This window comes from Panthera uncia, chromosome B1, assembly GCF_023721935.1.
Source record: "Panthera uncia isolate 11264 chromosome B1, Puncia_PCG_1.0, whole genome shotgun sequence".
Classification (NCBI taxonomy): Eukaryota; Metazoa; Chordata; class Mammalia; order Carnivora; family Felidae; genus Panthera; species Panthera uncia.
Window position 1 is genome coordinate 81,185,537 of NC_064811.1, and position 63,484 is coordinate 81,249,020.

General features: G+C 38.2%; 1 protein-coding gene across 2 annotated transcripts; it reads left to right on the forward strand.

Moving 5' to 3' along the window:
• Positions 1-12,581: 12,581 nt before the first annotated feature.
• Positions 12,582-53,594, forward strand: CB1H4orf17 (chromosome B1 C4orf17 homolog). 2 transcript variants are annotated; one of them, XM_049630916.1, is made up of 10 exons: positions 12,582-12,880; positions 18,839-19,057; positions 26,038-26,247; positions 28,798-28,862; positions 40,308-40,451; positions 41,012-41,068; positions 49,109-49,190; positions 50,591-50,777; positions 51,715-51,758; positions 53,220-53,594. In XM_049630916.1, exons 2-10 carry the CDS (start codon positions 18,931-18,933, stop codon positions 53,420-53,422), a joined length of 1,119 nt encoding a protein of 372 aa, XP_049486873.1. In that variant the 5' UTR covers positions 12,582-12,880; positions 18,839-18,930; the 3' UTR covers positions 53,423-53,594. The 2 variants fall into 2 exon arrangements, with proteins under 2 accessions (XP_049486873.1, XP_049486874.1); XM_049630917.1 differs by lacking the exon at positions 41,012-41,068 and having other exon boundaries at positions 12,583-12,880.
• Positions 53,595-63,484: the final 9,890 nt, after the last annotated feature.

Consider the following 63,484-nt stretch of genomic DNA (forward strand, 5'->3'; position numbering starts at 1 on the left):
CTACGGCTGAGGTCAGAGAGGTCTTTTCCTGCTTTCTCCTCTAGGGTTTTGATGGTTTCCTGTCTCACATTCAGGTCCTTTATCCATTTTGAGTTTATTATTGTGAACGGTGTGAGAAAGTGGTCTAGTTTCAATCTTCTGCATGTTGCTGTCCAGTTCTCCCAGCACCATTTGTTAAAGAGACTGTCTTTTTTCCATTGGATGTTCTTTCCTGCTTTGTCAAAGATTAGTTGGCCATACGTTTGTGGGTCTAGTTCTGGGGTTTCTATTCTATTCCATTGGTCTATGTGTCTGTTTTTGTGCCAATACCATGCTGTCTTGATGATGACAGCTTTGTAGTAGAGGCTAAAGTCTGGGATTGTGATGCCTCCTGCTTTGGTCTTCTTCTTCAAAATTACTTTGGCTATTCGGGGCCTTTTGTGGTTCCATATGAATTTTAGGATTGCTTGTTCTAGTTTCGAGAAGAATGCTGGTGCAATTTTGATTGGGATTGCATTGAATGTGTAGATAGCTTTGGGTAGTATTGACATTTTGACAATATTTATTCTTCCAATCCATGAGCAGGGAATGTCTTTCCATTTCTTTATATCTTCTTCAATTACCTGCATAAGCTTTCTATAGTTTTCAGCATACAGATCTTTTACATCTTTGGTTAGATTTATTCCTAGGTATTTTATGCTTCTTGGTGCAATTGTGAATGGGATCAGTTTCTTCATTTGTCTTTCTGTTGCTTCATTGTTAGTGTATAAGAATGCAACTGATTTCTGTACATTGATTTTGTATCCTGCAACTTGGCTGAATTCATGTATCAGTTCTAGCAGACTTTTGGTGGAGTCTATCGGATTTTCCATGTATAATATCATGTCATCTGCAAAAAGCGAAAGCTTGACTTCATCTTTGCCAATTTTGATGCCTTTGATTTCCTTTTGTTGTCTGATTGCTGATGCTAGAACTTCCAGCACTATATTAAACAACAGCGGTGACAGTGGGCATCCCTGTCGTGTTCCTGATCTCAGGGAAAAAGCTCTCAGTTTTTCCCCGTTGAGGATGATGTTAGCTGTGGGCTTTTCATAAATGGCCTTTATGATCTTTAAGTATGTTCCTTCTATCCCGACTTTCTCAAGGGTTTTTATTAAAAAAGGGTGCTGGATTTTGTCAAAGGCCTTTTCTGCATCGATTGACAGGATCATATGGTTCTTCTCTTTTTTTTTGTTAATGTGATGTATCACGTTGATCGATTTGCGAATGTTGAACCAGCCCTGCATCCCAGGAATGAATCCCACCTGATCATGGTGAATAATTCTTTTTATATGCTGTTGAATTCGATTTGCTAGTATCTTATTGAGAATTTTTGCATCCATATTCATCAGAGATATTGGCCTGTAGTTCTCTTTTTTTACTGGGTCTCTGTCTGGTTTAGGAATCAAAGTAATACTGGCTTCATAGAATGAGTCTGGAAGTTTTCCTTCCCTTTCTATTTCTTGGAATAGCTTGAGAAGGATAGGTATTATCTCTGCTTTAAACGTCTGGTAGAACTCCCCTGGGAAGCCATCTGGTCCTGGACTCTTATTTGTTGGGAGATTTTTGATAACCGATTCAATCTCTTCGCTGGTTATGGGTCTGTTCAAGCTTTCTATTTCCTCCTGATTGAGTTTTGGAAGAGAGTGGGTGTTTAGGAATTTGTCCATTTCTTCCAGGTTGTCCAATTTGTTGGCATATAATTTTTCATAGTATTCCCTGATAATTGTTTGTATCTCTGAGGGATTGGTTGTAATAATTCCATTTTCATTCATGATTTTATCTATTTGGGTCATCTCCCTTTTCTTTTTGAGAAGCCTGGCTAGAGGTTTGTCAATTTTGTTTATTTTTTCAAAAAACCAACTCTTGGTTTCGTTGATCTGCTCTACAGTTTTTTTAGATTCTATATTGTTTATTTCTGCTCTGATCTTTATTATTTCTCTTCTTCTGCTGGGTTTAGGCTGCCTTTGCTGTTCTGCTTCTATTTCCTTTAGGTGTGCTGTTAGATTTTGTATTTGGGATTTTTCTTGTTTCTTGAGATAGGCCTGGATTGCAATGTATTTTCCTCTCAGGACTGCCTTCGCTGCGTCCCAAAGCGTTTGGATTGTTGTATTTTCATTTTCGTTTGTTTCCATATATTTTTTAATTTCTTCTCTAATTACCTGGTTGACCCACTCATTCGTTAGTAGGGTGTTCTTTAACCTCCATGCTTTTGGAGGTTTTCCAGACTTTTTCCTGTGGTTGATTTCAAGCTTCATAGCATTGTGGTCTGAAAGTATGCATGGTATAATTTCAATTCTTGTAAACTTATGAAGGGCTGTTTTGTGACCCAGTATATGATCTATCTTGGAGAATGTTCCATGTGCACTCGAGAAGAAAGTATATTCTGTTGCTTTGGGATGCAGAGTTCTAAATATATCTGTCAAGTCCATCTGATCCAATGTATCATTCAGGGCCCTTGTTTCTTTATTGACTGTGTGTCTAGATGATCTATCCATTTCTGTAAGTGGGGTGTTAAAGTCCCCTGCAATGACCACATTCTTATCAATAAGGTTGCTTATGTTTATGAGTAATTGTTTTATATATCTGGGGGCTCCGGTATTCGGCGCATAGACATTTATAATAGTTAGCTCTTCCTGATGGATAGACCCTGTGATTATTATATAATGCCCTTCTTCATCTCTTGTTACAGCCTTTAATTTAAAGTCTAGTTTGTCTGATATAAGTATGGCTACTCCAGCTTTCTTTTGGCTTCCAGGAGCATGATAAATAGTTCTCCATCCCCTCACTCTCAATCTAAAGGTGTCCTCAGATCTAAAATGAGTCTCTTGTAGACAGCAAATAGATGGGTCTTGTTTTTGTATCCATTCTGATACCCTATGTCTTTTGGTTGGCGCATTTAATCCATTTACATTCAGTGTTATTATAGAAAGATACGGGTTTAGAGTCATTGTGATGTCTGTATGTTTTATGCTTGTAGCGATGTCTCTGGTACTTTGTCTCACAGGATCCCCCTTAGGATCTCTTGTAGGGCTGGTTTCGTGGTGACAAATTCCTTCAGTTTTTGTTTGTTTGGGAAGACCTTTATCTCTCCTTCTATTCTAAATGAAAGACTTGCTGGATAAAGGATTCTCGGCTGCATATTTTTTCTGTTTAGCACACTGTAGATATCGTGCCAAGCCTTTCTGGCCTGCCAAGTTTCAAAGGAGAGATCAGTCACGAGTCTTATAGGTCTCCCTTTATATGTGAGGGCACGTTTATCCCTTGCTGCTTTCAGAATTTTCTCTTTATCCTTGTATTTTGCCAGTTTCACTATGATATGTCGTGCAGAAGATCGATTCAAGTTACGTCTGAAGGGAGTTCTCTGTGCCTCTTGGATTTCAATGCCTTTTTCCTTCCCCAGTTCAGGGAAGTTCTCAGCTATAATTTCTTCAAGTACCCCTTCAGCACCTTTCCCTCTCTCTTTCTCCTCTGGGATACCAATTATGCGTATATTATTTCTTTTTAGTGTATCACTTAGTTCTCTAATTTTCCCCTCATACTCCTGGATTTTTTTATCTCTCTTTCTTTCAGCTTCCTCTTTCTCCATAACTTTATCTTCTAGTTCACCTATTCTCTCCTCTGCCTCTTCAAGCCGAGCTGTCGTGGTTTCCATTTTGTTTTGCATTTCGTTTAAAGCGTTTTTCAGCTCCTCGTGACTGTTCCTTAGTCCCTTGATCTCTGTGGCAAGAGATTCTCTGCTGTCCTCTATACTGTTTTCAAGCCCAGCGATTAATTTTATGACTATTATTCTAAATTCACTTTCTGTTATATTATTTAAATCCTTTTTGATCAGTTCATTAGCTGTTGTTATTTCCTGGAGATTCTTCTGAGGGGAATTCTTCCGTTTGGTCATTTTGGATAGTCCTTGGAGTGGTGAGGACCTGCAGGGCACTTCCCCCGTGCTGTGGTGTATAACTGGAGTTGGTGGGCGGGGCCGCAGTCCGACCTGATGTCTGCCCCCAGCCCACCGCTGGGGCCACAGTCAGAGTGGTGTGTGCCTTCTCTTCCCCTCTCCTAGGGGCGGGATTCACTGTGGGGTGGCGTGGCCCGTCTGGGCTACTTGCACACTGCCAGGCTTGTGTTGCTGGGGATCTGGCGTATTAGCTGGGGTGGGTAGGCAAGGTGCACGGGGGCTGGAGGGGCGGGCTTAGCTCGCTTCTCCTTAGGTGATCCACTTCAGGAGGGGCCCTGTGGCAGCGGGAGGGAGTCAGATCCGCTGGCGGAGGTTTGGCTCCGCAGAAGCACAGAGTTGGGTGTTTGCGCGGAGCGAGCAAGTTCCCTGGCAGGAACTGGTTCCCTTTGGGATTTTGGCTGGGGGATGGGCGGGGGAGATGGCGCTGGCGAGCGCCTTTGTTCCCCGCCAAGCTGAGCTCTGCCGTCCGGGGGCTCAGCAGCTCTCCCTCCCTTTGTCCTCCAGCCTTCCCGCTTTCTGAGCAGAGCTGTTAACTTATGACCTCCCAGACGCTAAGTCGCGCTTGCTGTCGGAACACAGTCCGGCCGGCCCCTCCGCTTTTGCCGGCCAGACCCAGGGGCTCTGCTTGGCCGGCGAGCCACCCCTCCGCTCCGGCTCCCTCCCGCCAGTCCGTGGAGCGTGCACCGCCTCGCCGCCCTTCCTACCCTCTTCCGTGGGCCTCTCGTCTGCGCTTGGCTCCGGAGACTCCGTTCTGCTAATCCTCTGGCGGTTTTCTGGGTTCTTTAGGCAGGTGTAGGTGGAATCTAAGTGATCAGCAGGACGCGTGGTGAGCCCAGCGTCCTCCTACACCGCCATCTTCCGGAACCTCGGTTCCTTCCTTTTTTACTCCTACTTATGGCCTTTCCTTTCCACTCAGAGTCCCCTTTGACGTTTCTTGTAGGGCTGGGTTAGTGGTGATGAATTCCTTTAACTTTTGTTTGTCTGGGAAACTTTATCTCTGTATGTTTTCTGTCTTTTTGTTGAGGGTCTCACTGAGGTCCTCCACTTTTCTCAAGTCCAATGAGTATCTTTATGACTATTACTTTAAATCTCTAACAGGCATATCACTTATCTCCATTTCATTTAGTTTTTTGCTGTGATTTTTGTCCTTTTCTTTCATTTGGGACAATCCTCTATCTCCTCGTTTTGTCAAACTCTGTTTTCTATATTTTAGGAAAGTCAGCTACATCTCCTGCTAAGTAGTGGCCTTATGAAGAGGTCCTGTAGTGCCCTACAGTGCAATATCCTCTGTTCACCAGAACCTGGCGTTTCAGGACGTCTCCTATGTGTGTTGTGTGCACACTACTGTTGTGGCTGAATCACATTTGCCTTCGGTCCAGTCATCTGCACTTGCTTTCTTTGTTGTGGGCAGTGTTTGATCCCTGTGTTGTTGGTGGGCCAATCTGGGACCACCTTGTGCTTGAGTTGGGGTCAGACCAGGTGTTTGCTAGAAATGCAGTAACAGCAGGCTGTAGGGCACTTTCCCTGTATTTTCCCATGAGAAGCTTTTGTTGGTGGGTGAGGCCTGGGGTAACACCAGGTGTCTGCCCCCAGCTCACTGCTGGGGCCGCAGTCAGACTATTACATGTGGTTATCTTCTCCTCTCCCCAGCGCAGGAATCACTTCAGAGTGATATTGGCCCCTGTTGGGGCTGCTTTGCACACTGCCTCATTTGTGGTCCCACACTGGATGGACCCCTGCCAAGGGTGTGTTGGGGTGATAGGTCCACAGGAGAACTCAGAGGTGACGCACATGGTGATAGGCACAGGTTTGTGCTGGTCCGGTGTGGGAAGGGACTTGTAGCCACTTTGGAGAACTCTTATCCAGGCCAAGTAGGAGGAGTGGGTCTGCAGGAGAACGTGGGAGTGGGGATTGCGTGGGGCACAGTGTTAGCAAATTAGGTAGAGAATGTTTGCACTGCGCTGGTTCCTGCAGGTGTCTGTGTATCTGGGCTGCTCTCACCAGCTCTTTTGTTCTTGCAGAAGTCTCCCAAAGATCCCTATCCCTCCAGCATACTTTCTAGATTAGTAAACAAATCTCCCTCCCTTAAACCCCAGACATTTTTCAAACTGCTCTTTCTATGGTGTCTCTTGGCAGGGATGTTTGTTGTGCTGTCTATTTCAGGGTAGGGACTCAGTTTCCTATTGCCCTCTGGCTGAGTCTCCTGAACTTTAAATATTAAAATTCCAGGTGTTAATCTCCACTGATTGTAAAAGTTCAGGAAGTCAAACCCTGTGGTTTTCAAAGCCAAATTCTATGAAGATTTGTCTTCCCAATGTGGGTCCCCCATGCCTGGGGTGCCTGGGGTGGGGTTTGCTCCTCTCTCCTTTGTGCTCATGGTGTCCCTCCCTCCCATAACATTCTTGCTGGTCAGTTTGGCTCCTGACCATGTCTCTGCCCTTCCCACCCTCTTCAATGTGGCCTCTTCTCTACATTTAGCTGTGGAAAGTCTCCCCACTCTTTGGGTTGTTTTCTGGGTTATTTACACTGATGTGGGTGTTATCTGGGTGTATCTATGTGCCAAGGAGAGCTTAGGGTACTCCTCCTCCACCATCTTCTCCAGAGTTGACCTTGATGGAAAAATCTTAATTCTTCTGGGGACACGCATTTAGGACAGTTAATATTTGATGGACAACCTGAGAGATGATGTATAGGTTTATTATGTGTTTGAGTCTGTTTGAGATATAAATGTATAGAAGTTAAAAGAGGGATTAAGTTCTTTTCATCTAAAGCGTATACTTACAAACATGCTGATCTGAATCAAGTGAAAGTAGATTTTGGCAACCAAACCTGGGACTGTCTCCTTGTTTGAATTATGCTCAAGTTAGGATTGGGCAGGTATTGCTGCCTGGAGCTTTGAAATATTTTCTTTACAAGGAGACACAATGACAGAATAATATCCTAGATCCCTTTTCTCAGGATTAAACTAGCTGGAATGGCATCTGGAACTAAGTTTGTAATAGATAATCAATTTCCAGTATAATGAAAAACATAGGAGACAACAGTAAATTTTGCATTTCAAGTTAAAGTATTGATTGTTCTCTACTGGAGTGCCCTCCCTCCTAACTTTGTGCCTTGCTGAGGGTCTCAACTTAAATATCACCTTCTCAGAGGGGCTCGACCTGGCTGTCCTGTCTTCCTTACAGGACCCCACTCTTGTCCTTCAGGGCTGCGGCACATGATGCTACCTACCGCCTGCCTTTTTAACCAACCCCCAGTAGTTGTTCAAGGCAGTGATGTGTCTGGCTAAAACGCAACAATTATCAACCTTCCCTGGGACAGAGACAGCAGTGTGACAGTGTCGTGGCCCAGGAGCATAGGCAGAAGCTGCTGAGGATGGCTGGGAAATGGCTGCTTTCTCCCCATCATTGCTGACTCCAGGTTGCTTCCTTCTTTATGGAATGCAGATGCCAGGCTTGGAAGGGCAACAGCCCCCTAGGACCACAAGAACAAAAGATACAGGCAAGGACTGCTGGAGCAGGAAGAGGGGAAAAGGAAAGAGCCTGTATCCCATGACATCTCTCTGCTTTAACCCAAGTTTCCCTACCTAACGTTAGCAACAACAACAACAAAAATTGTACATATATGTTTATGCATTTCCGTCATCAGTGCCTGTCTTCTTCACTAGACTGTGAACTTTATGAAGAAACAGACCATCCAGGTTTTTTTTTTGTTCATGACTGTGTACCCAGCACCTTGCACAATGTCTGGTGCATAGATTTTCAAAGGAGATTCTGGAAAAGAATGAATGATATGCAGCATTGTGGAGTGAGACATTTATTAAAACAAAACCATTTTAGCTGAAAGGTAAGAGAGAAAGTAAAATGCAGCAACACAGAGGCCTCAGTTACCGTGAGAATAAAGCTAAGAGTGAGGCAGAGACACTGAGACAGATACTGAGAAGGAAGCAGAAGCCTGAGTTCTCTCCATCTTCTCTTTCTGTAAACTGCCTTATCACTCAGATTCTACCCAGTGATGTTCTTTTAGTATAAGGGCAATAAAAGTGACTTATTTTCAAAATGTCCTTGCGGGGTGTATGGCACACACAAAATACATGCAAGGTCAAAAGAGTGACATGATAATGGTGGACACCTGTCTTTTCTTCCTGCACACCCCCTACGTGCACACACACACACACACACACACACACACACACACACAGATCTTGGCAAAAACAGTGAAAAGAAAAGGCTTCTGCATGACCCCTCTTTAGACAGTCATCTCTGACTCTCAAGAGTTTGATCCTATGGTCTGTGCTATGCTCCTGCTAAGGCTCCTTTCTTTCAGACAGGTCTTCCATTTCACTTTCTTTTTAAAGTTTATCTATTTATTTTGAGAGAGACAGAGGGAGAGAGAGAGAGAGAGAGAGAGAGAGAGAGAGAGAGAGAGAGAACAAGTGGGGGAGAGGCAGAGAAAGAGAAGGAGAGAAAGAGAATCCCAATCCCAAGCAGGCTACACACAGTCAGTGCAAGGCTTGAATTCACCCACCACAAGATCATGACCTGAGCCAAAGTCAGACACTTAACTGACTGAGCCACCCAGGCACCCCTCTATCAGACAGGTCTTAAGAAAACCCAGCCTCTGGCTTGCACCACTGATGTTACCAGTAGTGTGTTGAAACTCAAAGGTCCTGGAATTGTAACAGGTTTTGTCATGGGTCTTGGAATGATTTCAAAGCTGTAAAAACCCTGTGAAGTGCTGCACCAGCCTAACTTGTGTCCTGTCTCTACTTCCTGTCCTTCTCACTGGACCATCCGTGCTCTCCCAATGAGCTGCCATCTGAGACATTTTAAATTTCAAGTGGAGGCAGTAATCACTTCTCCCAAGGAACTGGTTTGCTTGGGCAATTGTAGATAATCTCTCAAAATTAAGAAGACAGGAATTGTCTGATAATGAGAGATGATATTCAAAATATCAAACAACTACTATGGCATGGATACCAACCAACTGGGAGGGACACAGCTGGTAACAATCAGTACTCCTGTTTAGGGCGCACCAGCTGCATTTCAACCTGCTTGGCTTGCTGCCCAAGCACACACACACAGCCGAGAACCGTAACACAACCCTGAGAAGTCATGGATACATTTTAGGATGGAATCCTGTGAACTGTCTCCACAACCTGCCTCACTTGAAGAGATCACAATCTGATACATGAAACAGATACTGTTTTTATAATTGAGTATGGACTATGAATATGCTTCCTAAGTTTCATTTTACTGTATTAATTTTTGTTTTGCTGCCTAATACATTGCTACAAACTTAGCAACTTAAAACAATGTAAAGTTGTTATCTCACAGTTTCCATGTGCCTGGACTGTAGGCATGGTTTAGCTTTAGCTGGGTCCTCAAAACAGGGTCTTATAAGACTGCAGTCCAGGTACCAGCTGAGTTTGGGGTCTCATCTGTGGCTTGGGGTTGTTTCCCAAGCTCTCAGGGTTGTTGACAGATTCATTTCCTTGCAGCTGTAGAACTCATGATAGCTTGCTTCTTTAAGGCTAGCATGAAAGCTTGTCTGATCTTAGGGAAGGCCTAAATCTCCTTTAAAAATTAGGTCAGGGATGCGTAGGTGGCTCAGTCAGTAAAGAGTCCAACTTCGTCTCAGGTCATGATCTCATGGTTCCTGGGTTTGAGTCCCACATTGACTCTGTGCTGACAGCTCAGAGCCTGGAACCTGCTTCAGATTCTGTATCTCCTTCTCTCTCTGCCCCTGCCCTGCTCACGCTCTGTCTCTCTCTCTCTCTCTCTCTCAAAAATAAATAAACATTAAAAAACTTAGGTCAGATCCACCCCCAAACAATCTCCTTTTGATGAACTCATAGCAATTCTGATTAGGGATTTGAATTATATCTGCAGAACCTCTTCATCTTTGCCATAGAATGTCACCTAATCACAAGAGTGACATCCATTGTATTCACAGATGTGCCCAAAATCAAGGGAAGGGGGTTATACAGGGTATGAACAGTAGTGGTGAGGAAATGTAGAGGCTAATTTAGAATTCTTTCTATTATACTTACATCAGTACTTTTGTTATGCTCTGGCGATCACAAAGTACTCTTTTCTATGAATGCAGATACTTGTTGCAAATTTAGGGCTGAATCATGTGCTTCCAAAATTGACAGAACAAAGTACAGGGTGGGCAAGACACCAGATGAAATAAGTTTTATTCTTGTGTTGTTTTCAATTATATTTTTGCCTTTCATAAATAATTTACATTACTTTCTTATATGTTAAGCAGACACCAGTGGGATTTTTATAGAAAATGCAAAATGAGGATAAAAATCAATAGGTCTAATCCATTCACAGCTCCAAGATGTGGCCACACTGCTTGTATATGGAGAAAATGCACCTGACGGAGTGTTCTGCATATTCACATGTGTATTAATGTGCTAGGGCTGCCATAACAGAATACCACAGATAGGGTGGCTTACACAACAGAAGTTCATCTTTTCATAATTCTGGAGGCTGGAATTGCAAGGTCAAGGTTCTGGCAAGGTTGGTTTCAGGTAAAGCCTCTCTTCCTGGCTAGTAGACGGACCCCTCCTTGCTGTGACTTCACATGGCCTTTCTTCCATGTATGTATGGAGAGAGAGAGAGAGAGGAAGAGGGAGAGGGAGAGGGAGAGAGAGAGAGAGAGAGAGAGAGAGAGTGTGTGTGTGTGTGTGTGTGTGTGTGTGTGTGTGTGTTCTGGGGTCTCTTCCTCTTCTTAAAAGAACACCTGTCCTATTAGATTTGGACTCACCCTTAGGACCTCCTTTAGCCTTCATTACCTCCTTAAAGGTCCTATCACCAAATATGGTCACATTGGGGGTTGGGGCTTCAACATATGAATTTAGGGGGACACCATTCAGTCCATAACAATACTCAAAATATCTGTGGACAGTGAACAACCTGGGAGATTTCCTGTTTATGACTACTACAGAAGGTGTTTTTAAATCACTAATCACCATTCAAATATGCACATATTCCAAGAAATCTCTCCATCCATTTTCTGTCTTTGAGTGTCTTGACTAGCAGTTTGTTTCCAAGGCAACAAAGATACATGTGTGCCCTGAGCAAGGGCAGCAGAGCAACCTCTGTCCCGCGGTTCTGACAGAATTACTGCCAACCATGCCCAAACAAACCAGTTGTATCATTTTTCCCAATAATGAGACAAGGAAGGTCTCATAGGTCTTCCTATAAAGAAAATACAACAGAACCATGGTTACATAGCCAGGGGTATGTCTCCCTCTGATGGACGCTTCGCCCTCTCTAATGAAAGGTGCAACTGTGTAGAGTGTCAAAACCTCTTCCACAGGGGTCAGGTATAATGTCAGGATCTGTGGTAGAAACTGTTTATAACCCAATATACCTTATCTCACTCTTCTTTTGGTAACTGAGCCCCTCTTTGAGAAATCAGTGGCAATATGCCCTGTGAAGAAGCTACACTTTCTATCCCCACCTTGCAGCTAGAAGTGATCAAGGCACCTAGATTATTGTCTGGGACTCATGAAAAGGCTTTTATGGAGGGAGCACATAGCCATCATGTCCTTGTCTGCACTCACCCCTCTTTCCTTTTCTTGTCTGCCGGCACTGTGCATTTGATGTCTGTAATATAGTAGCCATTCAGATGACTGGAACTTCAGGAACCATCTTGGATAAGAGTTAGCTTCAAGGAGGGAAGCCACATATCAAGGAAGATGGACCAAAATGTGGAACAAGTCTAGGCTCCAAATGACACCATGGAGCTTCCATACCAACCTTGGACTCTTGGACTCTCTCATGTGAAGAAGAAATAAGTCTCTACGACTAGCTGTGGAAAGCAAATTCCTGATACAAAATGTAGCATGAACATTTCAAAATGTCAAAATCACATTAGAAAATTGTTTGAATCTTCCATAAAATACAGAAAAATAGTGTGGTACAAGTCCTGAATGGGTTATAGGCAAGAGGAGATATTTAGCCTTTAATTCTTGGGGCCAAACAACAAAAAAAATCCAGACCGAATTAGACTGTATCCTTGCATTGTTTTAAACTAGTATTTGCCCTTTAGAAACTATCTACATTGATTTCAGAGACTGATTTAGAAATTTAAAACCATACGTGGTCTGAAAAGAAAAATATTAGGAAGCACTAGTATATATAATCCGGAGAGCTGAAGGACACATGTATGTATGTGTATATATGTATGTGCATGTATGGAATTACTATGTATGATTCCACCTTCCTTTTTCACAGGGAACCCTATGACTTTAACTGTATTATTTAATGTTTCTTTATGACTTTTAATTAACATTTCAATTTTTTTTCAGTACTATTGAGCAAGTTTTTGCCATGGACATGCTGACTACCAAGCAGAATAACTGGGATATCCTAAAATCACCCACATTTTCTCCCCCTAGTTTTGGGTAGTATGTATTCTTCAAGCAGAATTATGGAGAAAAGTATCAATATCATTAAAATTGCTCTTTCTTTTTTCTCTTTCTCTTTCATTCGATTCAACACTATTATATGTCTGAAACTGAGAAAAGTCACTGCTACCATGTGGTTTTGTCAAGCTGTGGAGCTCTGAGAACATGGGGTGAAGAGGTTCTGGAACTCAGATTTCCCTAAGGAATGTTACCACGTTGCTAAGCTTTGCAGTGTATCTTAACAACCAGGGAGCCTCCTGGGCTCTTTGTAGCAACAGTGGGAGAAACTGGAGGGAGACAGTGATATTCTACTGGATGCATTAGACATTAGGCTGTCTCTGCCAATTAAAAATTCCCAGCTCAAGTGCAAAAATTTAAGGAAATCAGTGACAACTCAGCATAGCCCCATTATGAGGCTTGGAGTGTATCAATAGCCTTGAGTTCCTGTGAACAAGATCACCTTCTTTAAAAACTGTCCTCAGGTATAATTTTAAATTCATCATTAAAATAATTTTCAAAAAGTTTAGGTATGATTTAGTTAATGGATCTCAGGTTCATCCTCTTTTCAAGACTATGTGAAGGCCAAATAAATCTGTTTTGTGGTAATGAGGTATTATCTTTTAAAGTAAACCACCTAAAAAAAAAAATAAAGTAAACCACCTGTCTTTGAGGAGATCATACAAATAAAATAAGCTGAGTTTGTGGGATAAAGACATTTGTTCTGTGGATAACATTCAACTTCATTTAACAAATACTGAACATATACTATGTGACAGGTATTGGGAATACAGAACTTAGACTAGACCATTGCCTGCTTGATTATGATATCCTATGGAGAGAAGCGGAAAATAAACACAGAAATGAAAAAAAAAAAAAAAGCCAGGGAATAACATGCACTTATGGAGATCGCCTAAGGAGAGTTAGGGATAGACAGTGATCCAGGCAGGGAAGATGGTGGGAACTACTTTAGAGAAGGGTAAGGAAGCCTTAGCCTTAGGAGAAAGTCTCCTGTAGGCAGAGCAATGAATGCAGTGAAGATCTTAGGGGCATGCCTTTTAGGCGAGGTGACCTGCAAAATGGTTCAGCATTCATCACCTAAATAACAATCTTTACATCTCTAGGAATTCTTTGTAACTTACAGCTGTTTGTTGATCAGATGTCATATCCTCTTGTTTTAAACATACATCTTACATAAGTGTTACTTTGGACTAAGATTATTAATATTTAATACAGATTGGCATATTTTATGTTTGTTAAAATTTTTTTTTAGCATTTATTCATTTTTGAGAGTGAGAGAGACAGAACACAAGCGGAGGAGAGGTAGAGAGAGAGGGAGACACAGAATCCGAAGCAGGCTCCAGGCTCTGAGCTGTCAGCACTGGGCCGGACGCGGGGTTCCAACCCACAGACCGCAAGATCATGACCTAAGCCAAAGTGAATGTTCAACTGACTGAGCTACCCAGGCGCCCCTAGATTTACATATTTTAAAAGTAACGATGACCAGATTTAGAACTACATGATTAATCATACCTCTGAAACTCTAGATTTTGAAGATTTTTTGTCATGTTAGTCTAAATAAAATTCAGTGACTTGCTAATATATAGGTAGATTCAAGAGGCTATAGAAAAGGAAATACTGCTCCCAGAAGTGCTTGCACGATTATCTGAATGACAAAGGGTAATTTTAATTAGATTTTCCATCAGTTACCACTGTACAGGTTTTTCTCTTCCTCTTCAAGGCAAAAGCAGAATGCTGGCATCACAAGTAGAATAGAATTATAAATGGAACTTGGCTACTTTCACTCAGCACATCTTTTTGGACATAGCCAGGAGGGCTCCACCGAGGTTTTGCAACACAGTGAGGCGAGACCCAACATACTTACTGATAATAACTAAAACGCTCATGTTTAGAAATTGTTTAGCTTTTAAAAGGAATTAATAAAAGAAGGGTAAGTTTTCTAACACACCTGTTGGCGTTTAGTTGCGATGACATGTGCCTACCTGTTTGGAAAGATTGGAGTTAAAACCTGTTTATACAGCTCCTGTGAGCAACAGTTACTGACACACCATAGTTGGGGTGATTGATTTTTTTTTTTTTTTAGTACTTTGCTCTACCACAACTGTGGAATTCATTCTTTAAAATCTGAACATGGGATGGCGATGTCTTTCTTCCGAACATCACCTGTCATGTGCATCAGGTGGGGAAAGAAGGCTGAGAACTGCTGCCCCATATTATACAGCAAATACCTACTAAGCTAAAATAGTGGAAACAGTGTGTGTGTGTGTGTGTGTGTGTGTGTGTGTGTGTGTGTTTCTTTGTGGTGTTTTTTGTTTGTTTTGGAGTTAAAAAATACCTATTATTTATCACAAAACTGTAAATAATTCATGGCACATGACAGAAGTTATTATAACTGATTTCGTCTACAGAGTCCGTCCATGATATGTATTGACCAATTTTGCATTGATGGGATGCTCTAATATTGGTTCAGGAAAATGTTTAGTCACTTCATTATAAAATAAATGAGATTTCTGATTCTCTAACAAAGATTATGCTTGTTTATCAACAAGTAAATTATTTTCTGGTCCTCTATTAATTCCTTATTTTAATAACATGTTCTTTTCATGTTTCTCTTGCCTTTGGGGGGAAAAAATCTAACCTTTTGTAGAAGAATGAATGATTCATTTGTTTAGAGTTTATGTCTTAAAAAAATTATAGCCCCAAATCAATGCTTATAATAAAGAGAAATCTTTAAATAGAGAAATATTATTTTAAGCCAATTCATGAACTTTGGAAAGATATCCACTAAAATCAATGCAAAATGTATTATCAGTCAGTTAAGGAGTGTTAAAATCTATATAGGCAACAAGTGGAAGAGAAAGATGTGGGCCATCATTAATAGCAACTAAAATAGTTTTGCTTTTCTTCAGGCTTGAGTTAGTTTCTTTTTTTGTTTTTTACATTAATAGACTTTATTTTTTACAGTAGTTTTTAAGCTTGCAGAAAAATTAAGCAGAAAGTACAGGGAGTTCCATATATCGCCCCTGCCCAGTCTCCCCTATTATTCACATCTTCACTAGTGTGTTACATTTGTCACAATTTATGAACAAAAACTATACATTATTATTAACTAAAGTCCATAGTTTACATTACCATTCACTCTGTGTTGTACAGTTCTGTAGCTTTCAACAAATGCATGATGTCATATATCCACAACTACAGTATAGAACAGTATACTACAGGCTGGTTTCACTGTGCTAAAAATCCCCTGATCTCCATCTATTCATTATTCCCCCACTGTCCCTCTAGAACTTCTGGCAACCACTGATCTTTTTACTGTCTCCATAGTTTTGCTTCTTCCAGAATGTTATGTAGTGGGAATCACTCAGTGTGTAGGCTTTTCAAACTGGCTTCTAACAACATACATTCTAACAACATACATTCTTCCATGTCTTTTCATGACTTGATAGCTCATTTCTTTTTATTACTGAATAGTATTCCACTGTATGGAGGTACTACAATTTATCCATTCACCTATTGAAGGACACCCTGGTTGCTTCCATTTTTTGACAGTTATGAGTAAACATTCATGTGTAGGTTTCTCTGTGGACATGAGTTCAAATCCTTTTGGGTAAACACCTAGGAGTACAATTGCTGGATCTATGGTAAGAGTATGTGTAGTTTTGAAAGAAACTTCCAACCTGTCTTCCAAAGTGGCTGTACCATTTTGTGTTCCCACTGGCAATGAGCGAGAGTTCCCGTTGCTCCACATTCCTGCCAGCATTGTCAGTATTTTGGACTTTAGCCATTCTAATAAGTGAGTAGTGCTATGTCATTATTTTAATTTGCAATTCCCTAATGATAAGTGATGTTGAGTATCTTTTTATATGCGTGCTTATTTTTCATCTGATAATCTTCTTTGATGAGGTGTTTATTCACCTTTTCACCTAGTTATTAATTTGGCTATTTGTTTTCTTAATGTTGAGTTTTAAGTGTTCTTTGTTACTCTGGATACAAGTCCTTTATCATATATGTGTTTCAGAATATTTTCTCCCAGTCTGTGGGAGACATTGTTTTAAGAACTTTTGCAGGGAAAAATATAGTTTCACTTTTCTTCAGGTTTGAGATAGCTTTATTTTTTCATTATTAGATCACTTGCTAGAACAATTCAAAGTACAACTTTGTCCAGACTTTTTCATTTATCTAATTTCTGAAAACTTAAGTGTAAGTCAGACTTTCAACAGTACATAATGTATATTGGATTTTGTAAAATTTTTAATGATATATGTGGATAAAATATTTACATATTGCCTGAATCCCTTTGACATTATTTCAAAACCTCCAAAAGAAACAATAAAAGCCACAACATCAGGTAATTAAATTTTCTGTAATACAAAAGAAAGCCCTATAGCATCTTTTAAAATATAAAAGCAAGATGAATTCCAGACTTCTTGAAGGCACTGTTTTTTTTATAAGAGGAGAAAGAGTTTTCTTCACTGTTTATTGACCTTTAATACCAGAATTTGAAGTATGTCATTACCCTTCAAATTAACCTAAGAAAGGATTAATGAGGGTAAGACACACCCAGTAGAATAGCTGAACATTCTAGCTGATGTCTCAGTCAATCTCATCAGGTTTCAGATGAAAAAATAAAAATCTAGGAAATAAAATAATTGATCCATGGTGACTTAGCTTGTTAATGGAAAAGCTGGGACCATACATCTCATTTTAAAGTTTCAGTTCACTTTAACTTGAAAGTTAACTTGAAAGTTCCACTCTCCAAATTGTCTATTGTACCCTTTTCCTCCAATACAGATAAAAAATGAATTTACTGACTTAATTGTGCAAAAGGTCCCACACAGAAAGAATGAGTAAGGCTATAGTTTGGGTTACACAAAGAGGCTGGAATTAACTCATTATTTATCAGGAACAATAAGAAAATATTTTTTATTGATAGATAATAGTACTTTATGAGTTCAAATATTTTAACATATTTTATTTAGCCTAGAATAGTTTTAGAATTTATGAACGTTAGGTATTTGTGGTAACAGGACTGATAACATATACCATACACTCTGAATGTATACCATGGAAAACTTGAACACAGATTCTTTGGTCTAAAAAGTAGTCAATGAACTAAAAATGTCTGCCCCAACAAAATCTTGAGAGCAATTTCTAGAATATGGACATATTTTGATGCTGAAAATTATTCTGACCAGAAAAACTCCCTGCCGTGGTTAGAAATAAAATATGAATTTCCTAGTCCTGCTATCATGAATAAGATAGCTACGTAAGATAGGAAATATACAACAAACACCAGAAAAAAACCCTTCTTTATATTTCAAGATAGCATGCCATTTTTTTAAAGTTTATTTATTTTGAGAGAGAGAGAGAGAGAACATGAGTGGGGAGGGGCAGAGAGAGAGGAAGAGAGAGAATCCCAAGCAGGCTCCAGGTTGTCAGTGCAGAGCCCAATGTAGGGCTCAATCCCACAAACCATGAGATCATGACCTGAGATGAAATCAAGAGTTGGATGCTTAACTGACTGAGACACTCAGGTGCTCTAGTAATATGTTATCTTTAAGAAAGTTTGTTTAACTCTTTCCTATGTTAGTAATCCAGAACTTTCCCCCCACATAATTGTAAATTCCCTAAGAGCCATAACATTATCTTTGATCCCTTAGGCCTATGACACTTTAGCTATCTAATAAATAATTCCAGAGTGATTGAAAGAAAATCATTAAATAATACTGAAAATTACAAACAACATGTCAAATGTTCTCCAGTTTATCAATTGTAGGTACAATATCATTCTTTTATCAGATTTACCCCCCTTATTTTTAGGTTTTACCATCCTCTCAGAAGATGATACAAATTTAAGAAGGTGGTTTTCTAGGGGTACCTGGGTGGCTCAGTTGGTTAAGCATTGGACTCCTGATCTCAGGGTTGTGAGTTCAAGCTCAGCATTGAGCTCTGTGCTGAGGGTGAAGCCTACTTAAAAAACAAACAAACAAACTGATTTTCTTAAAGTATAATATGAAAGGTCTTCATATGTATATTATATCATAATATGAAAGATGTATTCATGTAAAGCATATTTGTGGGTATTGTATTTTAAAGCTATCATTTTCATTTACTATATCAAAATTGATAACCTGTTATTTTTATGTTGGTAAGCTAACAAAGTGACCTTAAATGTAACTAAATATAGAGTGTATTTTAAGCTTCTCACAAATGTTTTGAATTTTCCAGGGAAAAATTCTTTGCTTCCACCCATACCCGAATTCATTTCAATGTTTACAAAAATTTAATCTGAAAGTATAATAGCCTCACATTGCTTTGACAAGGGAAACAACTCAGCAGTGCAAGCAATGAAGAAATATTTGATGTGTAAGAAATGTCAAGAACCCCTCATCAGAATGATTGTCATTTTATGATTTCAGGGTCAGAGCACCTCTGGAAGCGAAGTTACCAGGTAGAACCCCAAGACATTTTGTGGCAACAGTGGAGAGGGGCAAACCAACATCCCGAGAACATGAGCCTCAAGTCCCCAATGTCTGCTCCTCAGTTTGAGAGCAAATGCAGCCATATTATGGCTAGAAATGGAGGTTGTTTTCTAGTCCGGCACACCCCTCATCCCAGAAGGGTGTGCCACATCAAAGGTAAGGTGACTCAAGGTCCTAGAATGTTTCCCTTTCTCAACATTTGGGCTACTTGATGATTCTGGTGGGTAAGCACAGGGATACCGTTCAAAATATGTAACCAATAGGGAGGCCCAGGTTTTGAACATCAAGACCAGATGCCAGCATTGGAGTTAGAGCAGAGGCTTACAGGCATCCTCTGTGCCAGGCATTAACCCGTGGTTGGGAAAGGGACTATAAATTTGGTCCCTTCTTGAACTTCCTTCCTCTCCTCTTGCAATACTTCCCTTGATCTCATCACTTTTTTTTCTAAATATTTTGCAAAGTAAGCTACTTCTCCCCATGGCCATGGTTCTGGCTCCATTCTAGGCCATTCTTATCCCTTGGTCTGAGCACTACTTTTGCAATTGCAGCCTTCTAACTGCTCTACTTCCACCCCTGCCCTCATCCAATCCACTCTCCTAAGAACAACAAGAAAGATCATATTAAAATGTAAATTTAACTGCTTAAATATCCTACTCAAAATCCTTCAGAGACTTCACATGCACTTAAGATAATGACTATCTTGACATAGACTAAAATGTTTCCTATGATGTATGTGGCCTCTGCCTCTTTTGACTCATTTCCTATCAATACCTACCCACCCGTCTTCACTGTACATAAACCACACTGGACTTGCGTAAGTTCCTTGAACACGTAATAAGACTTTTCCAACCTCTGGATTTTCACTCATACTATTTCCTCTTGCCAAAAATTCCCTTATTACTTGCTGTTTCTCATTTTTCAAGTTTCTTGAAATGTAACTTAAAAGAGACATTCTGGGCTCCATATCCTCAATCTAAATTAAATTTCCCTATGTTATATTCTCATAGTATTCTATCACAGCAATTGTCTTAAGTCAGGTTCTCTGGAAATAGACTGTAGTATGGAGAACTGTTTGAAGGAGATTTACTGGGGCTGCTCTCAGGAACAACATGTATAGGAGTCAAGGGAAGCAGGATTTAGCAGAACTTGAGCTGTGATACAGATACAGTAGAGGTCTCAGCCAGCCCCATAAGGAGCCATGGATGGCTTTGTAGAGGTATCTCAACTCGAGGAAAGGGGGTAAGGCCTTTGTAATCCCCACCAAACACTCATTGGTCAAGTTCCCATCGTGCATGAGAACTATCTTCAGCTGGAAGCAATTCCCAGAAGGGACTCAGCATGAGCCATCAGTAGCTGACACATCTGTCAGGTGGACAGATGAGTGTGCGCATCCTGAAAGCATGGTTTTGGGTAGATGCCCCTCCACAGTCATTGCAGCTCGTGACTAAATATTTTTATTTGATTATGATCAAATACCTTCTGCTAATTTGTGAGCTCCTTGAAAACAGAAGACATATCTGTTTTACTCACCACTTATTTCAATTTCCCAGAGTGGCTGCCACATGGGAGGTGCTAGGTAAATTTTTGTGTAAGGAAAGAAGGGAGCTTAAATTATACCCAGGTAAAATTTAGAGCCTCTCATAGATTTTTAAACAGAGTTCATGTTCTACCTCAGCTATCTAGTTGTGTGTCCTTGAGCAAGTGATTTCATTCTTTAAAAAATCATTCTAGCTGTATTATAGAAAGTGGAAGAGGAGCAGGGGCCTAACGAGGGGTTGGGAGATAAGTTAAAAGATGGACTTAGTCATCAAAGTGAAAGGGATAGAGAATGGGCCAGGGCAGAGTAAGCAGAGAAGTGAAGGCTGAACTTTGGGGCAGAGCAAGAGGAAAAGCTTAGGTGAGCAGCACAGAGGAAAAAAAAAAACAAAACAAAACATCAGAAGGTTATGAGATAAACCAAGATTCAATGAGAATGGCTGGGGATGATCATCAAAGACAAATTCCTAGAGAAGATCAGGAAAATGAAAGCCAAGAGAAAGCAAACAGATATTACAATAGAAGTCATAGATGAGCTCGAAATCTATTGTTGTGGCAAAATCTGATGAAAGAGTTTTTCAAAATCCACATGAGAAAACCATTGCATTTAATTGGAACTTTTTTTTCTATGAAGGCAAATACTACCAAATTGAGTGTAATATTTTTTCTGACTTTCAGATACTTGATATATAATATATAATTCTTGTATATGTTATTTCACATTCTGCCTTGAATATCTTATACCTATAATTACAGCATAAAACTGTTGGCAGGCAAGGGATGGAGTTTTATGCCTTCAAACACCCTACAATGCCTACCACAAAGCCTTGCTGATAGTAATATATGTTCACATATAAATATATGTTCAATTGAATAGAAAATTTTATTGGAAATCTTTCAAGGATATCCATGCAAATTCTAGAAAGCCTAGTAACTGGAGTTGGATGAGAAAGAGGAGAGCAGCAAACTGCTTTGTTTTGGCTGTTAACAGCCAGTGCTTTGAGCCCATACTGAGTAAAAGGACACTACAACTAGTTTCACTAGTTTTACGCCAAAGATAATTCTTATAGTCCATTTTACCAATATTCAAATGTTCTAGTCTGTTGAGATCTAATGTTATTATCAGTGATAAATCTTTTAAAAATTAAATCATCAGTATGTTTGTTCAGGGACGCCTGGGTGGCTCAGTCGGCTGAGCAACCGACTTTGGCTCAGGTCATGATCTCACGGTTTGTGAGTTCGAGCCCCGTGACGGGCTCTGTGCTGACAGCTTAGAGCCTGGAGCCTGCTTTAGATTCTGTGTCTCCCTTTCTCTCTGCCCCTCCCCCACTCATGCTCTATCTCTCTCTGTCTCAGAAATAAATAAACATTTAAAAAAATTTTTTTTAAAAAGTTTGTTCAGTCTAAGAAATGTCAAGTTAAAGTCTCTATTTGTGATACATATAGGCACTCTGCTAACAACACAACACAAGCCAGTTTCTGCTCACAGTGTAGTTTGGAGGAGATATAAATAGAAGGAAATAATTATAATACAGTGTGTTATGTGCAATAATAGAAGTATGGTGAAAGTTGAGGTGTAATACAGAGATAGGAAAATTACTGGAGGAGTATCAAGAATGCATTTCACGGAGATTTGATTGAGAGATACATATGATAAACATTAAGGAGCAACAATTAGTAGGAGTTGGACCTTTATTGGATTTGGGAATGGAATAACAAGTCTAGAATTACTACCAGTTTTTTTTAGCTTGGTTGACTGGGTGGATAGTGGACCAACTATTAGTCTTGAGCATATGGGAGGAAGAACATATATAGGAGGTAAGATTAAAAGCTTCATATCAAACATGTTGTACTCGATGTGCCAATGGAACATTCAGGAGCAAATGACCAAGTAGAGAAACGGATATAAGGACTTGGAGCCTAAGGACTGGATGAGTCTATAAAGTAGATTTGAAAAGCAGGAACATGTAGGTTAAAACTATAATGTTATTGCTCAAGAAAGCAAAGAAATGCCAAAAAACCCTGAAAAACACAGGGATGTATAGACACAGAAAATCCAGAGAAAGAGACTGAAAAGAAAGGGAAGAGATGCTGGGTTGAAAAATGTTGTCTCTGAAAATGGAAAGAAGTGATTTTAAAGAAAGAGGGAACAGTAAATGGGGTCATCCATAGAAAGGTAAATGCATGTAAGAGATGAAAATTTTTCATTTAATTTACAAACTAGTGATCTCTACAACCTCTTCTATCACATAGAATAGAGAAAGTTTGAATTTATAGACCTGAGGATATTAAAATCTTACATTTGCTTGGCAGAGGTTTTTGAGCTGTGTTCTGGAGTCTTAGAAATCTGTGCAGGAGACAAACATGGAGTAAAATGTGCTTGAACAAAGGACACAACAGCCAAAGAAATTTGAGTGTCACTACTGCATAGAAAAAAAACATTATATTTAGTCATGGGATTAAATGAGACTTTTCTTGTTTCCAGAACTTTGGCTAAAGCCAAATTTCAAGATCATTTGTGCATGACTTGCTAAGAGGTGATTTAAAAACTGGCTCTACCATGGTAGCTTATCTCCAGGCTCTTTTGCTTTAGAGAAGAGTAAAAGTTCATGAAAAGGAAAGAGAGTGAGGATTTCTTTGACAAGAGTCTTTGGGGTGCTGTGTACTCCCCCTCCCCTCCATGACGAACAGTAGTAGCTGCCTTCACCGGTACCTTCAGGGCTTTCCCAGGGGACCATTTATGGAGAACGGAGGGTCTAGAGAGGAGACTGAGATCTCACTGGCTAGCAAGATCCTTGCCTGTGCTGTTCCTGGTCTGCCCTGTACTGTTTCTGCAGTGGAATATGGGGAGACTATTCTTGGGGTGAACTTGTTCTGTATCTTCTATGCTATGGAAGACAGAGAATGGTGTCTGATTCTCTTCTAAAATCTAAAGACAAGAGCCAACTGGAGCTGCCTGAAGCTAGCTATGTCAGTGGCACAAAGACTGGGATTAAGTTGCTCTCCCACAGAAGACTAGGCAAAGGGCCTTGTTTCCTGTGGGCTAGAGTGGACACTCAGGAGGAAGCTGGTCAAGAACTGTCTTACAGGTACCCAGCCCAAGAGGACTAACCACTATAATAGGACAACTCCAGCCAAAAGAGGCTGGTGACATTTTGCCTGGTGTGAAGGTGGGAAGGAAGAGATGTTAATAATTTTCTGGTAGGTACATTATCCATGACTGAACAGTATCAGAGATTTCCTCAACCAAGGGTCTCCAAAGAACCCACAAAAATGCCTCATGAGAGAAAGAGCCAGCATTCCTTCTCTGTCTCACAGATCCACTTTCATAGATGCCTCAACACTAAATTAAAACCATTCGGCAAGTAAGACTCTGTGTCCCTTTAACCATTCCTTCATCTTCCGCCCCAACTCCAGAGGAGCTGGAAGCAGTGAGTGGGGAAGGGAGAGTGGAAGAGCAACGTGGAGGAAAAACAGACCACACCCCCACTCCCCTGCTGGTCTGTGGAGGCTGGGTCATCCTTGGCCTGGAGAGGATGGTGTGAAATGGAATACTAATACTTTTACAACACCAGCTATGCTGATAGTAAATATTTTTGGCATCTTTGGTGGAAAGTTTTGTACACAATAATGATTATTGCAGTTACTTATTATTTTTAAATCAAATTTTAAAATAACAATTCTAAACCTTTTTGTTTTAACATTTAAAATTTAACTTAACCCAATATTAGAGCACACTCATCAACTAAGGAAACAATTACCTTGGACAAAAAGATAAAATGAGAGTATGTTCTCATTAAACTGGGGCTGCATATTAGAAAATTAGATAGGAATGTGATATTTGAATCTTCTGGTGACACTCTCCCACAAGGTGAGTCCCTCATAATTACAAAGGTAACAGAAATTTGATGCCCTATAGGGGGAGCTGGTCATTCCTAGGCCCAAAACTCCATAACCTAATTCTCCTGTATATTCAAAGCAGTTAATGAAACTCCCACCAATGTTGTCCTAATCTTCTTCACTGCTGGGTTGAGTTTTACATTTCCCTGACTAGCTTTAAATCATTTAATATTGTCCCATTTGACTCTGAAACCACTTTAGTGCCCTTCCACTTTCTACATTTCTGGGTAGTTCTTTCCCAACTGTTGGATAGATAGAATCTGAATTCTTTCGTATTATGTATCACCATTTTTTAATTAAAGGAGATAGCAGAGAAAATAAGGATTTTCCCCTTGATTTGTCTTCATGTTAATATTTTATTTATTTCATTTGGTAGGCAGTTTTTCACCATACACCTGGGCCAATCACTATCTCAGGTGTTTAAGATAAAATGGTAAGATGTGATGCTATCTTTAAAAATGTTATTCTCATTTCTATATGGAACCAGTTACTATCAGTAAAGTTCTAAGTATCAGACTAAATAAAAGCTTTATATTTGGCTGTGTTATTCATTCATTTGATAAATAATCATAGAGCACCTACTTTGTGCCAGGCACTATTCTAGACACTGGGAATAGAGTAGCAAACCAAACACACAAAATCCATGCTTTCATGAAGCTTACACTCTAGGACAGCTCAGCCCAGCAATGTGCAAACAGATATGACAAGGGACAAATGCTATGAGAAAAATAAAAAGGCATAACGGAACAGAGTGTGAAGGGGTGCATTTCAGACAGGGGTTTCAGCAAAGACATTTATGATGTCATTTGAGCAGATAGGTAAGAAGGGGGGACTGATAGTACTAGAAGGAAATTTAGAAGAAAATGGGCACAAAAACCAAAACAAAAAACAAAAAAACAACACTATCCAGAAGCTTCTTGTGCAACTTCTTGGAAACAAGACAGCTGCCTATTACTATCTCTCACAATTCACGGATTAACATCGAGCAATGTCCTGTACACCCTCATTTCCTAAACTGTCCGACACGTCATGACATAGTGTTTACACGGAAAAGAAGATATGTCTATAATTCGATATATGACCCAGAAGCAAATAGCTGTTACAGGAGAGTGAAGGAGCCTAGAAGCCTTGGACATGAGGAAGGAGTTTGCTTTGCACTGCTTTTTCCTTCCTTACCTCACTCATAATCTACCTCCTCCTGCCTCCTGTTCCTAGCTTATACAGCTGTCTATATCTTTTGCCAGTACGAAAAAAGAGCCAGTGTATGTCTTTTAGGAGGCCTTATTATATTGAGACATTTTGGATGCTTTCAAACGTCTAAATGTACTGTTCATGAAAAGGGCTAACATAATCCCGCTTGGTCATTATCAAAACTTGGGAAATGAGGCGTCTGTCTGGGATAGAGGCAGATCTATTCCACTTGACTCTCCGACTAAGATCAAAGATGTGAGCCTGGTTCTCAAGGCTAACGAGATGGCAGAACATTTCAAGGAAGCATGTATTGCTAACATAATTTGCTACACTGACTTTCAAAGAATATCCACCTAGCATTCATTCATACGATTTGGAGTCTGACATCTTATATACACTTAATATAGAATTGGGAAATTACTGATCATTCAGAGAAAACCTGCCAAAAACCTAATCTGTTTTGTGTTTTTTTTTTTTTTTTTTTGGTCTTTTTATCCTTACTCAACTAGGTTTGAATAACATTCCCATCTGTACTGTGAATGATGATGAGAACTCACTGGGAACATTGTGGGGTGTTGGCCAGTTCAACCACTTAGAGAAGGATGAGACACCATTTGCCAAATGCGGTTACCCACCCAGCACTGCGACCCTGGAGAGTCCTGTCAGAGAAGTCACACCGGCCCCAAACCATATCAAAATGCCCCCTCGGCCTCATTCTGGTGAGTCTCTTGCAACTAATGAAATCTTTCCTGAGGTCTCCTGCAAACAACCAGAGGTGGTAGGGGGGATAGTCTGTATGATTGCTAATATAACTGCAGCGATTTTAAAATATAGCAGCTAGCATAGCTGCAGTGATTTCTCACTGTGAAACAGGTTATTCATTATAAAATTTTTTTATTCTTCTAATCTCATTTCAGTAGCCCAAGACATATTTGGTGTGGTTCTAGTCTCTAATTCCAACAAAAGTAGCTTAAGAGATACTGAAAATGAATGTTTACCCAACATGATAGGGAACCTACTGCAGACAAAAAGTGAGTCAGGGAAATGCAGTAGGGATGGAATTACATGTTTACATTTCTCCCTGCTGGATGGCCAGCTCCTGAAGGTCAGGGACCAGGCTTATTCCCTTCTGTGTTTCTGGTATCCTTGGTATCTCCCCAGGTCCCAGTACAGTGTTTGATCTTCAGTAAAAAAATTTTAATTAAATAATGTTTATTGAATTGAAATGAAAAGGGATTAATCAACAGAACACCATGATGACTATAGTTCACAATACTGTCTTGTATATTTGGAAGTTATGAAAGTAGATGTAAAGTTTTTCAGCACAAGAAAAATATTGATAATTTTGCAAGGTGATAGTTAACTACACTTAACTGTGGTGATCATTTTGCAATATATACACATATCAAATCACAGTGTTGTACATCCTGCACTATCATATTTTAAAAAGCACAGCATGGCAAAATCTAAAGGGCTAGGTAAAATAGAAGGAACTCTGGGTATTGGAAATTGCTTCCAGTTCTCCTTCTCTTGTCCTGTACAGTTACCTGCCATTATTAAAAGTTTCAGGGCACCTGAGATTGTTTTGGTATAGTGCGGTAAAATAATATTGTCTTTCAAAAAGCTACAGTAAGAGGCATCATTAGTAGAGTACTTCCTATGTGATTCCATTCTAAGGTCTTCACGCTTGCTAACTCATTTCATCCTTTCAAAGAGTTCCTCTTCCTTTCCACTAGCAGTAGAGAATAAAGCCCACACATTCCACCTACTGTCGGGTGTTCCTTCCTATACCATAAAACCCAGAAACTTAACAGTTAGGTTTGCAAGAGTCCCCTAATGGGAGTTAAGTGTTGCCACCTGATCAGATGTATATTTCAGATGTGGGGCTAAGGTCATCGTTTTGGTTGCTGTCTGCTCTCAAGCATGACTGGAGACATGGGGTTTTCCTGCTGCAATATCCCAGTGTTCAGATGCTGGATTTATGGGTGTCAGATGCCAAGTCAGCAGATACGGTGGCTTTCAGATTGCAGCATGTTCCAGTGCCTCATCTTTAGCCTCAGTGATGTGACAGCAACTCAAGTGTCAGTGGCATCCTGACTCCCCTTCTCCCCTCCCCCCCCCATAAAGGCTGTGCCCCCTGGTGGGCCAGGTGCAAGACGTTCTTGAAGTGATTTGTGAGGGTCAACGCCAGAGTTCACTGCTCCAGCCCTTCCAGTGATGTTGCAAATACCGCATTCCCTGTCTTATTTACATTTTTGCTTAAAATAGAGTGGTTTCTGTTTCCCCGAAGTGAACACTACCTTAATAGACCACCACCCATAACTTTGTTCTTCCTACTTCCTGTTCTCTTCTGGAGAGGTAACTTTACAATGGTTTTCTCTCTTCAGCTAGAACTAACGAATTCAGTTACTGTTGGGAATATGCACAAAATCTTTGCATCTCTTAAGAAATTGTTTCTGTTGACTATGTAAAATGATAGCATTATTTACAGAGAATATAGCTTTATTTAAATTAATGCAAAATGAAATTAAGCAAATATTTAAATGGTTTAAAGTGATTTAGTTAGATGATGCTATGAAATGTGTAAGGTTGAGAGACTGATGAAATAAGAAATATAATTAAAAATGTAATTATAACTCAATACACATCCTCTGCTTGTGGCCACAGGGCAACCAGCACACCTATAATCTCTTTAATTAGGAAAAGTGACAGCTATATGGACAGGAAACAGAGAAAAACATGTTTTATATGAAATGTGCACTTTTAAAAATTAGTTTACCCAGATCAAGAAAATTCTTCTAGTCTTTCTTTATATCATCTTCCTGGGCATTGAATTAGTTTTGTAAATATCAATATGCTTTAAAAAATTTTTTTTATTAGTTTTTTTTTTTTATTTTTGACAGGCAGAGAGAGACAGAGCGCATATGGGGAAGGGGCAGAGAGAGAGGGAGACACAGAATCCAAAGCAGGCTTCAGGTTCTGAGCTGTCATCACAGAGCCTGATGTGGGGCCTGAACTCACGAACCGTGAGATCATGATCTGAGCCGAAGTCGGACACTCAACCGACTGAGCCACCCAGGCGCCCCTTGATATGCTTTTATTATGTTATTCTGGTATAACTCTGCCTGCAAGTTTTTCAACAGATCCCTGAGTTGACTTTAATTAAAATCCAGATATACTCTCATTTATTTCAGCAACTGATGTATATGTTATGTGGTAGAATTTTTTTCTGTTTGATCTAAATATATATTTCTGCGTCATCATTTCAGAGCCCTGCAGAAAAATCAGGGAGTGCTTCAAAACTTCCAGTGAGAATCCCTTAGCAATTAAAAAGGTAAAGAAACAACTATTTACAGTTACCTATTTAATTTGACTTCTGTCATTTCCTCTCCTTCTCTTCACATAACTTTCTGAAAAGGCACATTTCATAGTATCTTTAAGCTTTATTTAGGTGTAATTAACACAATATAAAATACACATATTTAGAGTATACAATTTGATGAATTTTGACAAATATATATCCACATCTGGGAAGCCACCACTGAAATCAAGAGAATGAACATACTAACCACTCCCACAAGTTTTCTCAAAACCCCAGCCCTGGCCCTCCCACATGCAAATATTTATCTGCTGTTGCTCAAAATTAGCATGCAATGTTTTAGGCTTTTATATAATGAAATCATATAATGAGTTATTTTTTTAAATATGGTTTCTTCAGACTCTTAACTCTAAAGAACAAACTGATGGGTGGGGGTTGGTTAAAAAGGAGATGGGGATTAAGGAGTGCATATGTTGTGATGAGTGCCAGGTGATTATGGAAGTGTTGAATCACTATATTGCACACCTGAAACTAATGTTATACCGTATATTAACTGGAATTTAAATAAAGACAAAAAAATGGTTTCTTTAACTCAGCATCAATATTTTAAGATTCATCCATGTTGTTATGTTCATCAGTAATTCATTCCTTTTTATTGCTGAGAAATATTCAACTGTATGGGTATCCCACAATTTGTATACGTGTTCACCCGTTGATGGACATTTAGTTTGTTTCCAATTTTTGCTGAAGCTTGTATGAATATTTGTGTACTCGTCTTTGTATGGATATATATTTTCTTTTCTCTTGGGTAAATACATAGAAGTGGAATGATTGGGTCTTATAGCAGGTGTAGGTTAAAATTTTTAAGAAATTGCCAATGTGGTTTTCCAAAGTGGTTTTACGATTTTACATTCCTGCCAGCAGTGTATGTTTCTTTTCCTCCACATCCTGCCAACACTTAGTATAGTTAGTATTTTATAATTTTAGCCAATCTAGTGGCTAATGGTATCTCATTAGCCAATGGTATCTCATTGTAGTTTTAATTTGCATTTCCCTGATGACTAGTGAGGTTGATATCTTTTCATGTTCTTACTTACCATCCCTATATGGCATTTTTATGAGAAATGTGTGTTCAAATCTTTGCCCACATTGTAAATTGGGTTGCTGGACTTTTTATTATGAAGTTTTAAAGGTTCTTTATATATTTTAGGTAAAAATTCTCTTGTCACATATATATTTTGTAAATGTTTCTTCTAGTCTGATGGTTACTTTTTTTTGTAACAGTGACTTTTGAAGAACCAAAATTTAGAAGTTTGATGAAACCCAAATTTAAAATTTTTCTATCATAGTTTCATTTACTTTTGGGACAGAGAGAGACAGAGCATGAACGGGGGAGGGGCAAGAGAGGGAGACACAGAATCAGAAACAGGTTCCAGGCTCCGAGCCATCAGCCCAGAGCCTGACGTGGGGCTCGAACTCACGGACCGCAAGATCGTGACCTGGCTGAAGTCGGACGCTTAACCGACTGCGCCACCCAGGCGCGCCTATCATAGTTTCAAATCCACATGATGTTTATCTCTCTGTTGTGTCTTATTGCAAAGACTAACCTCTAGCCCAATGTTGAGTAGAAGTGATGAAAGCAGATAACCATGTCTTGCACCTAATCATAGGAGAAAAGCTTATATTTTCACCATTGAATATGATGTCAGTTTACTTTATTTACAGATGCCCTTTATATGGCTGAGGAAGTTCTTTTCCATTTCTAGTGTCCTGAAGCTTTTATCAGAAATAGGAATTGGATTTTGTCAAATGCTTTCTCTGCATCTATTTGAGATGATCATATTTTTCTTTTTTAATCCATTAATATGGTGAATTGTTTTGGTTAACTTCCAAATGTTAAACTACCCTGGCATTTCTGAGGGGAAAAAAAACTCAGTTGGTCATGATGTGTTACCTTTTTATATATTTAATTTCATAAAACATTGTTTAACATTCTTGTGGCTATGTTCATAAGGAATACAATTTTGTAGTTTACTTGTAATGTCTTTTCTGGTTTTGATAGAGCATATACTGGCTTCCTAGAATAAGTTGGGAACTTCTCTTTAAAATTCTGGGAGATTTAATGTAGAATTGGTGTTATTTCTTCCTTAGAAGTTTTGTAGAATTCATCAGTGAAGCCATCTGGGCCTGGAGTTTTCTTTGAGTCAAGATTTTTAACTACAAATTCAGTTTCTTATTTTCACAGATTTAGACCATTCAGGTTATCTGTTTCTTTAGTGAGTTTTGGTGGTTTATATTGTTCATAGAATTCGTCCGTTTCATCTAAGTTGTTGAATTTACTGATCTGAGATCATTCATAACATATCCTTTTAATGATTCTATGATCAGTAGACATGTTTTGTGTCTCATTCCTGACACTGGGAATTTGTGTTTTCTTTTTTTCCTGATGTGTCTAGCTAGGTTTGTTACTTTTATTGATTTTCTTAAAGAATATTTTTTACAAAAAGAAAGTTATTTTTTTAAGCTTTTTACAAAAAAAAATTATGAAAAAAAAAGAAGAAACTTTTTTTTTTTTGGCTGGAAATTTTTATTTTTTTTTATTTTTTTTAAATTTTTTTTAATTTATTTTTTAATATATGAAATTTACTGTCAAATTGGTTTCCATACAACACCCAGTGCTCATCCCAAAAGGTGCCCTCCTCAATACCCATCACCCACCCTCCCCTCCCTCCCACCCCCCATCAACCCTCAGTTTGTTCTCAGTTTTTAACAGTCTCTTATGCTTTGGCTCTCTCCCACTCTAACCTCTTTTTTTTTTTTTTTCCTTCCCCTCCCCCATGGGTTTCTGTTACGTTTCTCAGGATCCACATAAGAGTGAAACCATATGGTATCTGTCTTTCTCTGCATGGCTTATTTCACTTAGCATCACACTCTCCAGTTCCATCCACGTTGTTACAAAAGGCCATATTTCATTTTTTCTCATTGCCACGTAGTATTCCATTGTGTATATAAACCACAATTTCTTTATCCATTCATCAGTTGATGGACATTTAGGCTCTTTCCATAATTTGGCTATTGTTGAGAGTGCTGCTATAAACATTGGGGTACAAGTGCCCCTATGCATCAGTACTCCTGTATCCCTTGGATAAATTCCTAGCAGTGCTATTGCTGGGTCATAGGGTAGGTCTATTTTTAATTTTCTGAGGAACCTCCACACTGCTTTCCAGAGCGGCTGCACCAATTTGCATTCCCACCAACAGTGCAAGAGGGTTCCTGTTCCTCCACATCCTCTCCAGCATCTATAGTCTCCTGATTTCTTCATTTTGGCCACTCTGACTGGCGTGAGGTGATATCTGAGTGTGGTTTTGATTTGTATTTCCCTGATAAGGAGCGACGTTGAACATCTTTTCATGTGCCTGTTGGCCATCCGGATGTCTTCTTTAGAGAAGTGTCTATTCATGTTTTCTGCCCATTTCTTCACTGGGTTATTTGTTTTTTGGGTGTGGAGTTTGGTGATCTCTTTATAGATTTTGGATACTAGCCCTTTGTCCAATATGTCATTTGCAAATATCTTTTCCCATTCCGTTGGTTGCCTTTTAGTTTTGTTGGTTGTTTCCTTTGCTGTGCAGAAGCTTTTTATCTTCATAAGGTCCCAGTAATTCACTTTTGCTTTTAATTCCCTTGCCTTTGGGGATGTGCCGAGTAAGAGATTGCTACGGCTGAGGTCAGAGAGGTCTTTTCCTGCTTTCTCCTCTAAGGTTTTGATGGTTTCCTGTCTCACATTCAGGTCCTTTATCCATTTTGAGTTTATTATTGTGAACGGTGTGAGAAAGTGGTCTAGTTTCAATCTTCTGCATGTTGCTGTCCAGTTCTCCCAGCACCATTTGTTAAAGAGACTGTCTTTTTTCCATTGGATGTTCTTTCCTGCTTTGTCAAAGATTAGTTGGCCATACGTTTGTGGGTCTAGTTCTGGGGTTTCTATTCTATTCCATTGGTCTATGTGTCTGTTTTTGTGCCAATACCATGCTGTCTTGATGATGACAGCTTTGTAGTAGAGGCTAAAGTCTGGGATTGTGATGCCTCCTGCTTTGGTCTTCTTCTTCAAAATTACTTTGGCTATTCGGGGCCTTTTGTGGTTCCATATGAATTTTAGGATTGCTTGTTCTAGTTTCGAGAAGAATGCTGGTGCAATTTTGATTGGGATTGCATTGAATGTGTAGATAGCTTTGGGTAGTATTGACATTTTGACAATATTTATTCTTCCAATCCATGAGCAGGGAATGTCTTTCCATTTCTTTATATCTTCTTCAATTACCTGCATAAGCTTTCTATAGTTTTCAGCATACAGATCTTTTACATCTTTGGTTAGATTTATTCCTAGGTATTTTATGCTTCTTGGTGCAATTGTGAATGGGATCAGTTTCTTCATTTGTCTTTCTGTTGCTTCATTGTTAGTGTATAAGAATGCAACTGATTTCTGCACATTGATTTTGTATCCTGCAACTTTGCTGAATTCATGTATCAGTTCTAGCAGACTTTTGGTGGAGTCTATCGGATTTTCCATGTATAATATCATGTCATCTGCAAAAAGCGAAAGCTTGACTTCATCTTTGCCAATTTTGATGCCTTTGATTTCCTTTTGTTGTCTGATTGCTGATGCTAGAACTTCCAGCACTATATTAAACAACAGCGGTGAGAGTGGGCATCCCTGTCGTGTTCCTGATCTCAGGGAAAAAGCTCTCAGTTTTTCCCCGTTGAGGATGATGTTAGCTGTGGGCTTTTCATAAATGGCCTTTATGATCTTTAAGTATGTTCCTTCTATCCCGACTTTCTCAAGGGTTTTTATTAAAAAAGGGTGCTGGATTTTGTCAAAGGCCTTTTCTGCATCGATTGACAGGATCATATGGTTCTTCTCTTTTTTTTTGTTAATGTGATGTATCACGTTGATCGATTTGCGAATGTTGAACCAGCCCTGCATCCCAGGAATGAATCCCACCTGATCATGGTGAATAATTCTTTTTATATGCTGTTGAATTCGATTTGCTAGTATCTTATTGAGAATTTTTGCATCCATATTCATCAGAGATATTGGCCTGTAGTTCTCTTTTTTTACTGGGTCTCTGTCTGGTTTAGGAATCAAAGTAATACTGGCTTCATAGAATGAGTCTGGAAGTTTTCCTTCCCTTTCTATTTCTTGGAATAGCTTGAGAAGGATAGGTATTATCTCTGCTTTAAACGTCTGGTAGAACTCCCCTGGGAAGCCATCTGGTCCTGGACTCTTATTTGTTGGGAGATTTTTGATAACCGATTCAATTTCTTCGCTGGTTATGGGTCTGTTCAAGCTTTCTATTTCCTCCTGGTTGAGTTTTGGAAGAGTGTGGGTGTTTAGGAATTTGTCCATTTCTTCCAGGTTGTCCAGTTTGTTGGCATATAATTTTTCATAGTATTCCCTGATAATTGTTTGTATCTCTGAGGGATTGGTTGTAATAATTCATTTTATTCATGATTTTATCTATTTGGGTCATCTCCCTTTTCTTTTTGAGAAGCCTGACTAGAGGTTTATCAATTTTGTTTAAAAAAAACCAACTCTTGGTTTCATTGATCTGCTCTACTGTTTTTTAAGACTCTATATTGTTTATTTCTGCTCTGATATTTATTATTTCTCTTCTTCTGCTGGGTATGGGGTGTCTTTGCTGTTCTGCTTCTATTTCCTTTAGGTGTGCTGTTAGATTTTGTATTTGGGATTTTTCTTGTTTCTTGAGATAGGCCTGGATTGCAATGTATTTTCCTCTCAGGACTGCCTTCGCTGCGTCCCAAAGCGTTTGGATTGTTGTATTTTCATTTTCGTTTGTTTCCATATATTTTTTAATTTCTTCTCTAATTACCTGGTTGACCCACTCATTCGTTAGTAGGGTGTTCTTTAACCTCCATGCTTTTGGAGGTTTTCCAGACTTTTTCCTGTGGTTGATTGCAAGCTTCATAGCATTGTGGTCTGAAAGTATGCATGGTATGATTTCAATTTTTGTAAACTTATGAAGGGCTGTTTTGTGACCCAGTATATGATCTATCTTGGAGAATGTTCCATGTGCACTCGAGAAGAAAGTATATTCTGTTGCTTTGGGATGCAGAGGTCTAAATATATCTGTCAAGTCCATCTGATCCAATGTATCAATTCAGGGCCCTTGTTTCTTTATTGACCGTGTGTCTAGATGATCTATCCATTTCTGTAAGTGGGGTGTTAAAGTCCCCTGCAATGACCACATTCTTATCAATAAGGTTGCTTATGTTTATGAGTAATTGTTTTATATATTTGGGGGCTCCAGTATACGGCGCATAGACATTTATAATTGTTAGCACTTCCTGATGGATAGACCCTGTAATTATTATATAATGCCCTTCTTCATGTCTTGTTACAGCCTTTAATTTAAAGTCTAGTTTGTCTGATATAAGTATGGCTACTCCAGCTTTCTTTTGGCTTCCAGTAGCATGATAAATAGTTCTCCATCCCCTCACTCTCAATCTAAAGGTGTCCTCAGATCTAAAATGAGTCTCTTGTAGACAGCAAATAGATGGGTCTTGTTTTTTTATCCATTTTGATACCCTATGTCTTTTGGTTGGCGCATTTAATCCATTTACATTCAGTGTTATAGAAAGATACGGGTTTAGAGTCATTGTGATGTCTGTATGGTTTATGCTTGTAGTGATGTCTCTGGTACTTTGTTTCACAGGATCCCCCTTAGGATCTCTTGTAGGGCTGGTTTAGTGGTGACAAATTCCTTCAGTTTTTGTTTATTTGGGAAGACCTTTATCTCTCCTTCTATTCTAAATGACAGACTTGCTGGATAAAGGATTCTCGGCTGCATATTTTTTCTGTTTAGCACCCTGAAGATATCGTGCCAAGCCTTTCTGGCCTGCCAAGTTTCAAAGGAGAGATCAGTCACGAGTCTTATAGGTCTCCCTTTATATGTGAGGGCATGTTTATCCCTTGCTGCTTTCAGAATTTTCTCTTTATCCTTGTATTTTGCCAGTTTCACTATGATATGTCGTGCAGAAGATCGATTCAAGTTACGTCTGAAGGGAGTTCTCTGTGCCTCTTGGATTTCAATGCCTTTTTCCTTCCCCAGTTCAGGGAAGTTCTCAGCTATAATTTCTTCAAGTACCCCTTCAGCACCTTTCCCTCTCTCTTCCTCCTCTGGGATACCAATTATGCGTATATTATTTCTTTTTAGTGTATCACTTAGTTCTCTAATTTTTCCCTCATACTCCTGGATTTTTTTTATCTCTCTTTCTCTCAGCTTCCTCTTTTTCCATAACTTTATCTTCTAGTTCACCTATTCTCTCCTCTGCCTCTTCAATCCAAGCTGTCGTCGTTTCCATTTTGTTTTGCATTTCATTTAAAGCGCTTTTCAGCTCCTCGTGACTGTTCCTTAGTCCCTTGATCTCTGTGGCAAGAGATTCTCTGCTGTCCTGTATACTGTTTTCAAGCCCAGCGATTTTATGACTATTATTCTAAATTCACTTTCTGTTATATTATTTAAATCCTTTTTGATCAGTTCATTAGCTGTTGTTATTTCCTGGAGATTCTTCTGAGGGGAATTCTTCCGTTTGGTCATTTTGGATAGTCCCTGGAGTGGTGAGGACCTGCAGGGCACTTCCCCTGTGCTGTGGTGTATAACTGGAGTTGGTGGGCGGGGCCGCAGTCCGACCCGATGTCTGCCCCCAGCCCACCGCTGGGGCCACAGTCAGACTTGGTGTGTGCCTTCTCTTCCCCTTTCCTAGGGGCGGGATTCACTGTGGGGTGGCGTGGCCCGTCTGGGCTACTTGCACACTGCCAGGCTTGTGGTGCTGGGGATCTGGCGTATTAGCTGGGGTGGGTAGGCAAGGTGCGCGGGGGCAGGAGGGGCAGGCTTAGCTCACTTCTCCTTAGGTGATCCACTTCAGGAGGGGCCCTGTGGCAGCGGGAGGGAGTCAGATCCGCTGCCGGAGGTTTGGCTCCGCAGAAGCACAGAGTTGGGTGTTTGCGCGGAGCGAGCAAGTTCCCTGGCAGGAACTGGTTCTCTTTGGGATTTTGGCTGGGGGATGGGCGGGGGAGATGGCGCTGGCGAGCGCCTTTGTTCCCCGCCAAGCTGAGCTCTGCGGTCCGGGGGCTGAGCAGCTCTCCCTCCCTTTGTCCTCCAGCCTTCCCGCTTTCCCAGCAGAGCTGTTAACTTATGACCTCCCAGACGCTAAGTCGCGCTTGCTGTCTGAACACAGTCCGTCTGGCCCCTCCGCTTTTGCCAGCCAGACTCGGGAGCTCTGCTTGGCCGGCGAGCCGCCCCTCCGTCCCGGCTCCCTCCCGCCAGTCCGTGGAGCGCGCACCGCCTCGCCGCCCTTCCTACCCTCTTCCGTGGGCCTCTCGTCTGCGCTTGGCTCCGGAGACTCCCTTCTGCTAATCCTCTGGCGGTTTTCTGGGTTCTTTAGGCAGGTGTAGGTGGAATCTAAGTGATCAGCAGGTCGCGTGGTGAGCCCAGCGTCCTCCTACGCCGCCATCTTCCCTCCAACCAAGAAGAAACTTTTGGGACACCTAGGTGGCTCAGTCAGTTAGGCGTCTGACTTCAGCTCGGGTTATGATCTCTCAGTTTGTGAGTTCGAGCCCCGCATCGGGCTCTGTGCTGACAGCTCAGAGCCTGGAGCCAGTTTCAGATTCTGTGTCTCCCTCTTTCTCCCCTCCCTCACTCATGCTCTTTCTCTCTCTCAAAAATAAAATAAAACATTTTTAAAAAATTTTTAAAGAGAATAAGCTTTTCATTTTGTTGATGATACTTATTTTGATTTTTTTGTTTATTTTATTGATTTTTCATTTGTGTCTTTATATAAGATGAAAGCTTAGGTCATTGATTTCAGACATTTTTCCTTTCTAATATGAGCATGTATTAATATAATTTTTTTAATAAACAGTGCTTTGGCTGTATACCCCAAATTTTACAATGTTGAGTTTTCATTTTCAATCTGTTTAAAACACTTCCTAATTTCCTTTTTAATTTCTTCCCTATTGGTTACTTAAAATTATGTTATTTAATTTCCAAATATCTGGAGATGTCACAGATATCTTTATGTGATTGATTTCTAATTTAATTCCATTGTGGTGAGAGAGTATACTTTGTAAACTTTGTAACTTTTTAAATTTATTGAACCTTGTTATATGGTCAAGAATATGGTCAATCTAGCTCAATTTTCCATGTACCCATAAAAAGAATGCTCACTCTGCTGTTGTTGGGTAGACTGTAATATAAGTATCAGTTATGTTGGTTGATACTCTCATTCAGGTCTTCGACAGCCTTACTGATTTAGCTGTCTGCTTTTCTCTATCACTTATTGAGAAAGAGGTGTTGAAATCCCTGACTATAGTTGTGGATTTCTATATTTCTCTTTTAATGCATATCAGTTTTTTTGGAGTCCCAGTGGCACAATTGGTTAGCACACAGTACTTATATCAGTTTTTAATCCTGTATTTTGAAGCTCTCTTATTAGAAGTATAACTATCTGGGTTTGTTATGTCCTTTTGATCAAATGACCCTTTTATCATTATAACATTACTAATTTCAATCCTCATAACATTCTTTGATTTGAAATCTATTTCATTATAGAACTATTCAGGTTTTCCATTTCTTCTTGAAGTGATTTTGGTTATGAAATTATTCATTGCATTGAAACATTCAGATTTATTGATAATGGTATACATAATAACCTTATATTTTAAATATATGCAACATCTGTAAGATGTACCCTTTTACCTTTCAGTTTTGTTAATCTATGTCTTCATTTTTCAACAGAAGTTTATCAATTTTATTAGTATATCAAAGAATTAATTTGGGGGGTTTTGTAGATCCTCTATGTTGTATCTTTCTTTTCCATTTTGTTAATTTATGTTACCTTTTCCTTCTTTCCATACATGTACTTTATTTTATTGTTATCTGACACCTTTGGTCTTTCTGATATATATATTTTAGCTATAAATTCCTCTCTGAGGACTGCTTTCACTGCTTTTGTAATTTTTGCTATCAGCATTAATTTAAAATTTTTTCTAATTTGCACTATAATTTCTTTTTGCCTCATGACTTAGCTGCTGGATATTATGTATGAAAGTTATTTGTAGGAATCTGAAGCTTATGACAAAAGGACTTTTTTCCAAAGAGAACTTGGTGCTTGCTTCTGTAGGAACCCAGACGCCTTACCACCCTAGACCAACTTAAATGAAGTTCAAAGCTTGATCTCAGGTTGTATTTCTTCAAGGACCATTGCACTTCTAGGTCACCTTTACCTTCAGGGTGTAGTCCTGTGTTGGCCCTTATTTGGGTCCTGAGCTTTGAGTCTTGTCTTTCAGGCTTTCAGGACCTTTTAAGCTGTCACAAGAAAAGTTTTCACTCTTCAGGATCTGACAATGACCTCAGGCCACAAACGGCTACTGTACTCCCTACAACTCAGGCTTCTCACTTGCCCTTTATGTTGGCCTATTAATTCCTACTTTATTCACTCCTTGACAGCTTTAATTTTTTTTTTTTATTTTAATCTGCCTTTTTAGTTGTGTCCAGTGGGAGTTGAACCAAAAAAATATATATTGTTATTCCCTAAAACAAGAAGTCTTTTTATATAATAAACTTTAACAGAAGAATGCATCTACATACGGTATGGCTTTACTTTCACTAAATGTCAATAGTTCAATATTGTTCTATCGATTCCAATCATCACAGACCCCAGTTGTTGACATATTCAGCCACTTGTGTCTTTGTGTCTGAAATATCACTCACTTCTGAAGGTTAAAAGCCTTTCTTAGAATAAGCACACAGATCTAAGGCTTCTATAACTCTTCTTGAACTTAAAGCTCTTCTAACCTTTTTAAAAAATTCTAAATTTCAGAGTACATTTACTTCCCAGAACAAGAAAATAGCCTTTCTATTTCCTCCTCCAGTTAATCAAGGGAAGTAATTTAGTTGATCTCTAATTCTCTAGCTCTCAGTTGCTGTTCAGCAGAGCAAGGAGACAGCAGTTCACAACATGTAGTGTCTTCACAGACACTGCATGAAATCTTTTGAGTGTCTTCTTCCTGTCATGAAAGAGAAATCTTCCTAACTTAACGGAAAATCTCATGTGGTATCAGTTTGTTGTTATCTGGAGCAGCTAGATAAATAAAGGTTACACATCAAACATTTAAAAATTATTATTGTGTTGTTTAACCAAGGGTTGAAACCAAGGGTTTAAAATGGCTTCACCAAAAGTAAATAATATCTCACTATGTGTTCTGTATCTAAATGAAAATATTTGATAGTTAGATTTTTAAGGGAAGGTTGAAACTAACCCCTCTTTACTTTTATGTATGCCTCTTATTTAGCTACAATATTTCTCATTCATTTTATATTCAACTTTCATAGAAAATGTGAGTGGATACAAATGCATATTGATTATATTATGCCTTTGATTTAGGAAGAAATTAAGGTAAAAAAGCCACTGTCACCTCCAAAGGCATGCTCTACTGCTGGCTCTTGTTCTTCAGAGGTGATGAGTACCAAGACCGACGTCAAAGAGAACACCATTTGCATACCAAACTATCTGGATCAGGAAATCAAAGTAAGAGGCAGATTTTTTAAATCCATAACTTAGGAACAGCATGAACATACCAAAAGTCACATTACTAACATCCTTAAAACTCTTTAGTGGCTCCCCCTTGACAACTGAATTGATTTAAAACCACTTAGCCTGAAATCCAGGGCCTACTTCTATTTTTATTTCCAGTTTTCTCCCTGGAATCCCGTCACTGTTATGGAAACCTAACCTTTGGTTTAGGCATAATGAAGAACTTGGCATTTGCTGAACAAGCTCAGCCCTGTTCTTCCCATGTTTTTCTTTATCATCTTCCCAATGCTTGAAAGGAACTACTTCTTGCCATTAGCTATATATTTCCTGTATATATTTTAAGGCAGAGATTCCTCCAATCAACATCCATCTCTCTCTTATCTGTGGAAAACTGTTTCCTCAAACCTACTCTGCCTGGGGTTATAAACTTAGTTATATTTATAGTAATATGTCATATCAGACTACTGGAAGGTTCTTTCCAGCCACAATTATCTCTGAGAATGACATATAATCAAGAATAAACCAATCAGCTGGTATCTGTTTTCCTTCTTTAGATCCTTTTGGTAACCTCCACATTGCCTCACCATAAGACTCACTACAATAAATTAAAGGTGAAAATACTGTAATGATGACTTTGATAGCAGTTATAAATAAGTCTGTAGTAGCAATTACAAATAGCAGAGCATGTTATTAGGGTTATTATTGAATAATCCTGATAAGGAACTATTTTAAAAATAAAGCATAACAGTGGCATTGGGTATAATTATGCTGATGATTAAAATTGGGAAGGAAAATAAAAGGAAGGGAGGAGAAGAGGATAGAGTATCTGAAGACATGCATTGCGGTGATACATGATTTCCTGATGATTCTGGCTAAAGACTTTCTATTTATATAGAGTCTTCAGAATCACTGTCTGTCTACTCACTACCGTCTGGCACCATAGATCCTCTAAAATACGCTCATTTCCACCCTTAGGGACTTTCCCTCTCCTTGATCCTCTCAGTGGTCACCTTCTACTCATTAAAGTCTCAGTTTAAATATCACTTAAAAATACTTTCCCTGACCATCCAAAGTCACTACCTAGTCACTCTCTATACTATTACTCTTTGTTATTTTTTGCATAACGCATGCCCTATGTGATATGTTTCTATTTATCTGTTTCAGTACTGTCTCTGCTTCCTTGCTCCACTCACACCAAAATTTAAGTCTTATGGATCTCATACTCAGCTGTCTGGTTACTGCTTTATCTTCTGTGCCTAGATAAGTGCTGGGCACCTAGTAATTATTAAGTGAGTATTTATTGAATGTTGAATATAAACATTAAAAAGAAAAGTTCTACCAAGATCAAAGTGGAACTATAGAAAATCAGCTAACTATATAGGTCCTCAACTCAACCAAATGATAAACTGAGTACAGTTTTAGTAAGACTGTCTTCCTTCTTTATGCACATCAAATAATAGACCAGCAACATGATCTTATAGAACTGGGCTTTTGGGCATCTATTTAAAAAGCCTTCCTCTCAAATGCATCTTCTACCTCACAGATTTTGACTTAACTGGACATTAATACAAAATCTACTAAAATGTACTCTTTGAAAGAAGGCATCCTATCTTGTTCACAACTGATTCCTCAGCACTCATCACTTTGCTTGAAAACTATTAACTGGCACACACAGCATGGCATTTTATCTAAGAGTTCGTGGCTATTTGTTAAATAAATGAAAAGAGAGGGAGTAAAGTGAGAAAATAGGTCTTACCCAAGTTTTTTGGCTTGTATAAATGAGTCCTAAAAATAAATCTCATCTTGGTGGTATTCCAACCTTCCATGCTTTCAAAAAAAAAAAAATCTGAAATATCTTCCAATTTCCTACTATCCAAGCTGGTAACTCTGAATGGCCGTGAAGTCAAGAAATGTTTGTGCAAGCGTGTGTATGAAAGACTGTACGGTTTTACAATTATTACTTTACGGGAAAAGAAAAACAGAACTCTGTGTCTGTTCATATCTTGTTTTTAGATTTCCTCTTCAAAATCTCGAATTTATAGAAATAAGTCTCTTTACTATTGGCACAAAAAGTCTGCCAAACACATTCATTTACTTTACAAATATCTAATATCAATGACACAATACTAGAGTTTGGGGATATAGCTCATTCCTTCACTCACATAGGTTATGAGAGAGATTGTGCAGGTGTTGTTAAGAACATATAGGAGGAGATTTTGGAGCTGAGAGAGTCTTCAAGGGGAAAGAAACGTAAAGAATGTTTAAGACATAATTAGAAGATGAATAGAAGTATGGAAGAGATCATTCTCAGATGAGAGACCTTCATATCTAAAGGCTAAGAGGTGAGAGCACTGTTTATTCAAGGAATTAAAAACAATATGGCTGATGCAGAGTGCAGGGAGAAAGCTGCAAGAGATGAGGTTGGAGACTTATGCAGAGACCAGAAATAAAGGCTATTATCAGCCATATTGAAATGTTCAGATTCATCTGAAGTACTATGGGAAGGTAGAGTAAAATTTTAAACACTGAGTTATACTGAAATTACTTTGTAAGTATAAGAATTAAGAGGTCAGATTGTACTTTAGAAAAATCACTCTAGATACAATATGCAGAATTAATTTGGAAGGGGGAGGCAAAATTGCAAGGGAGGTACTGTGCTTCCAAAATGTTAGGTTAATTCCAAGACTTAGCTTCCTGCTGTAAACAACTATATAACTGGGAAAAATACATGAACAAACTATTTTCAAGCATTAGGCAACAGACAGTGTAGATTTATGATGGTTGATAGAAAGAAGGGAAACCATTGAGATGATCTCCACTTTCAACCTAGATTTCAGCCTGGGCTTACTCCTAATCATGGCACAGAGAGGGGGAAGCCTAAACAGAACAATAACAGAAGTAACAGCTTCACTAGGTAGAGAAAAAAGAGTTTAGAGCTTGGGGACTCTGAAGTGGCTGGAATTTACAAATAAGATACTAAAGAGGAGGAATCTGTGGAGAGAATGAGCTCCAGAAATCTGTATAGGGTTCCACAAGTCTTTAGTTCAGTATAAGTTACATATGCACAGGATGATATTCTGAGACCTGGAAGAAGAGAGCTAGTGGGAAGTAGGACATTGCTTAGAGACGCTGGCGTTCTGGTCTGCCAGAGTGGAGAGACCTTACTGAACACACCAGGAACTCAACTGAAACCCCAGAAAGTCACACCTGAAAAGAGAGTAGGGTACTCTAGCCCTCAGTAGGGGCTACTCTAGATCTATAACCTCAAATCCTAAAATCAGGATTTAGCAGACCAAATTCACCCACCAATATATTAGGTACCATCGAAAAAAACTCAATGAAAAGAAATCAGGAGGATTCCGTAAAGTACATATTCTACTTCCTCTCACTGAAAGGAGAACTATATTCTCTCAAAGTTGACCACTGAGAGATCTATAAATTAGAAGAAGCTGGGAGCAATGTGCGATCACCATATTGATGAAAAACCCATTAGAGGCAGAGTGGCCTAGGGAATACCATAGGGCTTTTTTTCTTTTTTTGCCATGGCCATTGATTTATTGTGAAATTAGGAGCCAATTTATACTCTCTTCTAGTATATTGCATTATTGAGGACAAAAATCTTAATAATATAACAAAGTTCAATATAGGGCAGTGGATTTTTCTGCCCTTTAATTTCAATTCTGTATCTCCAGCATCTAGATCAATAACAAACACAAATATCTGTTGAATTAATAATACTTCAAGAAACATTTCAGTTGATAAACCTTTAGCTAGACTCATCAAGAAAAAAAGAGAAAGGATTCAAATAAGTGAAATCAGAAATGAAAGAGAAGAAATAACAACTGACGCCACAGAAATACAAAAAAATTATATGAGAATACTGTGAAAATTTATACGCCAACAAATTGGATAATGTAGAAGAAATGGATAAATTCCTAGAAACACACAATCTTTCAAAACTGAACCAGGAAGAAAAACAGAAAATTTGAACAGACTGATTACTAGTAACAAAATTGAATCCGTAATAAAAAAATCTCCCCACAAATGAAAAGTCCAAGACCAGATGGCTTCACAGATTAATTCTACCAAACATTTAAAGAAGAGTTAATACCTTTTCTTCTTAAACTATTCCAAAAAATAAAATAGGGAGGAAAATTTCCAAATTCATTTTATGAGGCCAGCATTACCCTGATGCCAAAATCAGACAAAGGCACTACAAAAAAAAAAAAAAAAAAAAAAAAAAAATTATTACAGGCAATATCTTTGGTGAACACATATGTAAAATTCCTCAACAAAATATTAGCAAACGAAATTCAACAACACATCAAAAGGACCATTCACTATGATCAAGTGGGATTTATTCTATAGATGCAAAGGTTGTTCAATATTTGCAAATCAATGCAATATATTACATTAACAAGAGTAAGGATAAAAACCATATGATCATCTCAATAGATTCAGAAAAAGGTTTTGACAAAATACAGCATCAATCTGTGATTAAAAACTCTCAACAAAACTACATTGGGGAACATACCCCAATGTAATTAAGGCCACATATGAAAAACCCACAGCTAACAAAATACTCAATGGTGAAAAACTGAAACTTTTCCTCTAAGATCAAGAATAAGACAAGGATGGCCACTCTCACCGCTTTTACTCAACGTAGTGCTGGAAGTCCTAGTGGCAGCAATCAGCAAGAAGTGAAATAAAACACATCCAGATTGGTAAGGAAAAAGTAAAAGTTCCACTAGTTGCAGATGGCATGATACTATATACCCTTAAACACTCCACCAAAAAACTATTAGAACTAATCAATGAATTCAGTAGAGTCACAGCATACAAAATTGACATACAAAAATCACCCGTGACTCTAATAACAAGGTACAGAAAAAGAAATTAAGAAATCAATCCCATTTATAACTGCACCAAAAATAATAAAATACCTAGGGGTAAATTTAACCAAGGAGGTGAAAGAGCTATACTCTGAAACTATAAGACACTGATGAAAGAAATTGACAAAAACAATAGAAAGATATTCTATGCTCATGGATTGGAAGAATTAATATTGCTAAAAATGTCGATAGTACCTAAAGCAATCTACAGATTCATTGCAATCCTTATCAAAATACCAAAAACATTCTTCACAGAACTAGAACAAATAATACTAAAATTTTATGGAACCACAAAAGACACTGCATAGTCAAAGCAATCTTGGGAAATAACTAATCTGGAGGTATAACACAATCCCAGATTTCAAGACATATCACATAGCTACAGTAATCAAACCAGTATGGTACTGGCACAGAAATAGATACATAGATCAATGGTACAGGATAGAGAGCCAGAAATAAACCCATTCTTATATGGCCAGTCAAGCTATGACCAAGGAGGCAAGAATATACAATGGGAACAAGACAGTCTCTTCAACAAATTGTATTGGGAAAACTGGATAACAACATGAAAAACAGAGAAACGGGGCCACTTTCTTACACCACAGACAAACATATACTCAAAATGGATTAAAAACCAAAATGTGAGACCTGGAATAATAAAACTCCTAAAAGGAAGCATAGGCCGTAATCTCTTGGACATTGGCTTTAGCAATATATTTATGGATATGTCTCCTCACGGAAGGAGGACAAAAGCAAAAGACAAAAGCAAAAATAAGCTACTGGGGCTACACCAAAATAAAAAGCTTTTGCACAGCAATGGAAACCATCCACAAAACAAAAAGGCAACCTAATGAATGGGAAAATATATTTGCAAATGTATATCCAATAAAGGGTTAATATCCAAAATATATAGAGAACATATACAACTCAACATCAAAAAGCCAAACAATGCAGTTACAAAACTGACAGAGGAGGGGCACGTGTTAATCATCCAACTCTTGATTTTGGCTCAGGTCAAGATCTCACAGTTGTGAGATCGAGCCCCATGTCAGGCTCCATGTGAAGCCTGCTTGTGATATTCTCTCTCTCTCTCTCTCTCTCTCTCTGTTTGTTGTGTGTGTGTCTGTCTCTGTCATTCCCCCACTTTCTCTTTCCCTCTCTCTCAAAAATAAATAAACATTAAAAACAAATGAACAAAAAAACAAAGAGCACATGGCTTAAAAATGTTGGAGAAAAAGTATTATGTAAATGTGTCAGGCACATATTTGGTAACAATATATTATTAAAAAAATGTGCAGAGGGAGGTGCCTGGGTGGCTCAGTTGCTTAAGCATCCGACTTCAGCTCAGGTCATGATCTCACATTCATGAGTTCGAGCCCCCCCATCGGGCTCTGTGCTGACAGCTCAGAGCCTGGAGCCTGCTTCAGATTCTGTCTCCCTCTCTCTCTGCCCCTCCCCTACTCTCTCTCTCTCTCTCTCTCTCTTTCTCAAAAATAAATAAACATTTAAAAAAATGTCAGAGGATCTGAATTGACATTTTTCCAAAGATGGCCAATAGACACATGGAAATGTGCTCAGTATCACTCATCATCAGTGAAATGCAAATCAAAACCACAATGAGATATCACCTCACACCTGTCAGAATGGCTGGTATCAAAAAGGCAATAATAACAAGTGCTGGTGAGGATGTGGAGAAAAGAGAATGCCTGTACACTGTTAGTGGGAATGCAAATTGGTGCAGCTACTGTGAAGAACAGTATGGAGTTTCCTCAAAAAATTAAAAATTGGAAATACCATATGATCCAGTAATTCCATTACCCAAAGAAAATGAAAACAGTAATTCAAAAAGATGTACGCACCCCTATGTTCATTGCAGCATTATTCACCATAACAAAGATATGGAAGCCACTCCAGTGTCCATTGATAGATAAATGGATGAAGAAGATACATATATACATACATACACACCATATCTTATACGTACATACACATACATATATACAATGGACTGTTGTTTCATTATAAAAAAGTGTGAGATTGTGCCATTTGTGACAACATGGATGGACCCAGACGGTATTATGCTAAGTGAATAAATCAGACAAAGAAAGAAAATACCATATGATTTCACTTACATATGGAATATGAAAAACAAAACAAATGAACAAACAAAACAGACTCTTTTTTGGTTAAAAATGTTTTAATGTTTATTTACTTTTAAGAGAGAGAGACAGACGGAGTGTGAGTGGGGGAGGGGCAGAGAGAGGGGGAAACACAGAATCTGAATCAGGCTCCAGGCTCTGAGCTGTCAGCACAGAGCCTGACTCGGGGCTCAAACTCAGGAACCATGAGATCATGACCTGAGCTGAAGTCGGACGCTCAACTGAGCCACCCAGGTGCCCCCAAACAGACTCTGAAATACAGAGAACTAGTAGTTGCCAGGGGGTAAGTGGGTAAGGGGATGGGCAAAATAGGTGACGACGATTAAGAAACACAGACTTCCAGTTATAAAATAAATAAGTCATGGAGATAAAAAGTACAGCATAGGGATTGTAGCTAACAATATTATAATAATGTTGCATGGTGCCTACATTAATTTGGTGAGCATCGAGTAATGTATAGAACTGTCAAATCACTATGTTGTACACCATGTTGTATTGTATGTAAACTATACTTCAATAATAAATTTTAAAAAAAGGAAAGATTTCAGGCATGCTAGGGAAAAGGATGTTGCAGAAGCTCAAGCAAGAATCGATGATAGTTTAGACTGGGCCAAGGGTGTGGAGATAAAAAGAAATGGAGAGATTTGAGAAATATTTAGAAGAAAGAATTTACTGAACTTGTTGTCTGGCAGCATACTGTAGATGCAAGGGAGTCATCCAGGATGAATCTCAGGGTCTGGCTTGGACATATATTCAGTGTATGCCAGAGCTGTCCATCGAGGTAAGGGAACCAGGAGGAACCAAGTGTGGAGCAGGTTTTAGAAAGAAGAAGATGGGTTTAGTTTTAGATAATTTGGGTTCAAAGTATCTATAGTATATCTAGGTGGATACATTTGGTAGGCAGCTGGATACATAGGACTGAATTTCAGATATGTCTAATTCTAAGAACAGACACAATTTAGAATCAAACTGGAAACATCATTACTTGTGTTTAAAGTTTTGTACTTTAATGCTTATTATAGTCCATTTTTATTAGAATTATTTCATATATTTATCTCCTCTATCTTCCACATTTCAGACCCTAGCTCCGAATTTAAAACACACACACACACACACACACACACACACACACGTCAAGGAAGGATACTGACTGCCAAAAGTGAATTATATTCCTAGCCCATTGGACCAACCACTGTGTTCAGGGAACTGAGGAAAAATGACTCCAGCTAGATTCACCCACTACGGTACAGCAGGGATACAGTTGTGTGACTGGAAAATCCCAATTAGAACCCCATGGTGCAGTGGGAAAGGATCCATTCCCCAAAAAGAAGGAAAGTGAATTGCCCCTCCGGAAGATGTGGATACTGAGCAGACAAAACAAAAGGAACACTGTATTACCTAACCCAAACTATTACTTGTATTGATTTTTTGTTTGTTTTCTCTTTGAAATCTGGTTCCCGGGCTAAAATCCCAATGGACTTAATTGAGCAGTGGGTACAGAGTGACATTTGGGTGGTAAGACTGTGGAGACAGTAAAGGAAATCTTGTAACACTTACACCATTTATTTGCTCACTCTGTAATTCTAATATTCTCTGTCAGATTCTGGCAAAGCTCTGTAACGTTTTACGTACTGATTCCCTGGCGGAAGTTCTACAGTGGCTGGTTCATGCCAGCACAAAAGGTGAGATTAAAATAAGCATTTGCAAACACTGGGCTCAGTTTATTGTCAGAAAGTGTGAATGTGCCAATATGTGAAGTGTTCTACCTGGGATTTGCAAAGATAATGTTGCAATATTATTTCCCTAGTACTTCGGTATCAGAGTCTCTGTAGTCCTCTATAACTCTATAACAGTCCTCTATACTGACTGTATGCAACTGGTCACTCAGTGACCCCAAATTTGGTATGCCCCACATTAAGCTGCTTTGGGTGTTATGAAACACGTGTGTCCAGGGCTGGCTTGTGCTTCTTCTCCTAAGTCCATACACCCAGGTGTCTCCCTGAGTATATTTTCTGGCCTACCATGAACCGTGAACACAGAGCCTGTTTCCTTTCTCTGGTATGGGTGGCTATTGCACAGCCTTCCAAGTTCTAGATTCTAACAGCTCTGCCAGTTCCCCACCCAAATCATCAACTCAGTCATCTCTCAGCCTCCTTTTGGGCCTGTGTGGCCTGTTCCATGAAAACATATACCAGTCCCATGTGGGCCAGCCATAAATAGCATAGAGTGGCTTCCCTCAAACCTAGCTCGTCATCAGATTGAGGCAAAACTTCTGAGGTGGGCAGAGCCTGAGAATTTGCATTTCTAACAAGTTCCTAGGTGCTGATAATGCTGGTCTGGGGGCTACTTTTTGAGAATCTGCACCAATAAAAGTTAGGAAATATGGATGTGTTAGAGATAGACTAATATCCTTAAATGGGGAGAATTTTGGCAATAGTACTTTACCCAGGAATTCAAGACTACTTGGCAAGCAATTAAGAAGTATTTGGGGGCAAGGAGTCTTTGATTATTATTTTTTCTTTTTAAGAATGTAACTTAAAAATATACACAAGTAATTAAGTACTTATTGTTGAGGGGAAAAACCCAAATGAACCAGAAAAAAAAATATGAGAAAGGAAGAATAATAATCAATAAAATCATCACAGACATTATTTCAGTGACTACTTTGGTAAATATCTTTATAGACATCTTATAACTATTTACTACTTAACTATTAGTCTGTCATTAATGAGATTATATTGTACTTATTATTTTGTGTAGATATGCTTTCTTTTATTTGGCAGCAGCCTGAAAGGCTGGGTTTTGTACTCAATATTTAAAAAGAATTCCACTGCCATTCAGGGACAAGTGCCTCAGTGAACTAACAGCTCGGGGAACTCTGTAGTATCACAGGTCAATAGAAATCAGGTTGATGTGAACCAATTTTTCTGCAGAAACCTTGACTCATGAATAAATGCCTACTTGGAAAACGGATTACCATACCAGCCTTTCACACTAGAGTGCTGGATAAAAGAACCAATCCTGCATTTCTAGTCAACATGATAATTATAACCTTTATGCCCACCCCTGTTCTTTAAATCAGAAAAAGAGTGGATCTCAGCTTTGATTCATGCTGAAATGGCTGAGATAAATTTGTTGACTCAACGAAGAAACATCTCAGCAGAACTAGCAACAGAGAGTAGGAAGCCACCCAAAGTTAAATCGCCCCCAAATTCACCTGCAAAATCTAAAGTACTGACCAAATCGAGGGAAAGACAGCAACCAACCAGGTAATTAGATATAATGGCTAAGTAGATATGGTACAGAAAGACTTTCAGTTTTCTTTTTGTTACCTTTCAAAACACTAAACATTCTGATGTTTTAAGTCTCCTCTTTATTCAGCAGGGGACCACCATGTGTATTTATTTTCTTTCATTTTCATAAATGTAATATGAGAATTATTCTAAATCCTATTTTAGCCACCCAGACATCTAAGAAAATGTAGTTTTTTTATTTGCCCTAAAAATGGAAGCAATAAAGAAAACAGAAATTGTATTATTATTGTATATTTTGTTGAATGCATATCACACAAGTATCACTTTTTGTGTGTGTGTGTAGAACAATGCTAGATTAAAATAAATTGCTTCAATTAATTTCTCTGGCACACTCCTGGAGGCTACTAGAGGGAAAAATAACTACTACAGCAACTGTAAATTATTTTAGTAGAAATTTTTCTTAAACCTTATAATTTCAATGACAGAAGAAAATACATATTTATGTGTAATACCATGGTGAAAGAATGTGGTAAGATGTTATTTAAGTCGGGAGAGAAAGTCTTGTTACTTTAAAATTAAAAGTTGGGTAAAACTTAAACTGAGAAAAAATAAATATTCAAAACCCAAGTCACTTTAAAAACGTTTGAGACAGGGGAAAGTTCTGTATTGCAAGTTGTCTCCACTTTAAAGTTTCCATAGAGTTGGAAACTGGGAAATAGGGTCAGTCTTTCTAACTTAGTGAATAATATATGATGTACTGTTTAGATATGACTCAAAGTCAGAAGAATTTCTCATTGGAAAGTACCTTTAATACTGTCTCCATTGAAAAACAAAGAATTGGGATAAAATATTTAAGATACATATATACTTAGCTTACTGATCATAGTGCAGTCTATAGAAAATACTTGTTTGTATCTGTGAATTTCATTTTCTATTTCTCCATTTGATTTAGAGTGTCAAGTCAAGGATCTGAAGGAAATAAGGAAGTACCAAAAGGTTAAGTACAGTTTGTGATACTCAGTTGGTATAGAGAAACCAATAAGTATCTATCTATTTAGGGACACAGACAAGGACAGGGACCTATGGTTTTAAAAGCAGTGCAATACCATGATGATTTCCAATTACTCTTAAGGGACAGTGTGTGCTGAATTTCTCATTGAGATAAATTTGACATAAACTTAACTTTGTTTTGAAAGGCAAAGTGCCTCATCAGGGACAGACACTCTAAGAAACAAGACAGCAGGATACATAGGTTTGGTCTGGCCAATCCAGGAGAGGCCCTGCACTGACCTAACAAAAGGACAATGATCTCAGGGTTTTACTTCTTCATAGGTTAACTGTGAAGCTAAGTGATTTTAACTAGAAACCAAGTCAACCATAGAAAACAGTAAAATGGCAATCAGCCACAAGCAGATGCTTTATGAGACAGCTAAAAAACAATAGAGAGGAGTAGTTCTCTGTCCCAGCCACACCCTACAGTTTGGACCAACAAGAATCAAGAGTTGTAGAATGTCCTACTTCGGTTCAGAATAGCCCAACTGAAACATCCCTGTGGGTTTGGCAGCTCCTAATTTAAAACAAGTGTAGCAACGATGACTATAGAGCAAAGACCAGGAGGAGTATGTCTATAAGCCTCGAACAAAAGTCTGTCCTGTTATATCTACAAGTTTCCCTTATACCAAGAATGATATGGTAATCAGAGTTCTTTGAGGTCACTCTAAACCCCAGCAGCTTTTGTTAGGGTTAACACCAAAGAGGGCCAATGTGTTAATAGGCAATAAGAAATAAAACTTAGAAGTTAGAAAATACTCCCTTATACTGACATGCCAAGGATGGTCTATTGTATCTGATTCCTACCAAACTCCTCACCCTAAGACCACAAAGTCATGACAGTGATGGTTTCTATTACTCAGCTTTACGTCTTACCTGTTGGCCCCAAATATATTTTACCCTATCTAGATATTTGGAAAACTTTTGTATAGAAGCCCCAATCATACTTGTCTCCAGGGGTGATAGTCAGCATCTCCCCAAATCCTTATTCTGGCTTGGGTTTGACCATATAGGTCTTGGGAAGCTCTTATGAATACAATTGACTTGTTTTAATCTGCTTATCTATTTTCTTTTTTGTCTTTCAAAACCATAGATCCTTTTCCTTCCTCTCGCTGTTCCCATTCTTACCTATCACCTCTACAGATCACTAATTCTAATTAATTCCTACCAAAATAATGTTTGATTTTAAGAGGATATAACATATCCTGCATGTTACAAAAAATATTACTCATTAAAAATGAGCAGGTAGTAAGAAAGATGAGACTGGATTCTTTTATGAATGTTGGGTATATTTGATTCGCCTAAACTTCATATAGTTTTTTTTTTTTATGTCATTTCCTACTAAAACATGGCAGAAGCTATATTTATGTCTCAATTTTGGCCTTATTTAGACTTTTTCTATTTCAGAGGCTGAACACAGGCCTCCATTTTTTATAAGAAGAAATAAGATGAAAATGCCCATTGCAGAATATTTCAGCAGACCGAAGTCTCCTCCCAGGCCTAAAACTCAGGAAAGCATATCAACAAAACCAATGTCAGCAAGAAGTATACAACAAGGATGCACTCTCTCTCCCCAGAGAGCATTTTATCCTTTAACATTCCAAAGGTAGAAATTCTGGACTGCGCTATTTCTTTCACAAACATGATCTTCACTCCATTACAACATCAAATTATTTTTTAAAAATATTTTGGTATCAAAGAATCAATAACTCCTCTATTTGGTGGCACATGTTCAAAGCACCTGTGTATAATGCTACTAAATAAATATTAATGGAGACAGTATTTCTATTTGTGGTTAATTTTAGCATGATCTGTAAAAGAAGTATGTTTATTTATATACCATATTTCTAGTCTTACACTAATTGCATTAATACATATGCTCAGGGCCCTGATGCTAGAAAAAAACATCCATAACAAAATTAGGCAGCTCCAATTTGACACATTCTCCGAACTCTTGATAGAGGAAAAACAAAAACAAAAACATAATTTTAACATCTGAGCTAGTTTTCACAATCTATAGTGTTTCATTGTTGTTGGAGCACTGAATGAATTCCACAGTGATTATGAAAAAATAATGACCTTCTCCCAAAAAAGACATAAAAATTATCACTAATTTATGAGCCAGAAAGGAACTAGTTTCTACTCATTGCTAATTGTGAATGACGTTAACAAATTTACTAATATTTAACTTTTTTACATTTTTAAAATAAACCACTCCTGGGCCATAGCTATTATTCTTTCAGTGTATTACTGGATTCTATCTACCAGTTAGCCAATCTTTTAGAATGCTGCATAGATATTCAAGAGATACTATAAATTTTGTGTATGTGTGCATGTGTTGTGCAATCTTAATGACAACATTTATATCACATTTATTGTGTGTCAGGAATTATTCTAAACACTGTAGATACAGTAACATTTACTTTTCACAATAACTATTTGAGATAGCTACTATTGCTGTTCTCTCTCTTTTTTTACAAGAAAACTGAGGTGCAGAGTTGTACTCATTGGGATAGGGTAAACAGTTGTAATAATTGTCATCTTTAAAATACAGAAGAGGATTATTTCTCACATAAGAGTTCAAAGTGTGTGTTGTTAGGTGACTGCTTTACTTGGTGATTCAAGGGCCCAGGATCCTTCCATCTTGGCTCAACCATCACCCAGGGTTTCACTGCCAAATGCATCCTACTAGCAAAAGAGGAAAAGGAGAGTGGAGGAGAATTTTAATTTCCTATGGCTGCTTTAATAAATTATCACATATGGTATCTGTCTTTCTCTGTAGGTTTTCACTCTTATGTGGATCCTGAGAAACTTAACAGAAGACCATGGGTGAGGGGGAGAAAAAAAGAGAAAGGGAGGGAGCCAAACCATAAGAGACTCTTAAAAACTGAGAACAACCTGAGGGTTGATGGGGGGTGGGAGGCAGGGGAGGGTGGGTGATGGGCATTGAGGAGGGCACCTGTTGGGATGAGCACTGGGTGTTGTATGGAAACCAATTTGACAATAAATTTCATATTAAACTAACTAGCTAACTAAATAAATAAATTACCACAAACTTCGTGGCTTAAATCAATACAAATTTAATCTCTTACAAATCTGGGGGCACAGGTCGGAAATGAATCTCACTGGGCTGAAATCAAGGTGTTGGCAGGGCTATATTCCTTTTGGAGGCTTTAAGAAGAGTCTGTTTCTTTCTTTCAACTTTTTTAGTGTTTGCTTATTTTTGACAGAGAGAGAGACAGAATGCGAGCAGGGGAGGAGCAGAGAGGGAAAACAGAATCTGAAGCAGGCTCCAGGTTCTGAGCCGTCAGCACAGAGCCCAGTGCGGGGCTCAAACCCACCAGCCATGAGAGCCTGATCTGAGCTGAAGTCAGATGCTCAACCAACTGAGCCACCTAGGCGCCCTGGGGAGAATCTCTTTCTTTGCTTTTTTTCAACTTCTAGAGGTTATCAACATTCCTTGACTCCTGAATCCCTTCTATCTTTAGCACCAGCAATGGCCAGTTGAGTCTTTCTCACAATACATCTCTCTGACACTGATTTTCCGCCCCCTTCTTCTACTGTTAAGGACCCTGTGATTACATTGGGCCTGCCAGTTATCCAACTTATCCAAGATAATCTTAATTTAAGGTCAAATGATTAGCAATTTAATTTCCCCTTACCGTGTAACTTCGTAGGTTCCAGGGATTAGGATCGTGACGGGACATTATTCTGCCTTGCACAAGGAGAGTACAACTGCTTAAAGTGTTGGCCTTGAAATGGCAAACATCACTTCTAGTCACATCCCATGGTTGGAAAACAGTCTAGCTGAAAGAGGGCTGATAAAATTCTTAAGCAGGAATCCTAGTCTAGTTACAACTATATTCTATGGAAAGGAAAGTTGAATTTTGGTGGACAGTTAAATCTCTGACACAAAGGTTTAGTGACTGACTGAGAGTGTGGCTGGAACTTGTATGCTTAACCACTAGGCACTACTGATATGTATCAAAACCATACTCACTTCATAAAATTAATATCAAAGCTTTTTCTCTTTTTCTTGTTATAGAGAGGTTTCAATAGCACTGCACATTCCTTTTCCTTGAAAACGTAGTGAAATTCTCCTATTGGACCTATCAGGTGTTGGGGGATGGTAGCCCTTTAATAATTTTATTCCTTCTATGGTAACTGGTCTGTTTATATTTTCTGTATTTTGGAGGACCAGTTTTGGAAATTTTAATTTTCGTAGAAAATTAAGCATTTCGTCCACATTTCCAAATTTATCTTCATAGAATTGAGGCAGATTTGTCCTAATTCTAAATTCCTTGCTGTGTTTATTCTGAAATCTCATTTTTAAAAAAAAAAATTTTTTTTTAACATTTATTTATTTTTGAGACAGAGAGACAGAGCATGAACAGGGGAGGGGCAGAGAGAGAGGGAGACACAGAATCTGAAACAGGCTCCAGGCTCTGAGCGGTCAGCACAGAGCCTGACGTGGGGCTCGAACTCACGGACCATGAGATCATGACCTGAGCTGAAGTCGGACGCTTAACCGACTGAGCCACCCAGGCGCCCCTGAAATCTCACTTTTATGTATTTGTATTTTTTATTCAGTTAGCTAATGACTTTTCACATTTTATTGTCATTTTCAAAAAAAATCAGATGAATTTAGTGCTTTGTTTCACAATGTTCCTATATCTATTTCATTAATATCTCCTTTCATTCTTTTAGTTTCTTTAGGTTAATTACTACTCTAATGTCTTGAGTGGGATGTTATTAATATAGGTATATTCATTCATTCTCATGTATTAGCATAAGTTTTTAAGATGACAAAACTCAACACCCTTCATGATTAAAATAATGAACAAACCAGGAACAGAAGGAAACTACCTCGACATAAAAAGAGCCATATATTAAAAGCCCACAGCTAACATTGTATTCAATAGGGGAAACACTGAAATATTTTGCTATATGATCAGAAATAAGTCAGGGATGCCCACTCTCACCATACTTCTATTCAATATAGTATTGGCACTTCTAGTCAGAGCAATCAGATAAGAAAAAGAAATGAAAGGCAAAAAAAAAAAAAAAAAGAAATGGAAAAGAAGAAAATTAAAATGATCTCTGTTTGCACATGACATGCTATTATTCGTAGAAAACTAAAGATTATACACACACACACACACACACCTATTAGAGCTAATAAACAAATTCAGCAAAGTTGATACAAAAATCAATTGCATTCCTGTACACCAATAATGACCAATTCAAAAAGAAAATTTAAAAAACCTATTTACTATCCAATTTCAATCCAATTGAAATTGGATTGAAAAACAATATTGCTAAAAAGTCCACACTATCCAAAAATATCTACAGATTCAATGCAATTGCTATCAAAATACCAAAGACAATTCTTGCAGAAATAGAAAAAAAAAATCCTAAAATTCATATGGAATCTCAAGGGACCTTAAATAACCAAAACAATCTTGAAAAAGAAAAAAGTTGTAAGCCTCATATTCCCAGATTTCAAAACATGCTACAAAGCAACAGCAATTAAGATAGGTTCTGAAATAAAGACAGAAATATAGGCCAATGGAACAGAATAGAGAGCTCAGAAATAAACCCTTGCGTTTATGACCAAGTGATTCTCAACACATATGTCAAGACTACACAATTGGGAAAGTACTGTCTTCAACAAAGGGTGTTAGGAAAACTGGATTCCACATACAAAAGAATAAAGTTACTGTATACCATATACAAAATTAACTCAAATTTGATTAAAGACATAAATGTAAGACCTAAAACTATTAAACTCTTAGAAGAAAATACAGGGGGAAAACTTAAGAACATTGGATTGGGCAATGATTTCTTGGATATGATACCAAAAACACAAGCAACAAAATAAAAAAAAAAAAAAGATAAATAGGACTTCACTAAACTTTAAAACTTTGTGTCAAAAGAAACAATATAGTGAAAAGGCAACCTATGGAATTAGGGAAAATATTTGCAAATCATATATTTGATAAGTGGTTAATATCTAAAATATATAAGGAACTTCTATAAATCAATAACAGAAGACAACCCAATTTAAAAATGGGCAAAGGACTCGAATAGACATTTCTCTAATGAAGATATGCAAATTGCCAAGAAGCACATGAAAACATGTTCAACATCATTAGTCATTAAGGAAATGCTATCAAATCCATAATGAGATACCACCTCACATCCATCAGGATGGCTACTATTAAAAGAGAAAATAAATGTTGGCAAGGATGTGGAGAAGTTGGACCCTTAGACATTGTTGATGGGAATGTAAAATAGTACAGCCATTATGGAAAACGCCAGAAACTACTCAAAAACTTTAAAATAGAATTACCGTATGACCCAGCAATCCCACTTCTGTCTATATATCCAAAAGAATGGAAAGCAGAATCTCAAAGAGATATTCGCATACCTGTGTTCATAGCATTATTCAAAATACCCAAGAGGTAGAGGTAATCCAAACGGCAATTGACAGATGACTGGATAAAGAAAATATGGAACATACATACAGTGGAATATTACGCAGTCTTAAAAAAGGGAGATCCTGTCACATGCTACAACATAGATAAGCCTTGAGGACATTATGCTAAGGAAAGTTAGCCAGTCATAAAAGGACAAATACTGTATAATTCCACCATATGAAGTATCTAAAGTAGTCAAAATCACAAAAGTAGAAAGGTATTTACCAAGGGCTGCTGGGAGGATGAAGGTGTAATTGGTTTTTAATGGATATAGAATTTCAGCGCTTCATGATAAATAAGTTCTACAGAGCTGTTGCAAAACAATGAATATACTGAACACTACTAAACTGTACACTTAAAAAGAGTTAAGATGGTAAATGTAATGTTTTATCATAACTAAAAGATATATATATATATGGAAAATATATGCCTTGAACAGCACAGTTAACAAGCTTCATAAAATGAGCATTCCCTCATTTTTAATTATCTACAAAGAGTCTGTGAGATGTCCAATTTACTGGGAATCCTGGGTGGCTCAGCTGGTTAAGCGTCTGACTCTTGATTTCGGATCAGGTTATGATCTCACCATTTGTGGGATTAAGCCCCATGTTGCTCTCTGTGCTGTTAGCACAGAGCCTGCTTAGGATTCTCTTTCTCGCTCTCTCTATGCCCCTCTCCTGGTCATGCTCTCTCTCTTTTTCAAAATAAATAAACTTAAAAAAAAAGATGACTACTTTGCTTTTGGTATGTCTCACAGATATGCCCATAAAAGATTTAGGCCTAGATTTTAAAATACTACACCAGGAGTGCTGATTCATAGGGGCATATGTACCCCAATGTTTATAGCAGCACTATCAACAATAGCCAAATTATAGAAAGAGCACAAATGTCCATGAACTGATAAATGGATAAAGAAGATGTGGTTTATATATACAGTGGAATACTACTTGGTGATGAGAAAGAATGAAATCTTGCCATTTGCAACAGTGTAGATGGAACTGGAGGGTATTATGCTAAGTGAAATAAGTCAGAGAAAGATGACATATGTTTTCACTCATATGGGGAATTTGAGAAACAAAAGAAGACCATGGAGGAAGGGAAGGGGAAAACAATAGTTTCAAACAGAGAGGGAGGCAAACCATAAGACACTCTTAAATACAGAGACCAAACAGGGTTGATGACGGGTTGGGGGGGCAAAAATGGGTGATGAGCATTGAGGAGGGCACTTGTTGGGATGAGCACTGGGTGTCGTATGTAAGCAATGAATCATGGGAATCTACTTCTGAAACCAAGAGCACACTGTATACACTACATGTTAGCTAACTTGACAATAAATTATACTTAGAAGAAAAAAAATTAAAAATAAAATCTTTAAAAAATGAAATACTATGCCAGTTTGAGTTAAAAATTCTTTGGGGTTTTAAAACAGATGTACATAGGGGAAGGGAAAAAGAGAGAGAGAGGGAAGCAAACAATAAGAGACTGAACTGTAGAGAACAGACTGAGGGTTGATGGAGGGAGATGGGCAGGGGATAAGCTAAATGGATGATGGATATTAAGGAGGGCACTTGTAATGAGCACTGGGTGTTGTATGTAAGTGATAAATCACTGAATTCTACACCTGAAACCAATCTTACACTATATGTTAACTAGAATTGAAGTGAAAAACTGAAAACAAAAAAATTCTTTGGAACTTTACTTTTTTTAGGATTATTTTGGTAATTTTAATTTAGAACTTAGTTATTTCATATGAACTTTCAAATGCATTGACATTTAGTATTTTGTAATATCCGTTTCCAATATCCACATTAATTTCTTTATATGTGTCTTCTTGCTCTCCCTCTTAACATTCGGGTTTTTTTGGTTCAATTTTGCCAGAGGTTAACCTTTGCAGGGTTGATTTTTGCCTGGAGCCTCTTTACTGTGTTTATTGCTGCTATCTTTATTTCTTTCAACTTTGAATTTATGCTGCAGTCCTCCTTTAAACTTGTTAAATGCATAGCTCAATAATGCTAGCCTTCCCTTATCTGACTTAAATATTTTAGGCTATAACTTTTCCTCTAAATGTTGCTTTAGTTACATTCCACAAGTTTTAATCCATAGTTTCATTTACTTTTAAATATTTTCTAATTAAATATCTTCTAATTTTCACTTCCTCCTGTAACCAAGTTGTTTATTTTATTTTTTTAATTCTCAAACATACAGTGTTTTTCAAACTTGTTACATATTTAAATGATTTAATTGCATTGTGGTCAGATAATGTGATCTGTAAAAATGACCAGTTGTTTTATTTTTTTTTAAGATGACTTAATCTTTTTGTTTTCTTGGGGGTAGTTTTGAGGGTTAGTACATGGTCAATTCCATAAATATCCCATAAGACTTTAAAAGAATGAGAATTTTAAAATTGTTGAACACAAATGTACAGATATATTCATTAGGACAAACATGTTATTTGTGCTGTTCAAATTTTATATACCCTAATTTTTCTTAGTGTTTCATTTATCAATTATAAAGATGTGTAATAAAATTTTCCAACTATTTTAGAGTATATTTTGTAGTTCTGTTGGTCCTTGTAATTTTTCCATTTTGATTCATATATTTTGAAGTGATGTGTTAACACAGTTTAAAATTTTATAATGAAGTCATGACTATCTCCAACACTAATTTTTACAATAAGAACCATCTAACATTGAAGACAAAGGTACTGGGTGGTAAGGCATTCCTTCTATCTCACAAGTTTATTTCCTACTATAATATATTATGAGAGAAGTTCCTTATTTCTTACATTTGGAACTTATTTTCTTTTGTGCCCTCATATATAAATACTTCTATGAACATTCCATGGGCACTGGAAAACTACCTTCAGCCTGTAGGACTTGATATGTATCAATTATAAGTTTATTAATTATAGCATTTACATCTCTCATATATTTATCTTTTGTCCACTTGAGCTACTGTGGGTTGGAAAACGTGAATTAAAGTCTCCTTATACTAATGTATTTCTCACTATTTCACGTAATTCTCCAAGTCTTTTCTCAATGAATTTTAATACTATGCTACTTAGTGCATATTCATAACCATTAAATCTTCACTAAGGGTTGCATTCTTGAACATTACAACATGACTTTCTGTTCCTTAATTGTAATGTGTTGAACTTAATTCAATGTTAAAATTGTGATTTTTTAAAAAAATTATTAGCCCAATATGCCTTTCTCTATTATTTTCAACACTGCTGAGCAACATTATTTAAATACAACATATATTTAGGTTTGGGTTTTTTTAAAATTCAATTTGGGTGATTTTAGACATTTATACTTGCTGATAGATTTGGTTTTGTGTAGTTACTGTTTTATGTTTGCAGTGTTTTCACTGCTTTTTAAAACATCTCACTAAATGATGTGATATCCATATTTTGTCTAATATGTATACATTCTGATTATTTAGAAAGTTCACATTTAAAAAAATCTTATCTAAGTCTGGGTTCCTTATCAGAGTCTGAAGCAAATACTTACATATTATTGGGGGGGGGGGGGCAGGCAATGACAAAAAGAATGAAAACCAAGGGAAACAAGGCAAGTAATGAAGAAATGTCAATATGAGAAAGATTATGAAATTAACTGCTGCTTGGTTTCAAACCAATTGATTGCTCAACCCTAAGAAACAGGATAAAAGGGATAAAACTCCTGTTTCACAAATGAGGACACAAGGACTATGAAGGCTCGTTAAGTTGCCCAAAGTCACAACAGGTGGCAGTGCCAAAATTTAAGCCTACTCTTCCTACTGATTGCATTATCTCCTCATTCTGACGCTGGTTCTCCCCTTCATGTTTATGAAATGCCTACTCTATGTGTCTGGCTAGGAGGCAGAAAAACAGATAGGGGCGCCGGGGTGGCTCAGTCGGTTGGGCGTCCAACTTCGGCTCAGGTCATGATCTCACGGTCTGTGAGTTCAAGCCCCGCGTCGGGCTCTGTGCTGTCAGTTCAGAGCCCGGAGCCTGCTTCAGATTCTGTGTCTCCCTCTCTCTCTGCCCCTCCCCCGCTCATGCTCTGTTTCTGTCTCAAAAAGAAATTAAAACATTAAGAAAAAAATTGAAAAAAAAAGAAAAACATATAAACATCTCTAGGTCAACTGAGATCAAAGTTTAATGAGCACCATAGGCTACTGCTGTCATTTAATCTCTGCTTTCTCTTTTGTCTTTTAAATTTTCTTTTTACAACTATTGTCTGTACATGTCCTCAGTGCTCCATGGACAATGCTTGCCTTTTAAACTGTATCATCTATATCCCTATCTATAACATGAAATGATCTTTCACTTTCCTTTGTAATTGGTAGTAATTGATGAGTCTCATCATTGTTCATTCACCTTAACATTTCTTCAGAATTGCTTCCTTTTTTCTTTTCCAATCTCAAGTATTTTCAAATGCTCCAAGATGGCAACACACTGATTTCTGGAGAATCAATCTGAAGAATGCTCCTTCAAGAATGAGCTTGATTTATTAATACTGCAGGGTTTTTAAAGAAGTGAGAAAAAATTTTATTTTAGGAGACATATCTTCTTTTGATGTGTTTATTTAAGTACTAACTGAATTCCCCACCCTTATTATTTTCCAATACAGGTGACTTCAATATTACTGAAGTTTTAAATAAGGCACCTTCATAAACCAAAACAATGTTGCGAGACAAAAATACATTAAAATAAGAAAAGAGATTACTATTATTTTAAAAAGATTTTTAAATATCTCAGCAATTACTTATTTCTAATTGTAATCTTACCCTTTTTAAATAGAAGGTTTTATCTCCTTCTTGTCATCAACAGCCTGATATGGACTTGTAAGGATAGAATTGTGCATACATATGAACATATATTGAACGTGTGAACATTGAACATATGTTCAAGTCCTAGTATCTTGTACCTGTGGGTGTGACCTTATTTGGAAATAGGTTCTTTGCAAATGTAATCAATTGACCTCAATATGAGGTCATATTGGATTACAACAAACACTAATCCAATGATTTGTATCCTTATAAGAGGGATACAGACACAGGTAAAGAAGACTGAGGCTAGAAGCCATGTGATGACAAAGCAGATACTGGAGTGATGCAGCTGTAAGAACAGTAAAGATTGCTGGGAACCACTAAAAGCCAAGAGGCTAGGAACAATTCTTCCCTATAGCCTCCAGAGGGAAGCTATAG

What these genes read in the sequence shown, in the direction of transcription:
- CB1H4orf17 (XM_049630916.1), top strand. Translation starts at nt 18,931, where the DNA reads ATGAGCCTCAAGTCCCCAATGTCTGCTCCTCAGTTTGAGAGCAAATGC. An exon ending in ATCCCTTAGCAATTAAAAAG is followed by an intron (nt 28,863 to 40,307) that starts GTAAAGAAACAA and finishes CCTTTGATTTAG; the next exon opens with GAAGAAATTAAGGTAAAAAA. An exon ending in ATCTGGATCAGGAAATCAAA is followed by an intron (nt 40,452 to 41,011) that starts GTAAGAGGCAGA and finishes TTCCTTCTTTAG; the next exon opens with ATCCTTTTGGTAACCTCCAC.